We start from the raw sequence: 60,948 nt of genomic DNA, 5'->3' as shown, positions 1-60,948 counted from the left end.
AGTTAACACATTTCCATTACGCAAGCTGCTCTTCAATTCCACTCTGAAAGGACAGTTTCATTAGAAGAAGTAAGATGGACAGGAGGAAGAAGGAAGGATCACAGGAATTTTGTCCTACTGGCCCAGAAAGAGCTGCTTAGAGAACAAGTTCTCCTGTGAAGGAGAACAAGATCTCCGAAATATAGAAAAAATTCTTTAAGAGGCTGTTACTATAAATCACTGTAAGCCCTCTGAGCTGCACCCAGAAGTCAAGAAACTGCAAGAAATACACAAAAGCTACATAAAATATAAAAGAGGCCAACTTCACCATCACCTTTCAAATGGAAATGCTTACCCTTGATTTGCCTCTTTCTTCTTCAATGTGGATGGTGGGAGGGACCCACCACACAAGTACAGGAAATGTTAATTTTGGTGAACTAACACTTGGAAGAAAAGGAAGAGTAGTGAATGGAATGGAAGTATTGGGAGGAGTGCTTTATTGCAGTTATCTTCCAGGCACATGACATATTGGCACTTTTATTTTATTTTATTTTTTTATACTAAACATTGCTGTTAAAAATGTTGCTTAAGGGTGGCGTAGATTATCAGGAGTAAGTATGGAATCTGACCTCAGTGGAATCAGTAGCAAATCTCTGACAGATGATGGTAAAGCTAAAATTTTGCACTAATTAAATGGATTTAATCACTCTAAGTAGGCAACTGTGACCCATGAGATCAGAAATATTTCAAATTAGGATGTTAAGGAGCAATGGTGAGTGGGGTGGAGGGTACCACTAATTATATATATGATTGTCATCATGTAAAATGAATTTTCTTTCCATCCTCAACAGCCAACCACACTAACAAAATCAGTAATTTGAGACACTGCACTAGTAGGAGCTAACATGATAATTGTTTATTTTCTTAACATGTAGTAGGCAGCTTCGTAAAACTGCAGAGATGCCTGTCAAATATGAGAAGTAAATGTCACAGCCACATTAAACAAAGATGATAAAACACAAAGATATTGAAAACAACAAAATGCTGATTACAGTCATTAATTTACCATTTAAATTATTACAACATTTTAAAGTTCACAAACATACAGTAACACATTTACACCAGTGTTAACTTCTAACAAATACACTGTGGATTTAGATTCCTTTCCATTTTTTTGTTTTGTTTTTGTAGCAGATGACAACACAAGTACGTATGGAAGTTGCATTGGAAATAAGTAGGAGGTCAGTGTGCATACTATTCAGTAACTGCTATTACTAATATCAGAAATAATAATCTCCTGAAATTAATTTTATCCCCTTCTGTGAATGTTAGCATATTAAAGTACACTTCTCTGTTTGGAGTTAAATTACCTAGCAATAGTACTGATGATATTCACTTTTAAGTTACCTTTCAGCTTACTGTGTTCATATTTGAAATCCTTACGTAAAATCTTTTGAAACAGCTTCTATAAAATTGGGAGCAGACATGAGAATTGTAAATGTGCAAATGATGGCAAAAAGCGTAAACACAACCAGGCATAATCTGTCTATGACAGCAGCTGCAAACTCCACTCACTGCAGATCTCTTCACCCTCATCTTGCTTCCTGAAGCGCATTGCAATGAACTGAACCTCCTCCAGTATCTTCATAATCACTGGGATGGTATCCATTAGAGCTTTCTTTTGAACATGCTCGTTTTCTTCTGGCAATGGGCAAGTGATCTTTTCACTCTTGCTACCCATATCATTGTTCTGGGGGCAGCATGGATTTTCCATTGTGTGGTAACTATAAATCATGTTGCCATTGCTGGGCTGGTGCCCAGGTAGGACATTCATCTCCGTATTTTTCACGCTTGGATGGTGCTTGGAATAGCTATATTTGCAAGAGAGGGGCTTAATATTTTCCCCAGGTTTTTTCCTACGTAAAAACCAAGCACACCAATTCAGCAGAATGACACAGACCTGAAAGAAAGAGAACACAGTGTAAGGAAAGGGAAATTTTGTGCACTTTAGCAGTTTTTGAAACATTTTGTCACTATTACAATTAGTCTTTATGTTCTGCTAGATTGACTGCCTGCTTTCAAATGTAGTGGTTTTGGGACTGGCTTCTTCCCAAGACAGACCTTTTATGGATATGACTTGAGCAAACAGATGTTCAGTGTCCACTTAGGGTGTGAAGCATAAGGGATGTAAAATTTTACAATACAAAACTAACTTTGAAGTCCTATATTTTGCAAACAATCCTGGACCTCTGCAAATGAGCACAGTGCACAAAGCAGGCTGCGTTCTTTTCCCATCACTTCTCAGATAGCATGGAAGGACCACGCCTCATGGACCTGAGGAACAAAGCTTTGGATTCTGCTGAAAAAATTCCACAACAGATTACTGGCTGTTTTTAGCACCCTCCCTCACCCCTGTTGTTTAAATTTAAATAAACAACTTTTTTTTAATATATACTTGAGAAATCTAAATACTCCTGTGAAGAGTTCCACCATATAATAAAGAAGGCTTTTTTTCTGTAGAATAACAGCAAATTAAATAAACTGGGCACTTCAAAATCCAAATACTGATGTCTGCTGGTATTGTCTCTCCATGGTCTGGTGTACAGTTTGAGTGCTCTCAAAAGTGGCTCAAAAGCACTTGAAGTGTTGAGTATACATTTCTTGTCAAGATCGTCAGATGAGCCAACTGTGGAGAATATAGCATTTTTCTCTTGTTAATTGGTCTTCAGATGTCCTGCCTGAAACATGAGCCCACTATAATTCTGTGGTTAACATCACTTGCTGCAAATGAATGCACAAAAAGTCTGCTAATATTGTAACGGTGAAGTTCTTCAAGCAGTATGTGCACATACACACTGCTTGCAAGGTGCTTGTGAGAGTTACTCCAGAAAGGCAGAAAGCCTCTTTGATGACTCTGCATTGGCTACAAGTCAGTCTGCTATCCTGGAAAGAACAGAAGCAACTGCTTGTTTCGGGAAGTGCAGGACTCCCTCTGTGATTCTGCTCCAGTTGCTTCAGCCATACAGAAGTCATCACCACCCTTTGCCTCTATGGCTGTTTCAGATAAAGGTTGAGTTGTCTGTCCCGTGTTTGCACAGTGCAGATGCAGGGATGGGGAAACTGCAGCTAACACTTTGAGCTGCAACTGTAATGACATGTACAATTACAGAAAAGAGAAGGCATTAATTACCACAAGTGGGAATAACAGTAATAAAGAGCCAAAGCAATGGCCAGTGGAAGATATTTACACAACTTTGAAATTCTACAGTGAGAGTTCTTCTGGTTTGCAGACTCGTGACATTTTCTGTGAGCTTTTCTGCTTCTCTCCTGCTAACAAATCATTTATTTTTCTTCTTGAAAGGCTATTTCCCGTTTCCAATTATTCTGCTTTTCTTGAGGGTTCTAAATCTTTCATTATTTCCTACATTGTAACCAAAATATAAACAGAAAACTGTAATGCATCAGCTTAAAAAATCCATACTGCATTTAATTAAACTTACTTAATTACAGTGTCATTTGACATCTTATGGACACAAGGTGAAACATAATGGAGCAACGTAAGGTGTTAACTGCTAACAATATTTTAACAGTGTTAGTGGCAAGGGGAAGAGCAAGAAATTCACTCTCCAGAAGCATGAACTTACGAAACACTGGGCTGGCAAACTTTCTTGCTTGAAAATGTTAATGCGCCTGTTAGCTCTGGATGGAGATGTAGGGTGGAAAATCTTTATTCTATAGGAAATCACTTTTCCTTTCAAGATGAAGTGCTTACTACTTAGGGGAATTAAATTTATAAATATAGCCAAGTCCACTTCCTATAGAAAAAACAAATATGTGCAAGAAAGCAAAATACCTTTTAAATTTACTGGCAGTTTCAAATTCCATATTTCCTTGAAAACATGGACATTCAGGCATCAGCCATCTCTTGTTGTGCCAGTTGATTCAGGAGACAGACACAGCACTGGGGCTGTCAGACAACAGCCAGGGTAGGATGAATATACATTCTCATCTGCACAGTCATTTCTGTGTTTCTGTGAAGGAAGGACACAGGCAAGGCCAACTCAAAGGTAAGCAGCCTGTTGCTGTTGTGATCACCAGGGTGCTTCCCTAAGCACGACATTGTTTGGCCTCAGATGTATTCTCAGTTCCAACCACAGAAAACCCAGAAATTTGGTCTCTGGTAACATGTAGTTCTTGTGAGGAGTCAAGCAAGCATTGCACAAATTTATGCCTGCTGGTTCAATGGCATCAGCTGGTCCAGATGTAATTATACCCAAAGAAAAACCTCAAACTTTATGAACCTGATTTATGTCCAGCAAAGAGCTGGAGAGCTCTTGCCTTTTCACAGGCCAAAAGGTAGTCCCAAAACTCAGCAGCAGGTCAGAAGTTGGTAAACAAGCCCTATTCAACATACTTCAAGACACAGGTCTAGGCCTGCCCACTCCCTTTCCTCTCACCACTCCTCTCTGCCCCCTACTCTGCACCTAGATAGTGCCACCGATGTCCTGTCATGTGTGTTCTTATGGTAATAAAATGATGTGCTCTGGACAGGGAGAAAAGCCTTCTTGCAATACTTTTCACATAATCCCGTACCTCCATGTTAGGGTTTGAGAGGGTGATCAACAAGCCAAGTTGACAAGCACCATTATGGAAACTTCTTCAGGGCTTGCTTTGTCTTGCAGCATGGTTGATCTATTTGCTGTTATACTGGCTACTTGAGCCTCGTTAGATCTAATGCCAAAACTTGTCAAGTTACAGAAGTTCCAGTGTTTGCCAGTTGTGTTAACACAGGACGTTGCTGAGGAGTGCTTCAGTACTGTTCTCTTAGGCTTGTGTTCTCCTCTGAGAAAGTCCCAAAAGAGTCCTGAATCATAATTTCCTCCAAAATCCACTTCATCAGACAGTTTTCTCAGTAAAGTAACTGATGTGACCTAAAAGGATGTCCTGCTCTATTGAGACAGAACAAGAGCCAACTTGCTGGATCTGTGAACGTATTTAATGTGAGCCACTGTATCTAGGTCCTCAAAAAGCAGAGGAAATAGCAGAATTGCTCATGGGAGCTGCTACACTGCTGTGTACAAATGGCAGTTTCTGAGTAAGTGATGTCAGTGTAGTCAGCTGAGCCCAACAATGTTGCCTATTTCTGCTGCTGGCGCAACAGGAACCAGCTCCAAGCTGTGAGAAGCATAGCTGGGTTCAGTGTTCAGCACCAGCATCTCTGGGAGCCAACTCATAACTGGATAAGCAAGCTTTCCTTCTTTCCTTTGTTCTGGGAAGTCACAGTTCTGACATTAAATACAAAACATAATGCTATTCCCTTCTCTGTAAGGGAACAGAGCAGACAACCTGCCCAAAGAGTCAAGTCCTCGTGATCAACTGCTTTTAAATCTGCACAGCCGGAGCTGCAGTGGCTGACTGAGGTACAGGGCGGGTTTTCGGGAGGTTCCAGTCTCTCGGGAACCAAGTGAGAGCAGCTAGTCCCAACAGATCCCGGCAGCTCTCTCTCGCGAGAGGCTGACACGTAGGCGTTGCCAGGGCAACGGCAGGGGATTTAAAATGGTCAGAACCCGGAAGTAACACTCAGTTCTCGTGATCAGCTACTTTGAAATCGGCACAGCTGGAGCTGCAGTGGCTGATTGAGGTACAGGGTGGGTTTTCGGGAGGCTCCTGTCTCTCGGGAACCGAGTGAGACCGGCGAGTCCCGTAGGCTGTTCTCCCGAGAGGTTACCGAGGCGAGGTTAAAGAGGCGTAGGCGTTGCCAGGGTTTCAGTGCCCTTGCCCTCACCCCTCAGCTGAATAGGGCTCAGGGAGGGCAGTGAAGTGTCACTACCCACTGTTTGTTTGTTTGTGGGTTTTTTTATATATTTTTTTAATTATTATTATTATTTATTTATTTTTAAGTTATTACAATTCATATCTACATATATATATTATTATAAACTATTTTTATTTATTTATTTACTTTTGATTTTTCATTTATTTGTTTTTATTCTTTTTTGTGCCATGGTCTCTACTAGACAGAGGGCTTCCCTGAAAAAGGCTGTGGCGACCCAGACAGAAGGTCTGCCTAGAAGCGTGGCTACACAGGTCTCTGGTTGCAAGGAGTGCCAGAGCCTGCTACTACTAGATGAGGGTGCTAAGCAGTTCTCCTGTGCAAGGTGTGAGCAGATGGAAGATCTGCTTAGCATGGTGGTTGAACTGAAAGAGGAGGTTGAGAGACTGAGGGTCATCAGGGACTGTGAGCGGGAGATTCACTGGTGGAGTAGCTTCCTAGAGCGCCAGAGAGAAAGGCGCCGGGGAGATCCCCCACAAGTGGTGGTGGACTCCCTGACCTGTCCCCATAGGGCAGAAGGGGGATATCTGAGGGATAGGGAGGGCTGGCAGAGAGTCCCTGCTCGGTACCGTGGGCAATCTCCCCCTCTGCCTCCCCAGTGTCCCCAGATACCCCTAAGCAATAGATTTGCTGCATTGGAAGTTGAAGAGGTGATAAGGGGTGAAGTGCAGGAAGATTCCCGCAGGAGGTCACCAATGGCAAGGCAGTCACCTCCGTGCATTGAGACTGCTGCTACTAAGAAAGAAAGAAAGGTGATCGTAGTGGGCGGCTCCCTTCTAAAGGGAACTGAGGGCCCCATTTGCAGACCAGACCCAAACCGCAGGGAAGTGTGCTGTCTCCCTGGGGCCCGGATCAGGGACATTGCTAGAAGACTCCCGGATTTGATACGCCCCACCGACTACTACCCGTTTCTAGTAGTTCAGGCAGACTGCAATGAAATATCTCAGAGAAGTCTGCGAACTATGAAAAGAGATTTCAGCGGTTTAGGGTGATTAGTTCAAGGGGTGGGAGCACAAGTGGTGTTTGCTTCCATACTTTCTGGGGCGGTGAAGGACACAGAATGAGCTAGGAAAACACAGGTGATGAATAATTGGCTGAGAGGTTGGTATAGAGACAGACACTTTGGGTTTTTTGACCATGGGGCAGTTTACTCGGCTCCTGGCCCGTTATGTGTTGATGGAATGCACCTGTCTCAAAGGGGGAAATGAATCCTAGCACAGGAGCTAGCTGGACTCATTGAGAGAGCTTTAAACTAGCTGTGACGGGGGAAGGGGATAAAACAGGGCTCTCCAGTAAAGAGCCTAAGGAGGCTGTGCTGGAGAAAGGGGTGAGGCAGATATCTCAGCTGAAGTGCATCTACACCAATGCATGCAGCATGGGCAACAAACAAGAAGAGCTTGAAGCCATTGTGAGGCAGGCTAACTATGACCTTGTGGCTATTACAGAAACATGGTGGGACCTCTCCCATGACTGGAATACTGGGATTGATGGCTACAAGCTCTTCAGAAGGGATAGACTGGGAAGAAAGGGTGGTGGCATAGCTCTCTATATCAAAGAGTGTTTTGATGCTGAAGAGCTTGAGGTTGGAAATGATAAAGTAGAGTCCCTATGGATAAGGATCAGGGGGATAGTCTTTAGGAGTGACATCGTGGTGGGGGTCTGTTATAGACCGCCTGGTCAGGATGAAGAAATAGACAAGGTGTTCTATAAACAACTCATAGATGTTGCACGATGGCCAGCACTCGTTCTCATGGACTTCAACTTCCCTGACATATGCTGGAAATATAATACTGCGCAGAGGAAGCAGTCCATGAGATTTCTAGAATGTGTGGATGATTGCTTCTTGACACAGCTGGTGCAAGAGCTTACCAGGGGAGATGCCTTGCTAGACCTACTTTTCACTAACAGGGAACGACTAGTAGGAGATGTGAAGGTTGGAGATTGTCTTGGCCAGAGTGACCATGAAATGGTGGAGTTTGCTATTCTGGGTGATGTCAAGAGGATGACTAGCAAAACTACTACCTTGGACTTCCGGAGGGCAGAGTTTGACCTGTTCAGGATGCTTGTTACAAGGGTCCCTTGGGACATGCTCCTGAGGGGTAAAGGGGTCCAGGAAGCCTGGATGCTCCTCAAGATGGCTCCTCAGGAGGGTAGTGGTTAATGGAGTCATGTCCAGCTGGCGTCCTGTTACGAGTGGTGTCCCCCAAGGGTCAGTTTTGGGGCCCATCTTGTTTAATATCTTTATTGATGACCTAGGCGAGGGAATTGAGTGTACCCTCAGTAAGTTTGCAGATGACACCAAGTTGGGAGGATGTGTCAAACTGCCTGAGGGTAGGGAGGCCTTTCAGAGGGATTTGGATAGGCTGAATAGCTGAGCTGAGCTCAATGGGATGAGGTTCAACAAGACCAAGTGCCGGGTCCTGCACTTTGGCCACAATAACCCCATGCAACGCTATAGGCTTGGGGCAGAATGGCTTGAAGAATGTAGAGAGGAAAAGGACCTGTTGGTGGCTCAACATGAGCCGGCAGTGTGCCCAGGTGGCCAGGAAGGCCAACAGCATCCTGGCCTGTATTAGAAATAGTGTAGCCAGCAGGAGCAGGGAGGTGATCATCCCCCTGTACTCAGCTCTGGTACGGCCGCACCTCGAGTACTATGTTCAGTTTTGGGCCCCTCACTACAAGAAGGACATTGAGGCCCTGGAGCGTGTTCAGAGAAGGGCAACAAAACTGGTGAGGGGTCTGGAGCACAAGTCTTATGAGGAGCGGCTGAGGGAGCTGGGATTGTTTAGTCTGGAGAATAGGAGGCTCAAAGGAGACCTTATTGCACTCTACCACTTCCTGAAGGGAGGTTGTGGTGCGGAGGGGGTGGGCCTCTTCTCCCTGATAAATAATGACAGGACGAGAGGGAATGGCCACAAGTTGCACCGAGGAAGATTTAGATTAGACCTGAGGCAACATTTTTTCTCTGAAAGAGTGGTCAGGCACTGGAATGGCCTGCCTAGGGAGGTGGTTGAGGCACCATCCCTAGCGCTGTTCAAGAAGCGTTTAGATGAGGTGCTAAGGGATTTGATTTAGTGGTTGGGTAGGGATAGTGATAGGAGGATGGTTGGACTAGATGATCTTGTAGGTTCTTTCCAACCTTATGAACCTATGAAGTAAATGACTGTGCGGGTCAAGAAATCAAAAATATTGCTCACAGGTCAACCCTTGCAAAGCAGGCATACAGAAAGATTACGCTGCCACAAATCAACCTATTTCTGTTTATGGTTTAAATAGAAAATCCAAACAACAGATGCTGTTTCTAAGAGAAATCCAAATTTAGTATGTTTGTTCTCTAATAGCAATCATAACAGTGCAAAACATACTGTCCATAGCTGGCACTTGAGGTTAATGGGGAACAACATCTGTCCCTTGTCAATTTGCCATAAAACTCTTTTTTTTCATCAAATGCTGTTGAATATTTACTACCAAATCTACTCACCCATCTGGGCATGTTTCCTGCTTGTGGGTCATGATGGTGAAACTGAAGAACTAACACTGTTACGACCACAGACAGACCAACAATGACCATGATGCTAGCGAAATACTGAGCTGCAAGTAAAAGGAGAATCTGGTCAGGAGAGGAGAAAAACAAAAGACAAATAACATTCCTTGACCTTGAGCTACATTTAAGAAGTGCTGAATCACATCCAAAACATCTTCTCTGATATTCCACACCCGTGTCAGTGGACCCCCAGAAAGTGTGGTTGCGGCACCACCTTCTGCTCCCTCACCTTGTTCCTGCCCACAAGGGTGTATCACTGTCACGCTCCAATATAAAGGAGGGAGACGAGGTTCTTAGATTATGTATATACCCAGCGTGAGATTAAGAAACAACAGTTCAAATGTTGGTCCGACCAGTTTATTACCACTATAAACCAGGGAGATGGGGAAGGCGGACACTGTTAAGGGTGATGGGGAAGGGAAGGCGAGCGATAGGAAAGATAGGAAAGAAGCAAGGGTTTGTACAAAGCAGGGATAGTCACCAGCCAGGATCCCAGGGGCAGTCCGGTTGCAAGTGGCTCCGACGGTCCGAGGCAGAAGAGCAGGGGCGGCAGAAGCGAGGAGAACAGCAGCAGCGATGGGCAGCCCTGAGCAGCAAGCAGTTGTCCTGGAAAAGCAGCACCAGGTCAGCACAGGAGAAGCGGCGAGGGGTCAACCCCAGGAGGGGCAGCAGCGAACAGTGATCAGCTCGTGAGGTCTCTCCAAGAGAAGGCCTCTCCGGGCAGCAGCAAGCAGTGATCTGCTCAGGAGGTCTCTCCTAAGAGAAAACCTCTCCAGGAAGCAGCAAGCAGTGATCAGCTCGGGAGGTCTCTCCTAAGAGAAAGCTTCTCCAAGAGGAAGCCACTCCAGAGAAAACCCTCCAACTTCGTGGCTGCAGGACCCCTCTATTTATCTCCCAGATTTCTCCAGTCTACGTGAGGAACCCCTCCTGCTTGGGTGTCAGGCGGGTATGGCCTGAGATGGTTATCTCCCCCTGGAGATGAGTTCCACAAAAGAATGTTCTCCGGTCATTGAGCTGCAGCATCAGGTGAGTATCACCTGAGATGGTTATCTTCCCCTGGAGATGAGTTCCACAAAAGAGTGTTCAGCAGCCACTGAGCTGCAGCTTAAGTTGCCCCAAGACATGCCCATCAGCTTGTCCCATAGACAAGGGATTTCACAACCTTTGCCCAGGACTAGCTTGGACATGTTCGGACATGTTCAACAGCAAACTTTGAGGCAATGGTATAAAATATTAGTCTCTTACAATCACTCAGCATCTTCCTCAGTCCCCAGGGTTACCCTTCTTGGTCTCTATGAGATCACCCTTGCTAGCATGCTGAATTTAAACCTATTGCACAGGAAAGGAATCAAGATCTTGAAACCCAGAATGAAAACTTGAAACTGTATCTCCTCAATGCATCTCATCCTCTGCATATACCCTCTCATGTCAGAAGTGGGGTTGGTACATCAGAATGTACAGAATAATTATCCACAGTGCTAATGGCATTTGAAGGCAGCTGCTGAAGACAGTCAAGGCAAATTACCAAGGACTATTATGTCCAGGTGTTAGAGAGAGATGTAGGACATTACCCTGAACTGCAGCCTCCACCACTGCCTCAACCTGGGTTACAGAAAACATCAATAATCCAATAAAGATTTAAAGGCAAGTTTTCTTCCACCTTCATTTCTTAATACTGCTTCTCTTTACTTCAGCAGTAAAAAGCTTGTTCATAATAATGAGGTTCTGAGGTTTCCCCAAAATCAACACTACAATTACTTCAAGAGAAAGATGTGGTTCTCCGTGACATGCTACATTTCACAGCTGAAATATTAGGATGCTCCTGTGGGTGATCTGAACTGAGAGATCTCTGTTGCACCTGCTTATGAGAGAACAGAGCCAATAGTGTTGTGGTTTTGTGGTTTTGATGCCGGTATTCCACATCAGAGCATCACGCAGCAGTGAAGGAGTTAATGCTGTGGGAGCAGCAGAGGGGCGGAGCTCCGCACCGGATGCAGGCGGCGCTCGGTCTGGGCGCGTTGCTCTGGGCTGCCGTGGAGGTTCAGCACGTGTGCTTCCGCTGCACTTTTCTCCTTAACGTAAGCTCACAGCTTTTGGTTCGGGAATTTTTATCTCTCTCTCAATTGTTCAATTTTATTATAGTTAGTAAAGTTACCGTTCCTTCTCAGATCGTGCCGTTGTTTTCTTGTAGACCCATCTCTTCCCGCTGTTTCTCCCTCCCCCTCCCGGAGCGCGGCTCTGCTCGGGCGGCCGCGCGGCCACTGACGCAGTTTCTTTTTCTCTCTCCCTTCTCGGTTTCCCTTGGGTCACTGTCACGGGTAACACCGTGACATGATTTGCAGTTCAGAAATAGAGGATCTTCCAGCACCATTTATGGACCTTTTGTGACATTATCCTATGTCAGAGAAGCAACATGGTTTATTTTAGACATTATTTGTAAGATCTGCTGCTTGAGTGGAACCAGATAAACTTTAAGGGCTGATTAGAAACAGGGTAAATAAAACAGAAACCCTGAGGGGCAATATGATTCCAGATGGATGCTTTGCTTTGTTGATTTTATCACTGAGCACTGACTGAGAAAGCAGTACATTATCCATATTTATTAACACAGCTAATCATAGGAAAAGCAAAGCTATTCCACTGTGACCAACTGCAGTGATGCAGATACTGTGGAATAGTGGGTGATGAAGGTGAGTGTCATAATAATCAGGAATGTATAGTGGTGAGGCTGGGAACCTCCCACTGCTATTCCTTCTTTGCTGGAAGCATTAGTTTTTGCATGTGACATTCTGGGCTGTTTCAGAGCTGTTCTGAGTCAAGTCATTTTAATCATTTAGTGTTGAGGGCTCCTGGTGAACACTCATGAAATGACAGAAATGACCCGGTGCATTCTCAGTATGAGATATACACTGTTGTTCCCTCTGAAAATGCTCCAAGTTCATGAACTGAACCTGTGAGAGTGCAGGAAACCTCAAATCCCAGCATAAGGAATTCCAAACATATTTCTTCTCTCCTGTGGCAGGAAGCAGGACTCCTGCTGGGCAGGCACCATCTCAGTCTGCAGCAGGTAATGGTTGCTCACAGGCAGAGTTTCTCAAAGACCAGGGGGGAAAACAGAAGGTTGAGGACAGGCTCCCTTACTGTTCTACTGTTGCACTCAGATGCAAAGAGATAAGGAAGATAATGTGGACAGAAAAAAACTGTCCATTGTTAAGTTTTCCTGTAGCTGGAATACACTGCATTCCATCAGGTCTCACCAGCAGTAGAAAGCAAAGAATGTTGCCACAGTCCAGATGGTCTTTCACAAACATGAAATGTCTTTAAAGATGGAGAATTCAGTGCTAGATCTTGTGTTTACTTCTTGGCTGTGGTAGCTGCAGGGGTCATGAGCAATATTTTCAATCTCTTCTCCCTCCACGTTATTGAAGAATCAGATATTTGAGAAATAAAACTATTCTTTTTTCTGTTTTAAATAAAAGTGCAACTGATGCAATTTCAGGGAAAACACCATAGATCACTGTACTGAACTGCTGCTTTCGATTGGATGGAAGATTCTGAGAGCAGGCCTGCCACCAACAAAGCTCCCGTCAGGACCATGAAAGGGAGGGAAGAAAAAACAAAAAAATTGAAGAGAGACATATGAAGTGGCAGTGGCTGAGGATATAAAGGCAGACGACAGAAAATGCAACAGATTAATCTCATTTTCTTTCTCTAGTCAGAACCACTTATGTCTTATGCTCATATCTTAAAACAATCTGTAACTCCTGGAGGTGTCAAAAACACCACATAGCTTCCTTGTCTTAGTAATTTGCCGTCTCGTTTGCTGTATGACTAACTGCAAGAAATCACCCCAAGCATCTGCTGCAAACATACTTACTCACAGTTTATGACCTTCATTTGTATTGAAATAACATTGGCATGTTAATGAGCAGTGAGGAGGAGAGAAGACTGAAAACAAATCACTGTAGTAGAGCTCTGAGCAGCAAGTTTTGTGGATTTAGAATAAGCAAGCAGATGAAGGAGACAGAGGGAAATGAAGCAATGTTACCTAGACTGAAGCTAACTAGAGGCTTTTTTTTTCTGTAGCATTTGATAAGTCCAGCCAAGGTGTCATGCATCATGCAGATACTGACCACAGGAAATGACCGTTCCTTATATTCAGCCCCCCACACCATGTCCACTTTCAACCACTCTGCACTTCTCTGCCACCTGGGGTCCAGCCTCACAGACTGGTGGTTTTCTGTTAGCTTTGTACTGGTACGGGAGAGTAAGCAGCCAGATGGGCAAAAAGAGGGTCATCAGCACAGTAAAATGGAGGCAGGTGCCAAGGGGATGTAGAGAGGTGAAGAAGATACTTTCTGAAGTAGGTGATTTGTGTGGTGATGGAAGAAGCCAGGATCAGGGAGGAAGAGGGAAGAAGGTTGCTTTCAAGTGGGAAACACAACTTAATGAAGCAAGCCAGAGATAAGGAGACTGTAAGTAGGGAGTCATAATGCTCTTTAAAAAAAATAATTCAGGCATAAGTCTGAAGGAAGGCCTTCAGACAGGCCCAAGGAAGACACTGATCCTTTCCTCAGAGATGAATAAAACATTATCAAAAGTGGACTTGATTATCCAGCCCTATTAACCGGCATATCATTGTCTTTATAGAATTTTAAAACAAGCAAATAAACAAACAAAAAAGAAACAACAGAGAAACAACACTAACAGTTTATATCTGAAAGCCTCAAACGTAGGTCTCAAGGAAATTACCTAATCCTTGAGTTTCAGTGGACAGGTTCTGACTTTGTATGAAAGCTTTAATTGAAATAAGAGTATTTGCTTAATTTTGACTTGGTCGCTGAACTGGAAAATCAGCACAATGCAATGCACATCCATGTAGATATCCTTACATAACACACAAGGCTAGATGCCATAGCCTTCAGTGGTAAGGGTTAGAAGGTGCATGAAATTCCCTTGAGATCACTGGCTTATATCATGTGAGACACATCTGTACACAACTGAATAGGTTTTTAGGAGCAGAAAGAGCAATTCTCACACCTGAGCTGTACCCCACAGGCTTCAGGATTTTAGCCAGCGACCAGTGCACTCAGAGCAGTAATTTCAAGTGTACATCACATCTGGAGTTCTCTGTATTAATTTATATTTTCCTTCCTCAAGTAATGAAATCCAGCTCTCTATATAACCAGACTCTTTATAAAATATTTTTAGAGAGAAATATAAAGCAAGTCAAAGCATGTATGCAGCCAGACACACTGCCCATGAGGAATGATGAAGCTATACCAGGGAGGGTAAGTTTAGGACACAGCCACTGCTGTATAGTCATGGTCCAAAAGTCTTCTAAGGAGTTATACTCCTGAGCTTTCAGTGTCAGGAGGGAGCTCCAGGATGCAGAATTGAAACAAGCCTTGGGCATACAATAGACTTGTGTTGGACTCTGGCCAAACCATTGTGTTTGTAGGTGCCATGGGACTTGGTTACTCTTAATCCAAAAGGCTGAGCTGATTTCTGTTGCTACGGGTAGTAAATTTTTTAAAGAGAAACAGAGGCATCCTAGCTCTGGTTCCCAGAGGTGGCATCACAGATGAATTTGGAGAAGGACAGTTGCAAGATTTGAGTGATCTTGGTGCCTTACTTGGTATATATATATATATATATGTATATATATATATATATGTATGTATATATATATGCTGCTGAAAACTGTTTTGGAAACAGCTTTTGCCCCTAAACTTAGAGGCTGTTGTGGAGAAGGACAGAAGTAGTTGTGCATGCAAGCCCCAGAGACAGCTGGAAAAGGGAGGAGTTCAAATGTCATCATCCTTCTACTTAGCTGGAACACTTCTGTCAGAGAAAGGGACTGTCTCATGGAAAAGACAGCTCCAGCACACCTCGCTCTGTGGTGCAGTGGAGCATCAGGGTTCAGATGTTGGAAGGTGCTAAGCAGCCTGCTGCTGATTTCTAGCTCAAATTTTGTCACCTACTCTTTGCAGAAAAGAAGTCAGCTTGTTTTTAATGTGCATTAACATAGCATTTAGTGAACTGTTCAGAAGTGTGAGTACATTGTAAGGGGAAGTTGCAAATGACGGATTAAGAGAGCCCTTGGGCAGCTTTACAGACTGACAGAGAATGCAAAAGGGTGCACCAAGGAAGCAGAGAGATGCTCTGCAGAGGGGCAGAAAAAGCAGGTATCTTGCCCTTGTGATTATTTAGGCTGAGTGGTGCTTTGTTTATCCTAAGTGTAAGCTAAGGACAAGGTAATATGGCCTCAGCTAAAAAGAATCATTATATAATTTCCACATTTCCTTGCAAATAGACAGAGTAGCATTCCTTTTCCTCAACAGGGGCACTACAAGCAGCCTCTGTGAGAATTTCTGACATTACTGCCCATGTTAGCTAGATAAGGCTGAGGTCAAATGATGGAGAAAAACAAGATATATAAGATTTTTTAGTCAAGTGTTTTTACACTACTAAAAGTCAGAAGTATTCAGCCATGTCCAGGCACCAGTAGAAGGCTCTCACAAAAACAAAATGTAAGAACACTATGCAGATTCTACAATTTGTGTGGGATCACCTTTTCAGAGCGTCTCCTCCTACATGCATGAAGACCTTTTCCTCATATTCATCCCAAGAGGGTGTTCAGCCAAGCCAAAGACAACAGTGGAGAAGCATGATCATTATGTGGTAAACACAATTTAGAAACCCAAATGTCCCAATTATTACCACAAAACCACTGTGGAGAGGTTCTGCATTTCTGGAGTGGGGATAGGATTTTCAGATCTCAGGCTCAAGCTATGTAACTCAGCCCCGCTCAGTACTTGCTGAATAAAGAGCATTTGGGTACAGAAGCCAGAATAAAGAACAGTCTTTCCCTGTTTGTTTGGAGTGGAGCTAGGCATTAGGAGGAGGGCTTTAAACCTGGAATACTATGGAACAGAGGAACCTACACTTAATCTGAGAGTTCATAGAAGAAAAATGGTGCAGAATGGCCAGAATGTGAAAGATCTCAGGAATGGCGGAACAACTTGGAAAGACTCACCTCCATAATATGTGCACAAATGCATGAAGGGGAACAGATTATACCAAAGAAAGCTCAGAAGGATAAAGCAGCACAAGAAAACAGCAAGGGCTTAGAGGACAACAGCCTTCAACTGCAAGAAAGGCTCCTACCATTACTCAAAAAAATAAGGACATGCATCAGAATACCAGCATGGAACTTGTGACAGTGCTCCAGTGTGAAAGGTCAACATACCTTGTAGAGCAGGGACAGGATGCAAAGGCAAGATCTGGAGTCACTATCTGGGCATCCATAGCTGGTGTTAGGAAAGCTGAAGCTAAGCAGCTGAGACTGACAAGGCAGTCAAGAAGACAGAAAGAAGGAAGACTTTCTACCATTACAGAAGCAGTAAAATACTGAACTATGTCAGCAAACTACTTGGCTCACTTAGGCCCTTTGAGGGGAGGTTGTATGGCCACAGCTGTGTCAGGCTGGACCTCTGAGGCAACTGACAACACCACATTGCCCTTAGAAAAGGGATGGCGGGGACAGGTTCCTCACGGCCGTGTCCAGCAACATGGTGAGAGCAGACATAAATTGAAACAAGATCTCACACTTCATCCTTCTGAGTGCAGTGGCACAGTGGAATAGGTTGCCCAGAGAGGTTGCTGTCTCATCTCTGTCTTTGGAGGATCTGACACAACTAGAAAATCCTGATCAGCTTCACATAACCCCAGACTTGTAAACATCCCATGAAATAAGAAGCTTCCATTGCTTGGGAATGGCAACCTTTGAGAGCATCATCCTTGAGTGCACTCCAGCATGTTGAAGTTATTTTTCTTTTGGTCTATAACAGGGAAGCATCAGATAACTGTATATGTGAGATAGTTTTAGGAATCCCTTATCTGGATACCTGAAGTCTAGAGTCTTACAAAACATCTATGAACTAGAATTATTCCTTTACTCTTTTCCACAATACAAAATTTGTCTAATGGACAGATGAAAGAAACAGACTGTGTTTGACCTACATGACAACTTTAAGAGGTGCATTTCCAATACATTTGATATGCTCTAATTATTCAGGTATTAAAAGAAAAAGAACTTTTACATGCTGCCAACAAGGCTTGTTGAGTATTCTTGTTGAGAAAAGACTTTATCATTTCCTTGACTTTCTGCTCTAAAAGGGATAAAAGGTGTGAGTGATCCTAATAACTGAGATAACATTCACACAGAGCAAGGGACTTGCCCAAACAGGTTTCCTCACCACCATTACAACAATCCTCTACCTTCTATCAGTACATGATGCTTGTTATATCTATGATGGATTAAGTAGTACTTAGTCTGTTATTCTAGTACCTGAATCCATAGTAATACATATATTTCTATTTCTTTTTTTCTGATATATCTTATCTTCTCTAGTAGGGTATTGTATCAGTAGAAACTGATCTACTTAAAGCCAGTGCCCAGAGCATTCCTTCACTATTTCTCAATGTCTTCTACCTACGTTTGTGGAGTCCCAGGTACACATACAGACAACAGTTTTGTTAGAATTTTTGGGAGCTGCTGCACAACTCAGTGGCTAGAATCTCACCAGTAAGATGCCCAAGTTATTTGAAAGTTTTCAGGAACTTGCCTGTGGGCATTATTACCCTTACTGTTTCAACATCACCTTCCTTCCCCACGGTAGATCTGTGTTTTTTCTCCTTGAAGTTAAATATTAAGGTGTCTGAGTAAATGTTCTTTTGTTCTTCTTATGAGACAATTTGTGCTAGGCTTTAATTTCACAATCATAGAATCATAGAATGGCTTGGGTTGGAATGGACCCGAAGTATCATCAAGTTCCAAACCCCCTGCTGCAGCAGGACCACCGACCCTCAGAAGTGCATCTTCTGTTGGCACCTAGATACATTGTTGGACATTTTTTTAAATTTCAGTTGCCTGGAATGTGTACTTTAATCATGTTTTGCATGCATATATTGACCTTATCTCAAGAGATGATGTTTTAGCAGTTTCTGAGTTTTCATACTGCTCTGTTAAGGTCAGGAAATAATGCTTTACTCAGTTTCCACTGAAACTGAGGCTTCATGAGCTCAATACAGAGGGATTAGCCTATGAAAAGAAAAATAATTATTACTGTATGGTCCATCCAGAATGATCCCATGATAGAAATTACTCAGATAGGCATGTGGCATATCTTGCTACCTGGGTCTTGCAGCAAAGCAGTCACAACCTCCTTGTCTCCCTTCTAAAGCCCTCTCAAAATTTTGCAAAAGGAGGACCAGGAGATGTCTTACTACACAGCTTACTTGTTGTTATGGTTCTGTGATTTTTGTGTTATTATTGATATTCCACATCATGACATCATGTGGTGTATTGGGAGTTAAGGAGTTAATGCTCCAGCTCTGTGGATCACCCATAGTTCTGGGTGTACCTGTCTCAGAAGAGAAGAAGAACTACATTCCCCAGAGGACTGTGCGATGCTTTGCATTTTTACATATTTCCGCCCAGAGGGAAAGATAAAAACTGTCTGTGGTCACGGGACTCTCTCTTCCCTTCCCTTCGGGACCGAGCTCAGCAGTGGGTGTTTGTTGCTGCCGTCCGCCTTCAGCATTAGCGTAAGGCCTTCGGTTTATCGGACACTCTCTCTCTTGCTCATTTTATTTGATCCATTTGCCTCAATTCCAATTATATTATATTATATTGTGTTATTTTCCTGTCTGGTATCTTATTTAGTAAATTAGCCTTCCTACTCAGATCGTTGCCGCTGTTTTGTTCCTAGGCCCATCTCCCTTCTCCTTTTTCCCTTTCCCCTTTCCCCTTCCCCGGAGTGTGGGCCCGTGGGTCCCCTGCCTCAATTGTCACAGTACCGGGTCAAACTGTCCCGCAAACGGTGACACTTGTCCCAGAGAAAGAGACTATTACTGGCAGCTTTGCCTGTGCCCATGGGATTACTAACAGTAACTTCTCCTTTAGGAGATTCCAGTATTAACTTAGGCCCATGAATGCATGTGTATGTAACAGAAAGGCAGCATACAAACCTGTGCCTTTACTGATCACAGACTGCTACCCAGCCTTCTTCATCACCTGGCCAATTGAGCTTTCACAATCCTGCTATATTTCTGCATCCTCAAGCCACCAAAGACCTGAGTCTGCTGGAGGGCTGACCAGCATCAGTGTCTTCCTTTCTGCCTCTGCTTCTCAGAAGACAGTTTCAGGGGGATCATTCAGCAGAGGCTGGAGCTTTTGGCATGCACATAGTGTAAGAGCTCTTAATACCCCTGTGATGCTGCTGATGACCAAGGACCTCGTGGAGAAATGTACAGGACACAGGGGTGACTTTCCCTTACTATTGCTTCTGTCACGCTCAATCTCAGAAATGACACACTGTTGACATATAATGACACATAAAACATCTTTCCATGTTAAAGTTCATAATATTCAGTTAGTGTCTTTCTGTATCAGCTCACTGTCCCATAACAAACAATCTCTCCTATCAATTCACCTCACAGAACAATAGTGAATCCCTCATTTGCCTTGTTATTTGACACCTAGAAAAAAGAAATTAATGAAAAGAAATGATTAAATCCTCTGCCATTCTTGCATGACCTTGTGAAAATCATTTAATCCTTCATAGTTTCTTAACTCCTTTGGATTTCTTATATTGCCTTCAGAGTTATTTAACACTGGCCAGAAAGAGAATTGACTAAAAGGTTCCTGGTTTGGATTTTTACAGCCGTTTCTGGCTTCAGAGATTTTAAGCCAGTCATAACAACTGATTTTTTCCCCAGTATAGGCTGTGCATTCCTAAAAGCATTTCCCCAAAATATAAGATAAAAATATAAGTTTTGTCATTGTATTAATTTATACAGCTGTAGGTTGAATCTTGCTATTTAGACAGTGACGGTTATTTCTTGAGTGATTTGTGCAAGCCTCACCACTCCGCTCTATATTCTTCATTTGGTAGGGATAAATTCCACTGTGACAGCATAGTGACAATAAACTGGTCATTCCAAAAGAGCAGTTGTGCCAATGGGAGTTCTTTGTATAGCTTGGTGGGGATGACCACAAGCAGCAACTGAAACTTCAGTGTCATTTAAAGGCTCGAGACATAACTTTTCTGACTCCCTGTAGATTCATTTATGGTAGCAGGACTCTCCAATGCCCTGTTCATTAAAACTTTATATATTTAAGCAGAAATGTGTGTTTAATTTGCCTCAAGTAGTACAACAAAAATTCCCCAGCAGTTAATAACAGAATGGGGGTAAGGTAATGCGGAAAAACAAAAACTTCTCTTCAGCCAGCTGCAAAGACATCTTCAAAATCTTTCTGTGGGCACAGCTTCATCCAGAGAGCTGTCAAAGTAACTAAGTGACCCCGGTTTAAATGAACCCAGAGGCAAGGCTGAGTATTATTCCAGTTTCTCACTGTTCCCATGCACTGGTTGTGCTGTACTTTGTGCTTTGCCAAACCTCCAAGCTACATTGATTCAGTGTCCCTATAAATATTACAATTACCAGCCTATCTGATATTTCCAGAGCCACTTTGTATTCCTCGTGACAGTTTTTTTTTTTTTTTCTGCATTCACACAAACAGTAAAGCCCAAAAGAGTTTCATTCCTAACATTGCTAAAACGTGAAACTATTGTAAGAAAGAGTCAGAGCTCCAACAGGCTTTGAGCTACTCTTGAGAAACATTGTACTTTTTGCACAGAGCAGAGAAAATCAACCTACCTATTAGCGGGACTGAATCAGAAGTTGCAGGCATGATCTCAGCTACAAGCAGCATGAATACGTTCAGGGAAAGCAGAACAGTGATACCTGCAGGAAGTGAACATGTAGAGGAAAGATGAGGAACTTGATCACTGCAGGTCCTCCTCTGATGTCTTTGCTGTTAAATATAACTTCGTCCTCCTCTACAGCTAAGCCAAATCCATGAATTCATGCTTGTCAGGGCAGGTGAGAATTTCTACCAAATGAGAGCATCTTTGAATACATTTTTATATGCTCTCTTTCCACTTCTCAGTTGCAGCCAAACCTTTATTTCTCTCAAAGTAAGGGAGATTCTTTGCTACTCAGTGAAATGGAACTTGCAGAATGGATAAAACATACTGTTCTTGCAAAACAGAGCTCATGCAAAACCCAGGCAACAGCTCAAGATGAGGAGAGACTTGTTTCGACTATTGCATGTTACATAACACCCTCCAAAGAGATGCAGCCTGTTACAAAAATAGCTCTGTGTTATTTTGTTCTCTCTGGAAAGGTTGTTCCCAAAATCTAACTGCCCTGTGCTGATAAATTGCCTTCTATTTCACATGTTTAATGCATAAATATTACACTCTCTTTTTATGCTTTAACTCAAGAAATTATTCTCCATGTCTGCGCCCTGTTTTTCACAGTCAGCAGTCACATCCCTCATAGCCCATATTTTGCTTCTTGAAATATTGGCTATTCAGTGCTCTTATGTTTCTACTAACCATGTGCATTTGGTACTATTTCAGTGATGCTGTCATGATCAGATTTGTGCACAGCTGAATATAAAGGCCTCACCTGGGTCAATCTCATATATTTCCAGCTTTCTCTTGGAAGCACCCCTCCTGTTTATATTGATATGCATGGCAGTAAAACTCATTTGACTCTTCCTTGGCTGTCATTACTTTGCATTCAAGGGGAACTCATAACTTGGAGGTTTGAGAGCTGTACTTGGAAGGTGAAAATTCAATGCCCAGCTGCTTCTCATAACCCTTCACTCTCTGTTTCTTACTATGTCCTGTCTGAAAACAGAGTTAATGCTGTGAAATGCACTGAGATGTGGTAAGGAACAGAATAACAGAAGAGATGGAGAACTACCACTGTTTCTTCGGTCAGTGACAAGTTCTGCTTCATTGCAGAGTAGAATCCAAAGTATTTAGAACTGTATGTGTGAATGCCATACTTAAACTTATACTCCTCTTTTTGCAACCAGACAAGTGCTTCTGTTGCTCCTCCAGGGAAATCTTTATTCATCAAGAAACTTGAAGTATTACTTGTCACTTTATGGGATATATATAAGAAGCAAATGAATTCTTTAGCACATATCTAAGGAAATCTCTCCTGAATCAGCAGGCAAAAGGAAAACAAGCAGTGCCAAGCCAGATATGAGAACACAGGGAATCAGCAGGTTCAAGCCATAGTAGAGAGTGCATCTGCGCATGGTGATGGTGTACATCACATCTGGATATGGTTCTTTACAGCATTCATAGTACAACTCATTCCTCTTTCCTGGGACACCTGCAGAGAGGGAAATCAAAGTAGTGGGCAGCAGCATAGGACTGCACATTTCCTTCAAAGAGGCCAAGCCCTTACAGTTTATAATCACTGGCATTTTTGTCCAGATGGCCTCTCACTGGCACTGAAAAGATCCCCAGAGATCCTTGAGTCTGTCATTCTGCCACAGGCAGATCCAACCCCTGCTACCACCCTGTTGCTTCTGTGTTTTGCCCCCTAGGCTTTAGACAAATAATGGGATGAGGAAAAAGAGACAAGATATTTTCTGTTCTGGCTACAAACTGCTTCCTTCCTCACACAGGAGCTAGTGCAGTGTAGGGGCCAGCTGGTTCTACCTCCAGACAATCAAAGCTCAGATCATAGCAGGGAACTTATCTGACTCCTACAGCTGTCTGCAGGAAGGAGAAAGCATTCCCCCATCTCTCCATGGGGTCTCTTATTGTTCACCCATCCAGGCTTTGAAAAGAAGATGCACTAAAGTGTCCTGTAGCAACTGATGAGGGAGACAAGACCTAAATTAGCTACAAGGCAAAAGTCATTTTATAACACTCGTAGCCAAAAATGCACGTATGGCTGAATAGATTTAATGAGACCAGGGACAACATGCCTCAGCTCAATGTTGTTTGAAAGCTGAAATACATCATTACAGGGTTAAATCAGTCAAAGATGACTCTTAAGATCTCAGTGTTTCCAGAAACATCTAAATTGAATATGCAAGTTGTCTGCTGTTCCTAATCCACCTTCTGTGTTTTCTAACATTTACTTTCATACTTTCTGGGTTGTTAGAACCTGGCTCAGCCAAAGCAGATTATCTGATCCACCAGTCTCGGCAACCCAGACTCAAAAAGGGAAAATCTGCAAACCAGATTTAGGCCAGAGGCTAGCATAGTAAAACATGACTTCTGTCTTCCTGCACCTAGGGAATGACTGCTAACATTTGATGTCACGCACACTAGCCCATGCGTCAGATAGGACAAATGTCATCACTTCAGATTTTCAAAAGTGGTAAAATCAAGCTTATATTCTGTCAAGTATGAAGATTAGGGTACACTGTTATACAACACAGCTGTGCTGTAGGATCGGCAATGGTGACCTAGTTGCAGTAGACTGTCCAAGAGGCTGTACAGCAGGGACTGCAGCAGAACATGTGTCACGGGCAGCTGAAAGAGCTTATCACCTTGCGCATTTCATGCCACCACTGCTTACCTCTTTTTTTGTGTTTCTGTACACATGACAGGTACAGTGATGTGTCAATGTTGACAGAATAATAGCAAGTTTCCATAAAGGGTATGGCTGTAGGTTGCCTGAGGTCTTACCTTGAAATGGTGAAGTTTGCTATTCTTGGTGACGTCAAGAGGGTGACTAGCAAAACTACTACCTTGGACTTATGGAGGGCAGACTTTGACCTGTTCAGGATGCTTGTTGCAAAGGTCCCTTGGGACATGCTCCTGAGGGTTAAAGGGGTCCAGGAAGCCTGGATGCTCCTCAAGATGGAAATCTTAAAGGCACAGGAGCAGGCTGTCCCGGAGTCCCGTAAGTCGAGCCAGAGGAGAAAAAGACCAGTGTGGATGAACCAGGAACTTTTGTTGAGACTCCGAGAGAAAAGAAGAGTCTATGTCCTCTGGAAGATGGGACAGGCTACTTGGGGAGACTACAGAGAACTGGCCAAGATTTGCAGGCAGAAAGTTAGAAATGCAAAAGCCCAGCTTGAACTTAGACTGGCTACTGCTGTAAAGGAGAACAGGAAACCCTTTTACAAATATATTAACAGAAAGAGAAAAACTAAGGAAAATTTCTCTCCTTTACTCGACGAGGCAAGGAATGTAACCACAGATGATAAGGAAAAGGCTGAGGTTCTCAATGCCTTCTTCACATCTGTCTTTAATAGACAGAGCAGTTGTCCACAGGGTACTTGCCCTGACCTGGAAGTCCGGGATGGGGCGCATAATGCACCCCCTGTGATCCAAGCAGAGACGGTCAGAGATCTCCTCCATCAAGTCAATGGGGCCAGATGGGATCCACCCAAGGGTGCTGAGGGAGCTGGCAGAGGTGATTGCCGAGCCACTTTCTGCCATCTATCAGAATTCCTGGTTATCTGGAGAGGTCCCACAAGATTGGAGGCTTGCCGATGTGACTCCCATCTACAAGAAAGGCCGTAAGGAAGACCCGGGGAACTACAGGCCTGTCAGCCTGACCTCGGTATCAGGGAAAGTTATGGAGCAGATGATCTTGAGGGAGATCACATGACACGTGCATGGCAACAAGGGGATCAGACCCAGCCAGCACGGGTTCACCAAGGGCAGGTCGTGCTTGTCCAACCTCATCTCCTTCTATGATTGGGTGACCAGACAGGTAGATGAGGGAAAGGCTGTTGATGTAGTCTACCTGGACTTCATGGTCTCCAACAGTATTCTCCTGAGGAAACTGGCAGCCCGTGGTGTGGACAGGTTCACTCTTCTCTGGGTGGAGAACTGGCTAGAGGGCTGTGCCCAGAGGGTAGTGGTTAATGGAGTTAAGTCCAGCTGGCATCCCGTTACGAGTGGTGTCCCCCAAGGGTCAGTTTTGGGGCCCATCTTGTTTAATATTTTTATTGATGACCTAGATGAGGGAATTGAGTGTACCCTCGGTAAGTTTGCAGATGACACCAAGTTGGGAGGATGTGTCAAACTGCCTGAGGGTAGGGAGGCCTTTCAGAGGGATTTGGATAGGCTGAATAGCTGGGCTGAGCTCAATGGGATGAGGTTCAATAAGACCAAGTGCCGGGTCCTGCACTTTGGCCACAATAACCCCATGCAATGCTATAGGCTTGGGGCAGAATGGCTTGAAGAATGTAGAGAGGAAAAGGACCTGGGGGTGTTGGTTGATGCTCGGCTTAACATGAGCCAGCAGTGTGCCCAGGTGGCCAAGAAGGCCAACGGCATCCTGGCCTGTATAGTGTAGCCAGCAGGAGCAGGGAGGTGATCATCCCCCTGTACTCAGCTCTGGTACGGCCGCACCTCGAGTACTGTGTTCAGTTTTGGGCCCCTCACTACAAGAAGGACATTGAGGCCCTGGAGCGTGTTCAGAGAAGGGCAACAAAACTGGTGAGGGGTCTGGAGCACAAGTCTTATGAGGAGCGGCTGAGGGAGCTGGGATTGTTTAGTCTGGAGAAGAGGAGGCTCAGAGGAGACCTTATTGCACTCTATCACTTCCTGAAGGGGGGTTGTGGTGAGGAGGGGGTGGGCCTCTTCTCCCTGATAAATAATGACAGGACAAGAGGGAATGGCCACAAGTTGCACCGGGGAAGATTTAGATTAAACCTGAGGAAACATTTTTTTTCTGAAAGAGTGGTCAGGCACTGGAATGGCCTGCCTAGGGAGGTGGTTGAGGCACCATCCCTAGTGCTGTTCAAGAAGCGTTTAGATGAGGTGCTAAGGAATTTGATTTAGTGGTTGGGTAGGGATAGTGATAGGAGGATGGTTGGACTAGATGATCTTGTAGGTCCTTTCCAACCTAATGAACCTATGAACCTATAACACTTTAGGCGAATGAGCTGATTAAGGACCGGCTCTGTCCAAAGGCAAGTAAAACATAGGCCAGTCACTTTATCAGAAATGCAAATTTACTGAACAGAAATGGCCACTATAATAAAGCACTGGAAAGTTAGAAATGCTCTGGAATGAACTGACTTTAGAACTTTCTTATGGAGCGAGTACTTCAGCACTTCTGAATACTGATTACATTTCTTATTATATTCTCAGATGCTCTGAAAGGCATATTCAGATGTTCTGGGTTAGTTATTTCCTTGTTCAAATATCTGGATTTGAAAATAAAATCGCTGCAAGCTATCATTAAAGGCTAAACTGTCAGTTTCCGTAGCACCTATTACACCTAATTTAAATGAGTTCAAAATAACTTACTAAGAGCTAGCTATGGATAACTAATTTTGGACCCAAGTTTCTCTTTTAAAAATACAAGTACATCCTGATACACAGAAAAGGAGACATACTAAGTTATTTGCAGATACTGCTAACTGTTAGACTCTAAGATGGTTTTCAGAGTGAACAGGACTAATCTCTGTAAAAGCTAACGTTTTGTTGAAATACCATTTTTACACCAATCAGTTCTTGGCTGATGTGTTTGAGTAGATGTGACAGTAGCGTTCAGTGTGTTTACATGAAGCACATCTAAGTACAGTTCTGACAAACTGCTCAGATGCATCAGTACCACTAGATTTCATTTATGCTCTTGGATTTAGGCAATTACTTCAGAACAAAGTGTTTTCAGACACATTTAAAGAATGCACTTGAAAAGCTATTTTTCATCTGTGATTTTTTCTTCCTTTATCATACTGCCTTTTACATGAAAACTTTCCATATCTGTATTTCAAATGTCTTCATAGAATTAGTAATTTCTATATATCTGGGTTCTGCCAGAGTACTGAAAAAATTTTAGGCAAGTCAATTTACCCACTAAATCCCACTCTCCATTTGAAATGTAGTTGGAAATATCAGCCTCAAGCATTTGCAGGTCAATCAGCCAACCGCTGTGAGTCCAAGAGCCAAACTTCAAATCACACTTCTGCACATCAAAAGAGAACCAGCGGACATCAATGTAACATGTGCTCTTCAAAATGCCTGTGGATAAAAATCAACCAGAATCAAATCTGTGCAGGGTTCACCTCCACTCTTAAATTTTAAATTGACTGTGAGCAACTTTATTCTCCTAAAGCTCGCATGACATAGTCGTGATGTAAAAAAACAGCAAGCACGTGTGGAAGATGCTAGCATAAGTACAGTATCATCCCTTCCTGGGACACTTGTGAAGATCCCTCCTACTTCACTGCGTCCTTGAGCCAGGTTGTCCAGAACACAGTGGCCACATGAGAGCTGCTCTCCTGGTGTGGCTGATTACTGGCTGGCCCAAAGACCACATCCAGATTTTACTTTGGATGTGTCTAATCCACTGTCTTTACTTCGTATTAAGTAATGGAAGATGTTTGTATTTGTTGCATACTGTAAAGCTACTGTTTAATCTCTATTTATTTATTGTTTGTTTGTTTGTTTGTTTATTCTTATTTAGCTGAGAGAAGAGGTTAAACTAGGGAATGCTCCAAACTTCATTCTTGGGGCCCCAAGCTGCAGTTGCAGGATTTTCCCAGCTGTCCAGAACAGAGAGTTTAGAGAAGGGGGAAGATGATCTATCTACACAGTCCATACCACGAGCAGCAGCTGGTGGCAAAGCAAAGGTCACCCCTACAAACCTTCACCTCAGCAGGCCTGAGGCTATGCAGCTTTCACTTTAGCTCTCCAGCTTTCGTGAGTTGCCCAGATGGAAGGAACTGTGTGATGGAGAAGCAGAATGTGATTCGATAGAAGGGGTCTCCAATGCTACACCAGGGTGACCTGCTTGCAGTAATTGTTTCTGTGTGCTCCATAAAATACCAGCTAATGTGACTCCCAGCTCAAAGTCACTTAACCAATTTGGTGCTTTTTCTGTAAGTGCTCAGGTTGTGCCTTTTGAAGATTTAATCCCCCAAACTGATATCATGTGTTAATTTCTTCCTGTGGCTGCAAAAGCTGGGGGTACTGTGGGTTAATCATGCGGTGTGTGCAGCCTGACTGCCTCCATTTGCTCTGTTACTTTCTGGCAGATCTGCCTCCCACTGTCACGGCCATTTTTGGGTGGGTTACATTGGACATGTTCACCCAGCTTCTACTGAATCTTGGCTCTGCTACCTTCCTTCACAACAGACAGCTGTCCTCTCCTTATCCTCTCTCTCTGATCCTCTTCTGAGCCATGTGTAGCAGAGCTTGTTTCTCTAATGGAAGCATCACTGAGCACAGCCTGCTCACAGAGTCATGGGAAATAAAACTTTAATGAAGCCTTGGAAACACCATATTTCTGCCTCTTCTGCATCTTCCAATGTCCTGATTAATCTAGCTGCTTCTGTGAGTACTTGTTGCATTAAGCAGGCTGATTATCCACATTTTCCTTCTAAAATGGATTGGGCAAAGCAGTTCAGCAGCATTTAAACTCCTCTAAGAAATTATTTTCTATGCTTTGCATGAGACATTTCCTTTACTCTTTATTGTCTCTTTTCTACTTCCAGTTCTTCACCACAGAGTTTGTAGCTCACTGTGGATGTATTCTGCATGTGTGATATACCTTCTGCTCCCTTAATTGAAAATAAACTAGTAGAGCATCAAGTCTGTCTGTAAAGGTACGTGCTCCACTGCCTACCAGTACAGAACCAGGAGGGATGGAGAAGGTCTGTTCTGATGCGTGGCTGATTTTATTCCAGTCAACTGTTGCTCTCTGGAGAGCAACCATTCCCATGGGTCTGTCCATGAAAAAAAAAAAATGCTTTAAAAGATTTCAAAGGTAGGAATCAATAAAGGATCAACCATGAGGGAATACCTTGTTTCCTGGTAGCCCCTATGGATGTGCTTGACATCACTGTTCCAGCACTGTGGCATAAAGGTTGGACATCTCTTGTCCATCAAAGAGAGTGGTGAAGGGGATAGCTTTTGTGTCCCTGTGGATACTGAATCAGCAGTACAGATGGAAAGCAGAATGTTGTTTGGGTCTGGTTCAACAGGGCTGGCCTCAGTTCATCTTTTCAACTGGAGGTGGGGTTTCAGGCACACAGGGTGAAGTGCACTGCAGGGGGATTGCTGTTCATGGTTACCTCCTGTGGTCATACTTCTCTTCATTCTCAAGAAAGAGCTAACTAATTTGCGTAAGAAACCTTCCTCTGTGATAACATGAGGTGAGATACCTAACACCTTGCTTTAGAGAATACCCCAGATGGGCTTCAAATGATCAAGCTACTCAGCAGATTTATGAAGTGGAAATATGCTATTAGTCATGGAGCTAAATAACTTAGTGGATCTGTCTCATAATTAAGTTGTACATCCCGCAAAATTTCTGTGGACTGCATCTAAATGCTTTGATTTCATTTCTGAATGAAAACAGCTTGTAGTTATTCAAAGCCATACATTGAGCAAACAAACATGGTCTGCGTCCTACCTGGAGGAATATATTGACAGGATCCAGAGTAATTCACCAGCACATTTGTGTGAAATGTTGCATGGAATCTTTCATCTGCACTACAGCACAGTACAAACAAAACAAAGGAAAGAAAAAAGCAAGCTGATGTTTAAGATGTAGCAACTTCCAACAGAAAAAAAGAAAAATATTTTATGAGAATTTGATGCACAGAATGTCTGAACCAAGGTCCGGCTCATGACCAGGTGAAGAGCCTAGTACCTTGCTTTCTAATAGACACTACTGGCCTGCACCAAGACATGCTGGTGGCTTGCTGTAATGTCCTCACAGAAGCAAGAGGCGGGGCTATTAGATGCCTTAGGGAAAAGGCAGAAGTGAAAGCAGCAGAAGTATTACAATTTTTGAAGTTTTAAGGCAGTTTCAAAGGCTAAGCTGTTGGCAAGATGAAGCTTTTCCAGAGCTGCTGTCAAAATCAGGCAGCTCACTGTGTAACTCCAGTAATTTTTTTACCTAAGTATCTGTTGTAAGAGCAACAGTGCCCTGAGGCAACAATTCTTCTATCTCTTAGGATGCATAGGGGCCAAAAGTTAGCTTCAGGCAATGGAGGAAAGTTCTGGAGAGAAGCTGTTTTCAGATTTCGGGCTTGTAGAAGGGTACTGATTGAGATTTTAAGAGCAGAAATCTTGTGGAAGGGACCAGGAAGACAGAATGTATTTAGGATTCCAGTGATTCTGAGAAAAAGAAGGAACTAACAACCTGAACAAGAATATTGTTCAAAGAAGCAAGCATGGGGCAGTGTTCCAGTTTAAATACAGAAGTATTCCCATGCTGGTCCCCTGCCTATCATGGCTGCATGCAGGTCCATATTGCACAGCTCTCCCATCATACACACCCTGTCTTGCAAACAAACAAGAAAAATTCTCATCTCCATTCCTCCTTTGACCTGCTCCTTGTTCATGTCTGAGGGGGGTGGACACAGTGCCAGAAAGCTGAAAGTAACATGCTGGCATGGGTATCCCTGATATAAGGGAGGGGGGAAACAAATGCTGAAGAAGAAGACCACAAACAGAACATACCCACAACTAACCACTATCATGTCAAAGAGTGAAGAACAATGTCCTCTGCACCAGGATCCTCTACATCAGGGCTTGAAAATCGAGGGCTGAACACTGAAAACATGGGAGCAGAAACACGTGACTCAGGAGGAACAAAAAAATCAGCAGAAATCAACGGGGATAAAAGTGAAAAGACGAAGGTGCACAATGAGTGATAACATGAAAGGCAACAAGAAAGGCTTTCATTAATGCAAGAAAACAAGAAAAAGACAAAGGATGAGGTAATTTTTCAGGAAAGGAAGGAAAGGGTACAGGGAGCTGCAGTATCCTGTACCTTCTGTGCTTCATTCACCATGAACTGCATCTCACCACAACTAATTCTTAAGCAGTAGTAAGAGTCCAAAGCAGGCAAGGGGAGGAATTCATTAAAGAAGTGTAGAAAAAACAGGATTCATTTGGCAGCACTGGTAAAATATACTCTCGAGTACTGAAGGTGGCTGAAATACTCTCGGAAGCATTAACAATTTTTTGTGAGAGTTTCGGGAATGCAGGAAAGGACTCAGTGAATTAGAGAAGATCAAAGAGAATTTTTTATTTTATTTTATTTTTTTTTGTAAAAAGATGAAATAATAGACACATCATCCTAACTTCAAAGATAATAAGGTTAAAACAGCTGGCACGGATTCGTGAAGGGCCAACTGCATGAAATCAATCTAATTTTCTTACTGACTAATTCAATAAGAGGAATTAGAAGATGTATCTGAACTTCAGAAAGCCCTTCCTGTGACATGTTCTTATTAATAAACTAGAATAACATGGACCAGATAATACACATCATTTCTGGAGACTGAAAATTAGTAGAGACTGTAAGTAGTAAAATTGCATAAAGATTAGCATCTGAACAATTTTCAGGTCACTCCAAGCCTCCTTTAGATATCTTATGGTGGGTGCTTGGAAGGGAAAACAGCAGAAACCAGATGAAGGAAACCCAGATAACTAGAAAGGATTATTCTTAAAACTGACAGAGAAGGACAGGTCAGCAAAAATCTTGCCAGGACAAAGGTCAAAGGACAAATAAAAATAAGTCCAAAAATAAGACATTAGAGCAAAAGTAGAACCCCTTCCTCCTTGAAAGGAATAAAGGAAAGTCTGTAAAGAGAACTTCCACTACAGAAGTGCTGACTAGAGTACTGGACTTCATAATGGAAAACAAACAAAACAAAAAAAAAAAAAAAAAAACAGATTCTGGAGGGTTTATAGGAGATAAGGAATGATGTAAAGATATCTATAAAATGTGGGTAATGGAGAATATGCAAAGAAACAAATTATTTATTTCAAGCCAGAAGACTATAGGCACAAGCAATTTTCCAGCAGAGGCATGGTAATTATAAGGAGAATATGGATTGTTTTCACATTCACTGGAAAAACAGAAAGAAGACATCTATGAAACTACAGAAAGCATAACTTAGAGTGACTACTAGAATGTCAACTAACTTGCATTGTTTGCTTCTATTTTTATTTTTTCAAGAATAACAGACAGAAGCCTGGAATACCAATGCAGCATTGTCAACGGTTTACGGGCAAATTTTATCTCTCTCTCAATTGTTCAATTTTATTATATTTAGTAAAGTTACCATTCCTTCTCAGATCGTGCCGTTGTTTTCTTGTAGACCCATCTCTTCCTGCTGTTTCCCCCTTCCCCCAGAGCGTGCGCCTCTGCTTGGGTGGCCACGCGTCCACTGATGCAGTTTTTTTTCTTTTTCCTCTCCTCAATCCTTTCTTTCTTTCCCTTAGGTCACTGTCATGGATAACACCGTGACAATTATTGGTGGAGGATGTGGGCAGTGCAGTATTTGTACTCCATTGTAAATCTGGTGCTAAGTGGACTAAGGGTTTTCATGTACCTTAGAGCATGCTGGCGTTTTTTTAAGCTCCTTATGTTCAGCACCGGAGTCATACCTGCATACAGCTACTTTAGTGTGCTGATGGGGTTACATGCCTCCTGCCTAAACATCCTGGCTAATGTGACCGATTATACGGCATTTGGATTGGTTTCCAGGTACTCTTTTCAGGTTTTTACCTATGTTCAGGATGCCAGCCTGGCAACTGTGTTATCCGTTTTCCTGAATGTGTTCTTTACAATAGGATTTTATATTGCGTGGAGGAAGCCTTCCTCAAAACCAGAGAGTGTTGAATGGCAGGGAAGGTGGGAAAAATTAGGAAAGAAATTAGAAGCATGGGGACCTCCAGCATTATGCAATTTTGATCTTGAGCACCTGTGGGATCCTTAGAAATTCAGTAAATGTTTAGGTAAGGAATCATGTGACTCAGGATGATCTGAGAAGGAACAGATTGTTTGGGGTTTGTCTTGTGCTTATCGAGCTATAATTGATATTCTGGAGAGAAATGGTTTCCAAACCAGGGTCCAAAGCAAAAATGAAAACCTCAAAGTTAGACCTGACCAATCACAGGAAGCACCGGCATCAGTGTCAGTTGCCCCCGTGGAAGGCCAGAAATGGACACAGGTGTCCTCGTGCCTAGAACGGAAAGAAAAAGAAGCAGAGAAAGAAGAGGAAGATCCAGGTGAGGGGCCCTCCTCAGCACTGTCAACGGTTTACGGGCAGGTTTGGCCCGGTTCCGTGGCAATTGGTGCAGGGGACCCACGGACCCACGCCCCAGGAAAGAGGAAGGGGGAAAGGGAAAAGAGAAAAGGGAGATGGGCTTAGAAACAAAACAGTGGCTGTTTTGTCTTCTGACCAGGGAAGATTTAGATTAGACCTGAGGAAGCATTTCTTTTCTGAAAGAGTGGTCAGGCACTGGAATGGCCTGCCTAGGGAGGTGGTTGAGGCACCGTCCCTAGCACTGTTCAAGAAGCGTTTAGATGAGGTGCTAAAGGATTTGATTTAGTAGTTGGGTAGGGATAGTGATAGGAGGATGGTTGGACTAGATGATCTTGTAGGTCCTTTCCAACCTTATGAACCTATGAACCTATCCCAAAGGAAAGAGAGTGTCCCGTGACCGCTGACAGTTTTTATCTTTCCCTCTGAGCAGAAACACGTAAGAATGCAAAGCATCGCAAAGTCCTCTGGGGAATGTAGTTCTTCTCTTCTGAGACAGGTATACCTGGAGCTATCGATGATCCACGGAGCTGGAGCATTAACTCTTTAACTCTAAATGCACTACATGATGTTATGATGTGGAATACCAGTACCAAAAATCATAAAACCATGACAAGCGTTGTTTACCAGCATCTAGTGCCCTAGTTCTACCTAGAACTAGGCTCCCACTGCCTATTGTGCATCTTGCTTACCTGTTATAGAGAAGAATATCTGGTACCCAAATCTGGTCAGCTGGGAATCGCAAGTTCTGCACACCTGGGTATTCGTACTGATCTCAAGATAAGTAAATATCAACCCACTACTGTTGGAAAATACATGCATCAGATTATGCAAGCTGGTAAATGTCTTTTAAGCTACTTGGAATATTATGGGAACAGAATGGATATTATCAGTAGCAACAGCAGTAGTATAACAGTTTAATGCTAGATTTTAATTATTTAGAAAGGTTAGCATATAGACAGAGGAATTTGAAGGTTGATGACACAGTGTTGTTAGCTGCTGTATTTAATTTAGTGCCTACCCCTCTCCACCCTGAGATGTGATGTCAGACATCTCAAACAATTTACAAAAGGCTCAGGCACAACTTTTGTGCTGAACGTGATATACAGAAAAACCCTATGCTGCAAGAATATTACTGGTGCTATAGCTGAAGACACTTTCTGCAAAGAACATGATACATGTTATTTCTGCTGTGATATAGTTCCATATGTTTGTTTGGGTTACTTTTTGCAACAGAAAAAAAAAATCATTCCTGCTACCAATCCCAGCAGATATCTGTGTAATAAAAAACCTTTTCAGTTGCACCCATTAAACTGACATAGTATTTAGCTGCTCAAGTCAAAGCAGAATTAGCTCAATCATTCAAGTCTCCCACAGGTTTTTCCCCGCAGAGCTGCATCTTTGCTGAGCACAAGCCATTAAGAAGATCAGTTTATGCTCCATAAAAATAAATCACATCTCTCACCACACACAGCCAGCAGCAGCAGATGTGGTAGGAAGTTCCCTCCACCAAAGCCCTAAGTGAAGATCAGTTTTGCTTAACTTGCATGACCGATGCAGGTCACTCCTCAGTGGGAGCAAGCTGCAGGAGGAAGAGGAGGTGTATTTGTGAACAAGACTTTTAAAATGGAAGAGAAGTCAGTGTTCTAGGAAAGTTTTACAACCAATGAGCCTGGGCACTGCAAATGGCAAACCAGTAAGTGGCTGAATTCACTTCTCTGCATTTGAGATGCATGCTAGAGAGCCCTGCACTTTCCAGGGATACCCTAGCTCCCAATTTTGGACGGACATGGAGATTTTTCTAAAAGCCATGAGAGCAGGATAGCCAGGTCTAATGAGGTGCCTAGCTCTTTCACTACAAGTGCCCAGCTCTACTGCTGGAGGGGCCTTGAGCCTCCTGAAGAGCCTCCTTCAGCTATGGTGGGAGCCTTGCTGTGGACTGCCTATTAGAAAATCCCTATGCCCACTGGCCTAACAGTGTGGTTAGTATTACTTTACTTCCCAAGATCTGCTCAAACGGTGAATGCAGTCTCCTGTTGTTTTCACTAGTAAAATGAACACTGGAAAAATGTCAGAGAACTCTAAGTCCTTGCTTATTTCACATTACAGACAAGTTAAAAGGCAGCAATCTCGCTTTCCAGGTAAGAAATCACATTCAATAGATTGCTATTAGGAAGGTTTTTTCTAATTCTTTATTTACACAGGTTACTCACCATCTGCAGCCAAGCATTTGTAATCAACACCTGATTCTTCTCGTCCTTAGAGAAAGAAAAGAGAGAAGAGATGAGACTCAGAGATTACAGATGACAGAGTTCCTCTGAAAACCCACATTATTGGGATAAATAAACAGAAACTCTTTGGAGTAGATTGTGAGCTCTGTGTAAAATTATTCAACTACATTACATGACTAAGAAAATGGCCTTTTCTAACTTTTAAAATTACAGACTTCACGGATTTATGATAACTGATCAACATCATAAGTTAAGAAAATAGGCAGTGACTGTTATTTTGCTGGAGACAGTTGGATTGCTTACTAAATACATACAATTTTCCTTTTGTCTAGCTGGGTGAAGCAAGACAATCCTGGTACCATACAACACATGGTAACCTAAGTGAGTTCATATCACATTCACTGCCACTGCAAAACAGTGGAAACACTCCAAGTTTGAAGTCTTGGCAATCAATTGCTTAGCTCAAGCTGAATTGGAAAGACTGGGCTTGTAAAAATGCTAACACATGACAGCAAGCCACAGACATGTAAATGGCAGCTCATGAGTTGCCTGCATAGAGCAGGGGCAGCTCTGACTCATGACAGAAATGAAGAAACTTCCTTAGGGGGCTGCATCCAGTCTGCAAGTACAGGACACTGGTGTCATCACCACAGAAGGTACGGAGAAGCAGGGCTGCTAAGTTTCTTTAGTGTAGAAACTCAGATCCACACCTCTGCTATGCACAGCTTCAGATACCACCACATGTGCTCTGTACTTACCAAGACCTGGGGCTGAGGTACTCAGTATTGCTGGCCAACTATATGCCCAGTTGTTTCCAACTTGGACTCAGCTGGATCCTAAAGCTTGGATTTGATTCTGTGGCTTGAGTGTAAGCCTGACTGATTCAGCCATTTTCCCAGGAAACCACATTCCTGGCCAAATGGCATACCAGAATGCAGTGTTTTCCCCCTCTGTTCCAACTCAGCTTTCTTGGGCATGTGTTGGAAGGAACAGCTATGGCCTGACCCCAGGTGACTCCAGTACTTCCAGGGTCTGCCCTCCCAGGATGTCACACCTTACAGTGTGCATTAACGTGCCTCCCCTTTCTACAGCTAAGAATCATAGATTACGCTGAGTTGGATGGAAACCTCAGGGATCACAGGGTCTAACCCCTGACTTCACACAGGACCACCTGTAAGAGACTAATATTTTATACCATTGCCTCAAAGTTTGCTGATGAACATGTCCGAACATGTCCAAGCTAGTCCTGGGCAAGGGTTGTGAAATCTCTTGTCTATGGGACAAGCTGATGGGCATGTCTTGGGGCAACTTAAGCTGCAGCTTAGTGGACACTGAACACTCTTTTGTGGAACTCATCTCCAGGGGGAGATAACCATCTCAGGCCATACCCGCCTGACGCCCAAGCAGGAGGGGTTCCCCACGTAGACTGGAGAAATCTGGGAGATAAATAGAGGGGTCCTGCAGCCACGAAGTTGGAGGGTTTTCTCTGGAGTGGCTTCCTCTTGGAGAAGCTTTCTCTTAGGAGAGACCTCCCGAGCTGATCACTGCTTGCTGCTTCCTGGAGAGGTTTTCTCTTAGGAGAGACCTCCTGGGCAGATCACTGCTTGCTGCTGCCCGGAGAGGCCTTCTCTTGGAGAGACCTCACGAGCTGATCACTGTTCGCTGCTGCCCCTCCTGGGGTTGACCCCTCGCTGCTTCTCCTGTGCTGACCCCGCGCCGCTTCTCCTGTGCTGAGCCGGTGCCGCTTCTCCAGGACAACTGCTTGCTGCTCAAGGCTGCCCATCACTGCTGCTGTTCTTTAGTGGTGTAGTTGGCAGGATAACCTTCATGAGAGTGTTGTCCTTCCAGATATAATTTGAACCCTTTTTCTGTGTGTGCCTCTTGGAGTTGTGAGGAGTGACATATTTTTTCATTTAAATGTGTATACCTCTCCAAGATCACTCTGAGTTCTGAATTTGATAACTTAAGTGTGAAATTTGAACCTTTTTCTGTGTGTACCTCCTGGAGTTCCAAGGAGTGATACTTTTGAAAACTTAGATGTGGGCACTTCTCCAGGAAGACTGCTCCAAATTTTGAAACTTTACTGTTTATGTGTATACCTCTCGAGGACTTTTAAAATAAGTGCCTGTGTCCTCGGGAAGACCTCTCTGCATTTTGATCACTCTGAATTCTGAATTTGATAACTTAAGTGTGAAATTTGAACCTTTTTCGTGTGCACCTCTTGGGAAGTGAGGAACTGTGTACCTCTCCAAGAAGTTTGTTTACCTTAGAAAGTGTTGTTTTCAGCTTTTGTCTTTCTGTGTGCGCCTCTCAGCAAAAGGGAGGAGTGATTGGAACAGTATTTACCTTTGCTTGATAGGTGTGTTGTGCCTCCCTGGGTGGGGGTGAGGTGTTATTTGTGCTTTTGAATACCTCCTCTCTCCCTCGGTGTAGACCTTTTGTGGGTATTGAGAAAATGTGTGACAGTGCCACAATGAGTTGTGAAAATGTATTATTTGAACTTTTGGAAAAGCATGGTGCTAAACCCTCATTAACAGGAGTAGACTGGGCACGGCAGAACTGGTATAACATGCAGAGGGTCTCTGACCGTATTAGTGTTCTGAAAAAGAATGCTCGTACCCGAGTTGGAAAAGGAAAGGCATTTATTTGTGCGGTATTGAGCTATGCTCTGGTTGCAGCCATAGAATTCCGTGACCAGCAGCTTAAAACAGAGAGCCAAGCTTTACAAGCATTGCATGAATCAGTTAAAGTAAGTCAGGAATTGATAAAAGCTCTGCAAAATCCAATTGTAAACCTAGAAGAGCAAGTAGAAAGAGAAAAACATAATTCTGATCTGTTGCAAATAGCTTTAAGGGAAGTGTTAACGGGTAAGGATGCCAGTGGTACTAGTGCACCTCAAAATAAAACTTATCCAAGGGAGGAATTGCAAGGTATAAAGGCAAGTGTAGATAAATTAGAAGTCTCCCCTGCTCAGTTGCGTCCTTTAATAAAAACTGAGTATTCCTACGATAATAGCGAGGATTTAGATCCTCAAATGAACATTAAAGAAATCCCTTTCTCTACTACTGAGCTAGCAAAATTGAAAAGAGATTTTGGCCGCTCTCCTAAAGAATCAGAAACAGAGTACATATGGAAGGTCAGCCTCACAGGTGGAGATCAGATACTTTTAACTGAAAAAGAGGCTGAAGGTTATTGGGGACCAGGAGTATTTTTAACCACTGGTAACAGTCATGCTCCGTGGTCCCTTACACAGAGAGCTGCCTATTGGGCAGGTGGTCTTAATCCCCTAGAAAGGGAAGACCCCCTTGCCATTACTGGAACTGTTGATCAACTAGTAGAGAATGTTCAGAAGCCTGCCTGTCTCCAAATGATGTATGACAGGAAGCTACAGTTACACCATGAATCATCCATGATGTTGCCCGTTGATCCTGAGAGAATGACCCCTCTAATCAGGTGGCTTCCAGAATCACTGAAACCCATAAGCATACAGTTTTTTACAGGAAAGATACAGGCTATGCCTCAGGGAGAAAGAACCCGGGCAATGTTAGAAGGAACTGCAACCTCTAATAATTTGCAGTCAGGATGCAAAGTATGGACACGGGGGGAGGTTGCCCAAGAGTTAATTAACTATGGAAGAAAATATGGGACGGTGGTTTCTTCCTCCAGTAAATCTGAGCCAAGAGGAGTAAGGCTTGCAGCAGCCAGCCTTGTCCTCAGGCCACCTAGCCCAAAGCTTAATGAGACTGAAAAGCTTTCATGCTCACTAAGAACGGGTAGGCGAAGCATTGATCATAAACGTAATGGTCTTTGGACTCTGGGCTGGAAAAAGGGCATTCCACGAAACTTGATGGATGGATTGACAACAGATAGGCTCGAAATGCTGGTGACTGGATGGCCAACTAGATCTGAGGAAAGCAAAGTCCTAGGTCCTAGTTGCCTCTCCAGCACCAGAAGAACTACCAGAGTCATCAGGAAACTAATTCCTTTACCGTTCAAGTGAGCAGGGGGTGAAGGGTGAATGTTAGGAAGCTCACAACTGGCACTGAAGAGACATTATTTGATTTGTTTTCATTATGCATATAAACAACTACCTGTAAACTGGACTGGGGATGGTTATGTTGGAGTAATCTGGCCAATCTTATGCCCTTGATCTCCTTGCAGATCAAGCCTCACAGATGCGGGCAGAAGTACTCCAGCACTGCATTGTTCTGGACTACCTGCTAGCTGAAGAAGGGGGTGTCTGTGGCAAATTAAATGATTCTACTTTTTGTCTAAAGATTGATGATAATGGGATTGATGCAAACAAATTGCTCAAGTCTATGAAAGATAGCACATGTTCCTGTCCAAACTTGAAAAAGCCCAGACCTTGACCTCTTCTCCTGGCTCCCAGGTGGCCCATGGGTAAAACGTATTTTATTCTATATATTGTGTGCTATTGCAAGTCTTATGTTTGTTCCTTGTATGATACCATGTTTTATTCAACTAATACAACGTGTAGTATCTTCTGTGTACTTTCTGTGTACCAGAGGAGACCTTATTGCACTCTACCACTTCCTGAAGGGGGGTTGTGGTGAGGAGGGGGTGGGCCTCTTCTCCCTGATAAATAATGACAGAACAAGAGGGAATGGCCACAAGTTGCACCAGGGAAGATTTAGATTAGACCTGAGGAAACATTTTTTTTTTCTGAAAGAGTGGTCAGGCACTGGAATGGCCTGCCTAGGGAGGTGGTTGAGGCCCTCCAAGAAGCGTTTAGATGAGGTGCTAAGGGATTTGATTTAGTAGTTGGGTAGGGATAGTGATAGGAGGATGGTTGGACTAGATGATCTTGTAGGTCCTTTCCAACCTAATGAACCTATGAACCTATGAACCACCCCCATAAAGCATTTGCCACCATCCAAGAGTCAGTATAAAGATATAGCATGGGCCACCTCTCCCATTCAGCCACATCTAAGGCCAGCTGGACAGCCTTTACCTCTGCAAATTGGCTTGACTCTCCCTCTCCTTCGGTGGCCTCTGCAACTCGTCCTGTGGGGCTCCACACAGCAGCCTTCCATCTGCGATGCTTCCCAACAATACGACACGATCCATCAGTGAAGAGGGCATATGTCTTTTCATTTTCTGATAGTTCATTATATGGTGGGGCCTCTTTAGCATGTGGTATCTCCTCTAATGGTGATGTTCCAAATTTATTGCCTTCAGGCCAGTCCATGATCACCTCCAGGATTCCTGGATGGTTGAGGTTCCCCATCTGAGCTCGCTGTGTAATCAGTGCAATCCACTTACTCCAAGTGGCATCGGTAGCATGATGGGTGGGGGGAACCTTTCCTTTGAACATCCAGTTCAGCACTGGCAACTGAGGTGCCAGGATAAGCTGTGTCTCAGTACCAATTACTTCAGAGGCAGCTCGAACCCCCTCATATGCTGCTAAAATCTCCTTCTCAGTTGGAGTGTAGCACTCCTCCGAACCCCTGTACGCTCGGCTCCAAAATCCAATGGGTCGGCCTTGGGTCTCTCCAGAAGCTCTCTGCCACAGTCTCCAAGTGGGACCTTTCTCTCCAGCCGCAGTGTAGAGGATGTTCTTTACATCCTGTCCCATCCGTACTGGCCCCAGGGCCACAGCACGGGCTATCTCTTGCTTAATTTCCTCAAAGACCTGCTGCTGTTCAGGACCCCATGCAAAATTATTCTTTTTTCGGGTCACTTGATAGAGGGGGCTTACTATGAGGCTATAGTTTGGGATGTGCATCCTCCAAAAACCTGCTACACCCAGAAAAGAAAAGACTGTGTCTCTTTCTTGCTAGTGGGTGGTGACATACTGGTGATTTTGTCAATCACATCTCCTGGAATGTGACGATGTCCATCTTGCCATTTTACTCCTAGGAACTGAATTTCTTGGGCAGGTCCCTTCACTTTGCTTCGCTTGATAGCAAAACCTGCACCCAGAAGAATTTGGATTATTCACTCTCCTTTTTTAAAAACTTCCTCTGCTGTATCACCCCACACAACAATGTCATCAATGTACTGGAGGTGCTCAGGTGCCCCACCCTGTTCCAGTGTGGTTTGAATCAGCCCATGGCAGATGGTTGGGCTGTGTTTCCACCCCTGGGGCAAACGGTTCCAGGTGTACTGAACGCCCCTCCAGGTGAAAGCAAACTGTGGTCTGCACTCTGTGGCCAAAGGAATAGAAAAGAATGCATTGGCAATGTCAATGGTGGCATACCACTTGGCTGCTTTTGACTCTAGTTCATATTGCAGCTCCAACATATCTGGCACAGCAGCACTCAGTGGGAGTGTGACTTCATTCAGGCCACGGTAATCTACCGTCAGCCTCCACTCTCCACTGGCTTTACGCACCGGCCATATGGGACTGTTAAAAGGTGAGTGAGTTTTGCTGATCACTCCCTGGCTCTCTAGCTGACAAATGAAGTTATGAATGGGGAGCAAGGAATCTCTGTTGGTGCAGTACTGCCATCTGTGCACCGTTTTTGTAGCAATAGGTACCTGCTGCTCTTTCACTTTCAGTACCCCCACAACAGACGGATCTTCTGACAGGCCAGGTAAAATAGACAGCTGCTGAATGTTGTTTGCATCGACAGCAGCTATTCCAAAAGCCCATCGGTATCCCTTGGGATCCTTGAAATGTCCCCTTCTGAGATAGTCAATACCGAGTATGCATGGAGCCCCCTGTCCAGTCACTATGGGATGCTTCTGCCAGGTTTTACCAGTGAGGCTTATTTCTGCCTCCAACACAGACAATTCCTGAGAACCCCCAGTCACTCCAGAAATATGAATCAATTCTGTCCCTTTATAACTCGAGGGCATTAGAGTGCACTGTGCACCAGTGTCCACCAGTGCCTTATATCTTTGTGGCTCTAATGTGCCAGGCCATATAATCCACACAGTCCAATACACTCTATTATCCCTTTCCCTCCCCTGGCTGAGGGCAGGGCCCCTCTATTGGTTACCTGCAGCGATGGGAGCAATTTCGTTGGTGGCTGATCTCTGCTGTAGTTCTCTCACCCGTGCTCGCAGTGCAGGAGTGGGTTTTTTATGCCACTTCCTCATGTCCTCTCCGTTTTCTCGTAAGAAGCTCCACATGGCCACACGTGACATGATGTTACTGCTGTCATTTGCTCAAGCAGAGAGGCAGTTGCCTTTGGTGGCCGAGATTTTCATCAGTTTGATCAATTGCTTTACCAGATTCTTTGGGTCATGCTCATCTTCATCAGGTGTTTCCAATACTGACACAGGCTCATCCCTATTCATCAGTAATGACAGTTCCTCCAGTATAGTTTTCTGTGTCTTCTTTATCTCATCTACTTCTTCTGCTACTGCTGACACAGCTGCAATGGAAGCACGTGATGGTGGAAACTGTTGTTCAGGTTTTGGAGTGTAATAATTCATAAACTGGGAGTCTTCTGTCTTGACCCTCGAATCTATGGAATATTGCTACCAGTGTACTTGCGTACCTCTCTGGTGCTGTTTTTGAGAGCTTACGATATACATCGGGTGTACACCTTACTCTATCAGGATCACGGTCCTGGTGTGGATTGTTAGGGACGAAATTGGGATCATACAACACCTCTACTACGGCTGTTTCTCTCAAAAATTGGATGCCTTTCTCCACAGTATTCCATCTTTCCACCTTAGGCTCCAGATCATCTTTGTAAGGATATCTCTCCTTTACAGCCACTGGTACTCGTTCCCAGAGGGTAGCGACTCCATTCAGACATGTACTAATTCCTCTGTCGATAGCTGGGTCTTGAGCAATGCTTCCCAGTTGGCGGGTTTCATTGCCATCTAGGGACATGCTGCTGGCATCTTTGTCCCAAAACCGCAGCAACCAGGTAACAATAGATTCACCCGAGCGCCGTACAAACTCCCTTCTTGAACCTTGTATTTCAGTCATCTTTAGGGGCCGACGAGTAGTGGTAACAGTGACTTCATCATCATCGCTGTCTTCTCCATGTCTCTCACTTTTCTTAGTGGCCTTTCTAGGTGGTGGTGGTGGTGCTTGTCATGGTTTTATGATTTTTGGTACTGGTATTCCACATCATAACATCATGTAGTGCATTTAGAGTTAAAGAGTTAATGCTCCAGCTCCGTGGATCATCGATAGCTCCAGGTATACCTGTCTCAGAAGAGAAGAAGAACTACATTCCCCAGAGGACTTTGCGATGCTTTGCGTTCTTACGTGTTTACACTCAGACGGAAAGATAAAAAACTGTCTGTCTCCAGAATATCAATTATAGCTCGATAAGCACAAGACAAACCCCAAACAATCCGTTCCTTCTCAGATCGTCCTGAGTCACATGATTCCTTACCTAAACATTTACTGAATTTCTAAGGATCCCACAGGTGCTCAAGATCAAAATTGCATAATGCTGGAGGTCCCCATGCTTCTAATTTCTTTCCTAATTTTTCCCACCTTCCCTGCCATTTAACACTCTCTGGTTTTGAGGAAGGTTTCCTCCATGCAATATAAAATCGTATGGTAAAGAACACATTCAGGAAAACGGATAACACAGTTGCCAGGCTGGCATCCTGAACATAGGTAAAAACCTGAAAAGAGTACCTGGAAATCAATCCAAATGCCGTATAATCGGTCACATTAGCCAGGGCATTTAGGCAGGAGGCATGTAACCCCATCAGCACACTAAAGTAGCTGTACGCAGATATGACTCCGGTGCTGAACATAAGGAGCTTAAAAAAACGCCAGCATGCTCTAAGGTACATGAAAACCCTTAGTCCACTTAGCACCAGATTTACAATGGAGTACAAATACTGCACTGCCCGCATTCTCCACCAATAATTGTCACGGTGTTATCCATGACAGTGACCTAAGGGAAAGAAAGAAGGGATTGAGGAGAGGAAAAAGAAAAAAAAACTGCATCAGTGGCCACGCGGCCGCCCGAGCAGAGCCACACGCTCCGGGGGGAGGGGGAAACAGCGGGAAGAGATGGGTCTACAAGAAAACAATGGCACGATCTGAGAAGGAATGGTAACTTTACTAAATATATTAAAATTGAACAATTGAGAGAGAGAGAAAATTTCCAAACCAAAAGCTGTGAGCTGATGTTAAGGAGGAATGGCAGGGGAAGCACATGTGCTGAACCTCCATGGCAGCCCAGAGGAACGCGCCGCCTGGCATCCGGTGCGGAGCTCCGCCCCTCTGCTGCTCCCACAGCATTAACTCCTTCACTGCTGCATGATGCTCTGATGTGGAATACCAGCATCAAAACCACAAAACCACAACACTTTATGACATTAAAAATATGTAAATGAGAACTATATGGAACAGGAAGTCCCTTAATAAACCAAGGAAATTAAATAACTTATCCTACCTTCAAAAACATTTTCTTAGCCCTGCAGTTATTTAAGAAATTGGATAACAAAAAAAGAAAAACAAACAAGAAAACAGAAAATCACATTTTTCAAGTTGTTGTAATGCAACATTTCATATTGTCATGGTGTAAATTTCACCACACTTCAAAACTACGGTAATGCTTACTCTTCTACAGTCTGATGTCTGATTTCTTGCCATTCCACTTTTGCTCTCAAGTTACTTGGTCACACCAGCCTTCATAAGGCTGAAGAGAATCTATTTCTATCATAGGAGAGGAAAAAAAGAAAATTACAAGGAAAAAGTAAGAGAAAGTGAGGAGGAAGAAGAAACATCTGTTTGTTGCTGAGATTACAAGAACTGCAAAGTAAGCATATGGGAGAAAGGTGAAAGCAAGGAAAACAAAATAAGCGTTGAAAGGTGCATCAGAGAAGAGAGAAAAATAATGAAGAAAAGTGGAGGGAAAAAATCATGTCAACTGAAAAACAGGAAGGGGATGAAAGTCTGCTAAAACGACTTTAAACAGGAGATGTTTTTGAAGGAGGTGGGTCTGGTAATCAGAGATGGAAAGACAGTATCAGGCTAGGTCATGTAAATATAAAGAGCTCTAATGGAATTGAAGTTCAAATACTCCTGGCACAGCAACTGGCCTAAAATGAAGCATCTTGCCTTGCAGGCAATTGGAGAGTGGTCTAGCACCTTGAGAGTTCCTCTCCATTATCTGCTTCCACAGCTCTCCTGTGCTCCTTACAGTCCCAAACTACTTTTCTCTCACAGCATTTTACTTCATAGAGTTTTTAAACATAGGCTTCTGGTATTTCAGCCACGAGATCTAATAGCATGCCTCATTGTAACTCTTCCTAACCAAATGGGATACACAGCCTCTCATGTACTAGTTGGTCATACAGAAGGTGTTTTTGCATTTGCAAGGCTTTGTTTTCTCAGCTAAATGTACAAAATGAAGCAGTTGTTGATAAAACATGTCTCTATTCCCTGAAAGCAAAGATCAATTTCATCACAGTCTGGGAGAAAAAGGCATCCTACACTGGACACTGATAGGAGATCCTGAATGTCTCACTGTTAATGTATTCACCCCCATGTATAGCACACTATATATACCATATACAAATTAGTTACAGTATGGACATTTTTATGTTTTCTAGGACACGAGTACAATTGTTTCTCAGCTAACATAACTTGTAAAATACATTGCTATTCTAATATATGAATATTTTCAAACTCATCATATCTCAGAATAGCACAGATTGACAAGAATTGATACAGAAATCCTCTAAAATTTTAAGAGGATTTGGCACAGCACTGGCAAAGAGGATTCATGAGATTAAATCATTCCTTCCCTACTAATACTTTTAGAGAAAAGCTTATTTTTACCACCTGAAATTTTCTTTAATATCAAATTCATTCATAACATCTCCAATGCTGCTAGTACAAGATCAGAATGAATTCTTAATTTGTTTGCAGATGCAATTTATATCATTTTATGCTCATTTTATAGTGTATATTCCCAAGATCTTACTTCTTTGCCAGAACAGCATACCTGATACCATTTTGGATTGTTTTTATTTATGCCTTTAAGACTATTAACCCAACCAATGCTTATAGCCAAGTTCTGCATCATTCCTTGCATATTTATTGAGATGTGCTTGCATAGACTCTAACATTACCTAGTTTATCAATTAAAATTTAAGGCTAATTAAGTTGTACATCTGTCTGCTTCTGTCTGTACTATCCAAAATCAATTAATAAATAACTTAAAACTCAGTAAAAGTTTTTTATTTTTACAGTTCTCCTCCTGAAGGTGTTAAGAAACCCAAGAAAGGGACACAAATTGCATACCAGTCATAGGCAGAGTTTCATTTATCTGTAAAAGGCTTGAGGAGTGGCAGTGTGCTAGGTTAAACAACTTTTATGCTTTCAGATTATTTAAGTCTTTGAAACTGATAGTTCCATCTAGTACTTTCAAGGTTTGAAAGAAAGAATGATATTACTCATTCGTGAGCCTGATGCTTCCAGGCTCAGGAACAAACTTAGGAAGTTGACTTAGTTTTTGTTCTTTCCTGTGTAATCCTTCTGGACTTGGAGCAACCAAGCTTAGTAGAACACTGAGCAGAAGTTGTACTGAGTGTGGTTGGTCTGTGCTGTTCAGGGGTTATCAGCCTTCTCTATGAGGCAAGGCCAGGGCTGCCCCATGACAGACACAGCTAGCTCCAGCTGATTCCAATGGTCTCACTGCAAGGTACAAGGGGACAGCGAAGCCACTCTGCACTGCCTCAAGCATAAGTGTCTACCTGCACCTGGGCTGGAGTCATCCCAATAACAAATACAGGCTGGGAGGAGAATTGGTTTAGAGCAGCCCTGTGGAGAAGGATCTGGGAATGTCCGTTCCTGAGAAACTCAACATGAGACATCTGTGTGTGCTTGCAGCCCAGAAGGCCAACTGTATCCTGGGCTGCCTCAAGAGATGCATGACCAAGGGGTGGGATCTGCTGATCAAGGGAGGGGATCCTGTCCCTCAGCTCTGCTCTCATGAAACCTCAGCAGGAGTACTGCATCCTATTCTGGGGCCCCCATCAAAAGAATAACACTGATCTGTTGGAGCAGGTTCAGAGGAGGGCCACAAGGAGGGCTAGAGCACCTGCCCTATGAGAACCATCTTAGATAAATAGGGCTCTTCTGCCGGGAGCAGAGAGGACTCTGGAACAACCTTGTAGAGGCCCTCCAGTACCTGAAGGAAGGTACTTACTGACAGGAAAGCTGGGGAGAGGCTTTTTAAAGACATGTAAAACTAGGAATAGGGTTAATGGCTATAAACTGAAAGAGGGTAGATTTAGGCTAGATAAAAGGAAAAAATAATTCACTGTCAGAGTGGTGAGACACTGGAACAGGTTGCCCAGAGAGGCTATGGATGCCCCCTCCCTGGAAGCATTCAAGGCCAGGCTGGATGGGTCTTTCAGCAGACCTGTCTAGTGGGAGGTGTCCTTGCCCGTGGCAGGGAGATACGAACAAGATGACCTTAAACATCCCTTCCAACCCAAACCATTCTATCAATCTATGATAGTATGTTTAAGAAAGGGTAAAAAAAATGCAGTGCAGCAGTTATGAGAAAATGGGAGAGAAGGCAGCAAAATCAGTGCAGAAGGAGGGCAGGAGGTGCTTCAGGCAAAGAGCAGAAGATACCTGCAGGTACAGGTGAGGCCCATGGAGATAGGCTGTATGTCTCCAGGCTTAGAACAGATCTCCCAGTGTAGTCATGGAGGAGTCCAGGGTGCAGCAGACCCACAGCAGGAACTACAGCCTGTGGAGAGGAGCCTATACTGGTGATGGTTATCTGGTGAGAGGTGGGGAATCATACTGCAGCAGACTTTCTGAAGGACTCCATAGAGAGAACTTATGCTGAAGGAGTTGATGAAGGACTCTAGCCCACGGGAAGGACTTGAGCAAGTCTGTGGGACTTGACTCAATCCCGTGGGAGGGACGGTGCTGCAGGGGAAAGCTGTGAGGAGAAGGGAGCAGCACTGCAACCCTGATTCCACACCTCCTATGTGTGATTCAGTGTGGAGGGAAGGGAGGTAAAAAACTGGACAATGAAGGAGTGAAAGTGAACCAAGAAGGGAGTAAAGGTGTTCTAGATTTTGTCACTGTTTCTCACCATTTTATTCTATTTTTTAACAGGCAATAATCATTTTTTCCCAAGTCAAATCTGTTTTGCCCATGATGCTAAATGGTGAGATAACTCACTGTGCTTATCTTGACCAATGAGCTTTTTATCTTTTTTTTTTCAATCCTGTCAAGGAGCAAGATGTGAAAAAACATCTGTATGGGGGTCTGACAGTCACTCAAGGTTGACCTAGCATCAAACTGATGATTTCTTATCAAATGCTGAAGTGAAGCCCTCGCATCACAGTACCAAAGGATTACTCAGCTTGAAAGTGGTCTCAGGCACTGTTTAATTCAAACTCCTGCATAAAGCAGAATCAACTGTGAGGCCAGACAAGGCTGCCTCAGGGCTTTGTTCAGTCTGGTTTTGAAAACCTCAAAGGGTGGAGACTACACAGCTTTATACTCCCACACAAGTAAATGACAGCCATCAAGCAAAACATTGTTTGCATCCATACAAACATAATCAAGAAAGCCACCAAATCAGACACCATGTTATTTTGCCTGAGTGCTTGAACATTCCAGGGTTCTCATTCCCTTTCCAGAGGCATAGGTACAACTAATGCCTTTTAGACAAGCCTCATATAAGATTAATGATTTAACCATAATCAAAAGGAAAATTTATTAACAGTTTCAGCTTTCATTTTACCATCTAAGGAAGCTCAAGCTTCCAGTTCATGGAGGAAACCTGAGCAACAAAACTGTTGCTGGATACTGAGAATATTCAAACACCCACAGTTAGCCACAGTCTGCACAGCATTTGTGGTTTTATCTTGTGTATTTCTTCATAGACAGAGACATACCAGGTAAAATAATCCCTACAAGTTATTTGGGTATAATTAAATTATTAACCTTGTTAAAAGTTTGAGTCTAGTTAGTCAGGCTCCCCAGCTTATTGGGAACGACACTTAGAAAAATTTCTCCCTGCAAGTGGTTTTTTTTGTTGTTGTTCTTTGGTGGGGTTTTTTGTTTGTTTTTGTTTTTTGTTTTTTTTTTTCCCATTATTTCTCCAAGCAGTACCAGCTTGCTCAGAACAGCTTGCTTTAAAGAGTCAATTTGAATTTGCTCTTTGTCAAGGGCTGGACACACTAGTAGGACCACTACCGTTTAGAAGGGAGCTAGCCAAAAGTCGTGATCCTCAGGGCCAGCCTTACACTGCAGTCTATCCCAAGAAGGTTGGATTTAAATAAATCAGTACAGTAAATAAGGAACAATCATTTCTATTCCTACATTTCTTCTTCCTAGTAAACATATTTGGTGTAAGATTGTTGTTTGTGGCTAACTATTATATCCAGGGTGGACTTACTGCTTCAAGTTATCTGCCTGTGCTTTGCTTTGGTTTAACTGAAGATTAAAATTGTTCCAAACAAACATGGTTTCCACAATATTTCTCAGCAGTCTCCTGGGGCTATTTATTCAGCAGCAGCCTAGAAAGAGAGTCATGAGGTTTGGTTCTTCAAGTGCTGTTTGGAAAAGAGACTCAGTTTTCTTCTGTGTCATTCATCAGCTGATAGAAAAGACCATAAGAGTGGCAAGTTTCATATTCTTCACTCTCCAACAACATGTGTGATTAGTTAAAATAGTGATTAACTGTTTGATTTGCCATGCACAATCCTTGAGTTGTGACCCATGTTATCTTCACAGCCTGAGCTTCCCACAGGACTGTTCTTTTCTGTTACTGCTGGCTCCAGACCCAGCATCTGCTGAGCACTCATTTGTTTTCAAGTGTTTTTATCCTTGAGTATCTACTATTTCCCATTTAATATTAACTGGGAAAAAAAGATCAAAATCTGATCCTCTATGATGGAAGACTATTAATCTACTCATAACAATAACAAACATTTAAAAACGAAAGTCATATGGGGAAAACAAAACATGACCTTCAGTATTTTAGAGCGCTGTGCAAGCATAAAAATAGATTGATCCTCAGAAGGAAGAGTGGATGAGATGAGCAGAGATCACTAAGCTTTTTCTATAGCTTAGTAAACTGAAGTCTAGACAAGCTAAGTAATTTCACAGGGGAATTATGCTAAGTCAGGGAAGACTGGGATTGCTTTCCAAATCTGTATCTCTTTTGTGTAAGCAAATTGCTTACTGTCCGTTGACAAACTATTTCTCCTCACCTTCTTCAACAAAAATCTCTGATTAAAATGCTAGTAATCAGGGCAACTTATAATTTTTTAGGAGTAGAGCTGTCATGCTGACACGTCCAGAGGATTAAAATAGGTACCTTAAACTGCTTTTAAAAAGGCAGATGTGAAATATCCTACTGTCAAGACCAAAAATTATTAAAACTCAGTATTTATTTGACAGTGAAGTATATTAGAAATTGTGGAAGATTTCATGAATAGAGTTTTCTAACAGCATTTCTTGTATGTCTAATGAAGCCTCCTGACTCTCCACATCTTGTTTTTTTCTACTCAACTGTACCATTTTAATAAAAATAAAAAGCATGCTACCACATTTCACTGAAATAAATAGGAAAAAAAAACCACCAAAAAAGCAAGCAAGCAAACAACCAATGAACAACAATAACAACAACAAAAACTAGGACTAACATACTGTCCTCATTCACCATGAAAACTGGAATATGTTTTCAAATGCACACACAAGTTAATATTTAATGCCTAGACTTTTTGGACAGATGGGGAGAGTGGGTTACCTATTAAAGTATGAAATCAAATTCTTTGGGTTTTCCATGCACACTTATATCAATTTTTTTCCATGCTTGCTGGCAGTCCTCACTGGCAAAACTAGTCAGACAAGCAATAGCTCCAACTACCAGTGCTATTTGTTTTGTGATATACAAAGAGGCATTATTTTGAAGTTGATGAATATTGGTCATTGCAGCCAAACCTCTGGATGAAGTCAAGATGATTTATCTTAGCTGAGTTTCTTGCCAAAAGCCAGGGAGCCCATCTTTCCCCCAGCCCTCTCAGCTAAAGAGACATTATCAGGATAACATTTTCATTTGGAAAGCATTTTTTCCTTTGCCTGTCATGTTCATACCATATTGTGTCACTGAAAATATGGTATTTTCTATTTTCCTGTCATTTATTCTGTTCCAATATGTAATCCTAAACTCAGTTACTAAAGCACATTAATGAGCTCCATAGCATTTCATTCTTTCTGTTCTGCTACTACAAAACAAGTCTATTGCCTTTAGATCTCTATACTAAAGAATAGTTATTTGGGAAAATAACAGTTTTGCAAAACTAAGACAAATATCTCAAAAGCACAGAGTGGTAGAATGTTTGAAGTTGGCAGGCATCTCTGGAGGCCATGTAATCCAAAACTTCTGATGAAACAGGTTCACGCAGACTTTGTGTTCCAGCTTGTGCTCACAACCTCTTAAACTTACACTATGAGTATATATTGAGTTAATGCTGTGCATCTTAATTTGTATGGCATATTTGAAATGAGATTGTTTAGTCTGTAGAGGAAGCTGAGGGGAGACCTTACAATTCTACAACCACCTGAAAGGAGGTTGTGGCAAAGTGGGGGGTTGGGCTCTGTTCCCTGGTAACTTAGTGATGTGATGAGAGGTCGTGGTCTCAAGTTGTACCTGGAGATATTCTGGTTGGATGTTAGGAAAAACTTCTCAGAAGGACTGGTCATGCATTGGCACAGGCTGCCTAGGAAGGCAGTTGAATCACTGTCCCAGGAGTTGTTCAAGAACTGTGTGGATGTGATACTGAGGGTCATGGTTAGTGGGCATGGCGATGGTGGTTGGCTGTATGATCTTAGAGATTTTTCCAGTCTTAATAAGGTACCCTTTTTCAGCAAGTAATAATCATATACAATTTTGGACAGATAGAATCTGTAAGATTTTTCACTTTAATGAAATCTCCTGTTTTTTATTAGTTTGATTTGGTAGATGGATCACAAACAAAAAAGGATGTTTAATCTTAGGAAATAAGCCATACTAGAAGAACAATTAACAATTTTTATTTTATTTTTTAATCTATGGTTAAAAACTATTTCTCAAGAAGACAGATATAACCCAGAATTCCCAGTTTTAAGATTTTGTAAAATACTTCATATATATACACAGTAAACAGACAGTATAGAGGGAAATCCTTTTCCCTGGTTATGTACAGAAGAAAGGAAAATTCAGTAAGAGCTACAAAAGTTCAGAGAAGGACTAGGAGAAATGATCTTTGTCACAGTAGCTGTGTAATGTTGTAATGTCACACTCTGCTCTTCCTGTGTGGCAGTAAAGCATGCTTGCATTATTACAGTAGTGAATAAGCCAATAAACATATAAAAGAAATATGATCATAGCAGGCCGAGGTCAGGAACAGTTTAAACCTGAGTAGATTAGTCAGTAATAGTTAAGTGGAACAACAGAGATAAGTGGCAAGAGCAGGATCGAAAACTCAGAGGTGTGAATCAAAGTAAAGAGATGGACAGAGAGGAGAGCTGAAAGAGGTGGGCTCAAAGTGTTCGAAGACTCTGTCCTAGTTAGAAAGTTATGTGTGATATGTTTCACCCACTTAAATAATGGAAGGATCATGGTGGCAAAAACCAGCAAACCCAAAGATGCCACACTCTAGTTTGTCTTGCTAACCCCAACTGAATAACCAGTGCAAACAATGAAGGAGAGACCAATCTGTTGTATGCAGCTGAGTAAATCACATGTAATGTTTTGCCTGTGGTAAATAAAACCATGAAGATGCTAGTAATTTGCTCCAATTTTTATTTTTTTATTTATTTGTTTGTTGTGAACTATTACACTTTGCAGATATAAGACAGATGGATAAGGTATGTGCACCATAACAGTAGAAGAGAAAAATGTTTGTTATTTCCACAAATGATTATAATCAATGTCATGATATTCCTGCAGACTCTCTTGAGTACATGTAAGAACTGCATAAGGAACAACAGCACAAAGCTTAATTCCTAGTCTTCCCAGCGCCAACTATTCTTCTCCTACCAATACTAACGATTAACCACAACGTATTTATTCGTTTTTCACAGGTGCCTTCACTGGCCGATACGAACCGTGTGAGAAATGCTGACTTTTATTACTGCTGAAGCTATATAAGTGGTCACACCACGAGGTGGCAGTCAAAGCGCAACCCGAAAATTCCATTGTGGTATTACCAGAATTTCCTGGAAATCCTTAGCAATAAATTAAAAGAAGATATTATGTGCCCAGAAGATCATTATATTTTTATTCAATAAATTCTTAAATAATGAAACTGATACCTCGGGGTAATCTTTAAACGGAGAAGCACTGAAGTTATATAGCTAAGGTATGACTGCAGTACAGTAGGAAACAGGAATTTCAAAGGAGAGGAGAGCATGGCTCTTAAAGCAAAAAAGAAAATATCTCAGAAATATTCAAATGTAACAAATCACTAAAAGGACTAGAAAAATATAATTTATGGCGATGGATAATGACCTCCATCTACATTTGCAGCAAGCATATCTATTTTATCCCTACATTTATGCTTCTTGATGTGGCTAAGAAGTGATATTCAATTCTCAAAATAAAGCACACTGGCTAAAGAACCTGAGCTCCTTCTTTTTCGCCTATCTGAAATTGGTGGAGCAATTCATACTTTAAGAAAGTGTTATTTAAAAATATGTGTACCAAAGTTCAAAAAAGGAAAAATAAAGTCTTAATAATTGTGCAATGAGGAAGAATGGCTGAAAGCTTCATTTTTCTATCTTTTGTCACATCTTCCTTCTGTTCCTCTTCTTCAGTTTCACATTTATATAATTACAGATACATATGCCTACTAATATTTTCACTGTTTAAGACAATATGCCTGAAACTGTTGGTCAGAATAGTTGTTCAGAGGTAGTTTGAAGCTGTTTTTGTGCCTTTTTTAAGAAGATCAATCAGTGTTCTAGCAAAAAAAAAGAAGGGCACACCTTTCTTCATTCCTGCTTGCCAATAGTGTCCTGAATTCAGCTTTTGCAGAGAAAATGTAGATAAGCAGCAGGGTCTTAATTCTAACTTGGCAACCATAAGATCAATTAAGATGAATTAAGATTTTGTATATGATTCATTATGGAAATTTTACTGCCCTCACGCTGTAATAATGCTAGTATGATGGAACTACAAGCCAATAATATATTGGAAACAACTGAAAAAAAATAGAAATCTGACACTTTCCCAGGACCACCGTGAATCTTCAATAGAAGTTTTTGCCAATTAGTAACTATTGGGAGTTACTTTTAGAAGGAAATGTAGTTATAGCTGAGTGTAAAGTATGTTTTCTTATGTTTTTCAGAGATCAAATAATGAAATGCTTGTACTACAAGCTCTTGAGGAGAGACTTTCTCTTTGGTTTGTGCAAATTGTCACGTTTGTGCTACTCTAAAACAAATTAGTAATCACCATGATAAAAAAACTGGCAGCCACAGAGAATGCTCAAAGACATCTGGAGAGTCAGACAGGCTGACAAAGACAATGACATATGGAAACAGAAGTCACGTAATTACAGCAGTTCACAATAGAGTAATCAGAGAACATGAATAAAATGTCACTATTCCAGAGGCCCAGACAAGATGGGACATAAGAAACAGTATTTTTAATGAAACTGGGAGATACTCGTATGTCATCTGCACTTACCATTATGGGTGACTTCAACTTGACAGATGTCAATTGGGATGATACAAACAGTTCCAGGAGATTCCTAGAATACCTCCACAGTAACTTTTTGGTACTGGTAATGAGGGAGCCAGCTGGGAGAAATGCCCTCCTGAAACTATAGCTCAAACAGAGAGGGTCTCATGAATAGCCATCTTGGCAATAGTGACCATGAAGTACTTGAGTTTAAAATATCAGGAAAACTGCTAAGAATAATTAAATCCTGGGTATAGGATGAGCAGACTTCACATTGCTCAGGGAACTAGCTAGTAATGTCCTCTGGGACCTTTTGAAGGCCCTGGGGTCCATCAGTGCTGGTCATTTTTTAATTACCACTTCTTAAGAGGTCAGGAATAGGCAACTTCAAAATGCTGGAAGTCATGTAGATAAGGCAAAAGATTTTCTTGGCTAAGTAGGAATCTTCCTCTAGAGCTTAGTCAAAATAACAAAAAGAGTGCATGACCACAGAAAGAGGGGATGGGCGATATGGAAGGACTACAGAGATGCTGTTCACCATTGTAGAGTAAGATTCATGCACCAAAGCTCAGTTGGAGTTGGTGCTGTCCAGTACTGTGGGGAAAAGCAAAAAGAATAAACATTTGTTAATGGACTGTCAGCAGTTTGTGGGACAGTTTGACCCGGTACCGTGACAACTGAGGCAGAGGACCCACGGGCCCACACCCCGGGGAAGGGGAAAGGGGAAAGGGAAAAAGGAGAAGGGAGATGGGCCTAGGAATAAAACAGCAGCAACAATCTGAGGAGGAAAGCTAATTTACTAAATATGATAACAGAAAACAAAATAACACAATATAATACAGTATACTTGGAATTGAGGCAAATGGATCAAATAAAATGAGCAAGAGAGAGAGTGTCCAATAAACCGAAGGCCTTATGATATTGCTGAAGGCGGACGGCTGCAACAAACACCCACTGCCGAGCTTGGTCCTGAAGGGAAGAGAGAGAGTCCCGTGACTGCAGACAGTTTTTATCTTTCCCTCTGAGCGTAAACATGTAAGAACGCAAAGCATCGCAAAGTCCTCTGGGGAATGTAGTTCTTCTTCTCTTCTGAGACAGGCATACCTGGAACTATCGATGATCCATGGAGCTGGAACATTAACTCTTTAACTCTAAATGCACTACATGATGTTATGATGTGGAATACCAGTACCAAAAATCATAAAACCATGACATGGACAAAGGGGGACCACAGATAACATTGGTCCATTACTTAATGGGGGTTATCACCTCACAAATACGAATGCAGACAAGGCAGACACATTTAATGCCTTCTTTGCATCTGTGCTCAACAGCAATTATAGGTTCTGTGGCACCTAGAGCCCTGAGTTGGAGGACTATGACTGTAGTTATGATAAATTTCCAGACAACTCCGATTTTGCTGCTCCTGATGAATGTATATAAGTTTATGGGGCCCAATAAGATTCATTCCAGGGAAGTCAAAGCATTAGCTGATGTCATTGCAGGACCTCTCTCAACATGTTCAATTGCCTCGTGAATCTGGAGAAGTCTCAGTTGACTGGAAGATAGCAAATGTACCAGCTTTCAAGAAGGGCAAGAAAGAAGGCCCTGTTAATTATGGGCCTGTCAGTCTCACCTTGGCATTTGGCAAAATTATGGGAATTATTTTTAAGAGTTATTGAAAAACATTTGAAAGACAATGCAGGCATTGGTCAAAGCTGACACACATTCACAAGGGGAGAGTCCTACTGAACACAATCTCCTTTTATGACAGGGTTCCTCACCTAGTTGACCAAGACAGTCAGTAGATGTAATTTTGGAGGGGATTTCAGCAAAGCTTTTGATATTGTTTCTCATAGTATCCTAAAGAAAATGTTCATCACAGAACTAGACAGAAACATAATGTGACAGGTGAGCAGATAGTTACTGAGTTGGGTTCAAAGGATGATAGTAAATGGGGTTACATCAGGCTGGCAACCACTGGGGTTCTGCAGGGCTCCATTTTAGGACCAGCTCTCTTAAATGTTTTAACTTGAAGATTACTACCTATGTTTGCAGACAACCACATATTATGAGGAGCCATTGACTCCCAAGAAGGCAGAGACACCTTGCAGGTAACATGACAAATCAGAGGAAATCAGTAAACACTTTAATTTTCATAAAGGATGTATTTAATTCTGATCCTGGGATGGGGCAATCTGAACTATACATATGGACTGTGGGACAAGAGGTGGGAATGCAGCCCCACAGAAAGTGATATAAGGGCTCTGGCTGATGGCAAGCTGAACATGAGCCAGCAAAGCATGGGCATGGAATGGGCTGCCCAGGGTACATCTGGAAGTGCCGGAGTTCAGGGAGCATTTGGACAGCGCTCCCAGAAATAGGGTTTGACTTTTGAGTGGTGCTGCATGGAGCCAGGAATTGGATCCAACAATCTCTATGGGTCCCTTCCAACTCAGAATGCTGTCTTGTTCTATGATAAGTACATGTTTCTGAAGAAGAATGGAGACATGTCTGTGGTGTTTAAGTTTTTACTTTGTTCCAAGTAGTCTTAACTATTTGCAAAGAGGTCAAGATTGTTGGGAGTTGAAAAGTATAGAGTTGCATGTTGCTAGGAATATATCACTCTCTGGATTTGTAGGGAAATAAAATATGGACAAAGTTTCAGTCAGAAAAGAAACGGGAATCTGTCTTTTTGTTTAGAATTTTCTGCCACATGAAAGAAAGAAGCAGCTTGCAAACTTTTCAATTACAGTGATTTTTCAGAGCTTCCCATGCTACAGCTGACTTCATTGTAGCACCCCTGCCACAAAAATCAATACACACAATTTATATTTTATGACATATTTGAAAGACTGTGAGAAGTCTTCTATGGTACAACAAAAGACGGACAAAACATCCATAACACTGGGAAATTTCATTTGCAGATACTTTTCCAAGCAAAGCACTGTAAAAAGTGTTATTATGCTACTAATTTTATAAGTGCTAGAGGCACATTTTGTTATGTGGACTCCATCTTAAAATCCTTTTGCTAATACTGAGCACAGAAACTTTCAGAAATCTTTTGAAAAACTGAAAAAATTGAAAAAGTATAAATGAAAAATTCAGTACAGTAGAATGTAATGCAGTGGCTTTTCTAATATGACATTTTTATCACTTTTCTTCATTAGCTTCAGAGCCATATACAGCTATATTTGAATGCTATATTTACTTCTATGAAAGGAAGGAAGACAAGCAGTAAATTATGATGTCTTTTCACTTCAAATAGGCTAGCTGGAATGGAACTCATAGCAAACCACAGTGGCTGTAGAGAAAAACTCATTTAGGTACTTTACAAAGAGCACCATACAATGCGCAGAAACTCAGATCTTTTTAATCTAAATTGAAGAGATTTAGAAATTGATTTACTATTTCCTTACAAGTGTATATCAAGTGCAAGTCCAGATTAGCTACCTGTAATAGATCTCGTAGGACCTGCCTAGCTTATTGCTACTGAGTCATGAAGAATCTTATCACAGATTGAATACTGAACTGAATAAAAGAAGCTTATAATTGCTTAATCAAGATCTGTTTAAATTATGAGATCATTCCACAAGCAAAATTCAAGGCTGAGGGCTCAGAAACAGCCTTCATACCTGCTGCATGTCAGAAAAATTTTGCTTGAAAACAGACCACCCACACTATATTTTGTTCTGTATATTCCCAGGTGTGTCAGGTGCAATTCACAGAAGAGGTTCTGATGGCCACTGTGCACTCTATCCAAGTTTCTGAAAAATTACTGTTCAAGCTGTATAGATTAAGGAAATCCAGTTGTTCTTCCTGGCCTACAGGACTTGATTTATGTGTTACCTGATTCAGAGGAGGCTGCTGACTATGTTTATTTATGATTATTCTTTACTGTATGAATGGAGACCTTTTCTTCCCTTGCTTTCTTCCAGGCTTAACTTCTCTTCCTTTAGCCTTATTTCCTTGCTATGTGACTTCCCCTTGCTCTATAGTCTCTCCTTTTTCTCTACAGTACTGTCCTCCCACATTCTGCATGCCCTGGCTCTTATGCAAGATTTTCAGTGGGAGTCAAATAAGCCTGAACATAGGTCTGATTAATTTTGTCAGGGGGAGAAGGGGGAAGGCTGAGCAAGCACTGATAAGCCCTGAGCCATAGTAGCAGTTGCCAGTGGTTGTACTCTGCTTCTGCAGCTTGGATGCAGAAAAGGAGTTTGTTTTCTTCAGCATCTGCTTTTCAAGCATGACCATATACAGGTCTGGGCTTTGGCTGTTTCTAAGTAGTGTGAAAGATTAGGTGGTGCTGGATATAATGGCTGACATAATATGCTCCTCAGTTTGTCCACTTGTGTAGGCAAAACTGAAAATCGACGGTGAGAGGGTGTGCAGATCTCTCCTGTGCCTGACATGGGAAGCAGGAGGGAGGCAAGGACCAGAGAGGTGGTGAAGTCTCCTTCGCTGGAGAAGTTCAAGACCCACCTGGACACCTAGCTGTGCAACCTGGGCTAGAGAGCTGCTTTGAAAGGGGGTTTGGACTCGATGATCTCTGGAGGTCTCTTCCAACCCCTACAGCTCTGTGATTCTGTGACCAGACAGCCAGACCTGCTGCTCCCCTCCCTGCCAGCAAGGAAATGGGTCAAGATGGTGGTTGTTGCTGCAGCTGGAGCAGCCAGCTTTGAGCTGGGGGAGGTGCTGCTGCATGCTGCCGCTTCCTCAGCAGTAGCAGCAAATTGTCTGCTTGGCTTCCTGATCTGTGGCACAGACAGAAAAGGCAAGACAACTTTGTTTCTCCTGGCAATATATTCTTCTTGATGACTCCTTTATTAAGCCTTCTCTGTATATTAGTCAGGCAGCAAATTTTTGAATGTCAGAAGATGCTGAAATTAAGGTTGTTGAGTATATGCAGTCTGATATAGCCTTTAATTTCATCTGCCCAGTTTATACCTTCTGTGGAACCCATGCCTGAATCACCGTACAAGTTAGGCAGCATTCAGTAAATTACCAGTTTTTCACCTCATTCATCAGCTTAGGTTAGGATCTTAGGGTGTTTTTCTACAAACAGTAGAAGCTTTTCCTTCAAGGAAATCATTATGGGCTTTGCTATCAGGCTCTTCCCAACATTATCCAACCTCTTCACAAATACTAATAAACTCATAAAGTCATTCAGAGATGAGTCCCAGACAGAGCTGTACAGTCCCAGCTGAACAGGGCCCATCAACATTGACACACAGATTCTTCTGCTTGCAATCCCTCAGGCTTAACTTATCCTGCTTTGTTTCTTCTATTATGTTCAGCTGTGTTCCAAAAAACACTGCTTGTTCCCTGTATTCCTTGTACTGCTCCTATTTTTGTCTCCAGCTTAGTACCTATCTTCACCACTCAGGCTTCTGATCCCAGTTTTCTTTCTGTCTGCCTTTCTTCGTCTCACTTCTCCAGATGCTTTATGCCAGATCAAATATCTCCCAGCTATCTTGCCTTGAAGGTGTCAGCTACCTTCCCAGTTACTTCATTTCTTCTTTTCTGTGTGTGTTTTCCTCCATAGGTAGCAGAGTTGCCTCATGTACAGGCCCTGTGTTCATCCCTAGCACTTACCCCTCTCTTTCAGCCACCCTCTGCAAAGGAAACATCTTATATACAGGCAGTTTTCCTTTCCAGATTACTAATAAAGGACCACAGGAAAGACCACCTCTCATTTATGAAGTTCTCACTTTTGGATTCCCTTTTCACCCTTTTCAGTGCTTCATAGAAGAGGTTACTACAGGGACAGTTCAACTGTAATGGCTGGGGTCAATAAAGACAGACCAGGTCTTTCTCAGGGGAGACCCAGTCACACA

The 60,948-nt window shown here is 42.6% G+C and overlaps 1 pseudogene; it reads right to left on the bottom strand.

Moving 5' to 3' along the window:
• Nucleotides 1-1,418: 1,418 nt before the first annotated feature.
• Nucleotides 1,419-41,106, bottom strand: LOC136053432 (CHRNA7-FAM7A fusion protein-like; annotated as a pseudogene).
• Between the last annotated feature and the right edge of the window lie 19,842 nt (nucleotides 41,107-60,948).

Source organism: Cyrtonyx montezumae, unplaced genomic scaffold, assembly GCF_038088225.1.
Source record: "Cyrtonyx montezumae isolate F1298 unplaced genomic scaffold, pur_monq_1.0 scaffold_30, whole genome shotgun sequence".
In the NCBI taxonomy this organism is placed as follows: Eukaryota; Metazoa; Chordata; class Aves; order Galliformes; family Odontophoridae; genus Cyrtonyx; species Cyrtonyx montezumae.
Note: the sequence above shows the minus strand (reverse complement) of the source record. Positions and strands in the feature narration are given on the sequence as shown.